We start from the raw sequence: 61792 nt of genomic DNA on the forward strand, positions 1-61792 counted from the left end.
TATAAATTGTGATGAGGCATATTAACTCTGTTAATGTAAGTATTTTGTAATCCTTTTTTATTTGTTGAAATTGAATAAAAAATATTTAAAAAAGGAAGTTGAAAAGTGTCCTTGGATTCATTGAAAATAAATCTGGTAACCTGAAATTAGGTGCCTTTGAATTATTTGATTAATTCAGCATGACATCGGTGTGAGAAAGGATTGCCACCATGTTTTCCACAATGCTGAGCTCCTGTTTGAGGAGGGACTTCTCTAGATGAACTTGATCAAACTGACAATCTTCCAGTTTACCTTTGGTCTCCTGGGCGACTAATCAGAAGAGGCGTAATCTGTTTCTCTCTGAAAATATTGATGCAGGCAAAGGAAACACTGGTGCAGTGCTGTCAAGTATCCCGTTTTCCCCGGGAATCTCCCTTATTTCAAGCAGTTTCCCGCTGCTATCCCTTATTTTTTATATCTCTTTATTTTCCCGTTTTTTCAAAGGAAGCAGCTCCTCTCCCTCTCCCTGCTGGCGGGAGCATTTCCCACACTTACAGGCATCGTAGCCCACGGGCAGCGTTTCCAAAATACAGTAAGCCTACTGCGCGCGTTCACATCAGTGCCGCCCACTTTTGCTTCTGGCTCCGCCCACCACTGCCATGTGACTGTCCCCGGGATAGGTGAGGCTGCTGATCCCTTATTTTCAAATCCAAAACTTGACAGCTATGCACTGGTGCTCGTGCACGAGCGTTACGTTGTGTCATTAAGTCTCTTTATAAAGCGCATCCATTTCATGGATTAGCCAAACTAGTAATCCAGAGAGCCAGGTGGAAAGCCGGCGAAAGAGGCAACCTGACATTGGGCATGAGTATGTCCTAGAAATAAGAATGGCACATGGAAACTCTCCTGCACAAGCCCTGTTCGAACGAATGAGAAAAGTATTTGTTTGCTGGATAGCTTCCCTCTGCCTTGCGACCTAAATAGCAAGGTGTTTGAAGCTCTCATTAGGAGCTGGAATGTCACAGAAAATTCAAGTGGCATGTGGGGAAATGTGATTGGTTACCCTGGGAACATGCTAATGGATGGATATGAATGTCATTGGTAGGGACAGACTGTCCAAGCTAAGCCCCTGGCTGGATATTAATAGAAGATAGCCAGGGGGGACTTAACAAATTGCAGTGGAACATATGGGTAGCATGTGAGTTTATTTTATTTTATTTCCCCTCCCCCGCCCCCCAATAATCACCCTGATTTGTTTAGAAATATGCACCCTGAATATTAAAACAGATTCTTGCTATTCCTAGAGCTTCTGCTCCTAAAGAGTCTGGAAGGTTCTGGGTTTTATATATATATATATATCAGCCAATGACATGTTTTGAATTCTTCAGACACTGATACATGCAGGCAGATGCATTCCTTATTGCTGCTGCTGCTGCATTGGGAAAACAAGGTGAAACTTAATGAGCTGGCTTGTAGAAAACTGGCAAGGGAAGAAGGCAGCGGTGGCTGGAGTGGGGAGGGGAAAGAGGGTCGGTTGAACCGAGAGTCTTGTCTAAGCGCCCTTTTAGAACCTCAGTTCCAGGCTTCAAACGACAAGTCTGCCCATTTTAAAATCAAGTCGGTGTTTCTATATGAAATCCCAGCCACACCTAAATAAATGAATCAAAGCAATGAGGAATCTTTGCAACACCGCCTTGAGCTGCAGCATCTTTTTCACCAGCAGAATTCCCCCCCCCTTAATTTTGGGCTTGTGGAGACCTCCCCTGGCAAAATGCTTCCAAAAACAGTGTTGCTGGAAGACTGGGATTTCTCCCCCCCCCCCTGTAGATGATTTAGGACTGTCGTCCACGGCAATAACATTTTACACCAGAGCTTTCCAAACTTTTCATGTTGGTGACACACTTTTTAGACATGCATCATTTCGCAACACAGTTCAGTTCAGTTTTACTAGCAAACCAGAGGTTAAACTAACCCCTTTCCAGCCCCGGGAGGAACGCGAGGAGCGTTCGTGCGACACACCTACACACTGCAGCTGACACACTAACGTGTTGTGACACACAGTTTGGAAAGCTCTGTGTTACATGATTAAACTTTACCTGTCTGTGCTGTGCGAGACCCTATTAATAGCTCCTGCTCCCAGAGATCGAGAAACCTAAGCTCCATTTTGGGCATCTGCACCTGTGCTCAGCTAATTATTACCTTTCTGATTTACACATTTTGCACAAAACGGCTGGTTATGTTTAAAAATAAAAAATGCTGCTGCCTCCCCAATGGGCATGGTGATCGATAGATGGTAGCCAGCAATCAGCACCACACTTAAAGAAGGGACAACTAGCAGCCACACATTGTGCTTCTGTATGTTCACAGAGGGGCAATATGTGATTTTTTAAATGTTGGTTTATTCTTCCTTACTGTATTATCTGTGGATCGGGAAAATCTGAATTGAAACAGGGAAAGTGAAGGCTGCCACTTGGATGGGAACAACATGAAAAACATGCTTGTTAATGAAAAGAAAAGTGTTGGGCTAAGGATTTGTGACACAAATTGGAGGTACAGTGAAACTCCCAAGCTTCGCTCTGGTTCGAAATCACTAATCATTGGTTTGTAATGAGCACTCCAGTTGTCTTAAAAAAATAAGGAAGCTGCCGGAAGCCAGCTAATGGTAGGCAGCAGAAAACTCTATACTCCCCCCCCCCCCCCCCCGCTTCGGCTCCTGTTCAAATCCTAGTCTATTTCAGAGAATAAGGTGCACCAAAAAGGCACAGAGCATGTCATTATGAAATCTACTCATGCATGGCAATCAAATCCTTGTTCCGTTTACTGACCTGGATCAAATCTGCCATTTTCCTTGTATTTATGCTATGGGGACCAATGTTGGAACATGACTTGAATTGAATTTTGGAGAATTCTGTCTGATGTTTCTATTAGTAGTAGTATTTCAGTTAGTGCTCACTCCAAATGCTAGAGAGGGCACACACCACACCATACCTGTGAATAAAGCCAGAGTTGGCAGGTTTTGTTACCATAAAGAATAATTCACATACCTGTAATGCTTCTAGCTCAGCAAGATGAGTGTAACTGTGCTTGCAGTGAATCTGAATCGGCAGCAGAGTTGTTGTCTGATGGCTTTACCTTGATCCCTAGTTATAGATCACTTCGTAAGGATAACACACCTCTTTGTGCAATCAAAATAACTACAAGAGTCATAACTATGGCTTGCACCAATGCCTACCTTTGAGCTATTATATTGCTTTATTGTGTACACAGTCACAATGGTTGTGCTTGCACATTGCAGTAAACCATAGTTAATTGTTTCCCTTGAACGTGGAGATTACTTCAGCTTCACTCCTCGCATAACAAGAGCAGCAGCAACAAACCACGATTTCTGGCTTAGCAAGACATCTGAACCAGAGATCGTGATTTGCTTTACTATAAATTTTAGTTTGCTGTTCCCACCTGGATTTGGAGACCAGTGAAATGGGAGCCAACTGTTCATTCAGCTGTGATTTACCATGACATGCAAACACAGACAATGTTTGTTAACCCCAGAGGTATACCATCAGAGACATAACAGGGTTATGATATGCAAACAAATTGGTTATGAATATGTAGGGTCTCAATCTTTATCAATTTTAACTTAATTTAGACTTCTAGGAAGTCTTTGGCCTACAAAAATTTACTTCCTTTACAGTCTTCCTGTCTATATTTTCAAGACAAAGTATCATTTAAGAACCTCATTCACAAATCCCTTGCAAACTCATAAAGAGGTAAGGAGCTTAGCTCCATATGCCCTGCTTAGGAAATTGTTGGGTTGCTTAATTTAGACACAAACCCCAAAGGGTCTATTGTTAGGAAACATACCAAAATATTGTTTCACTCAGAGCTTTAAAATAATGCTTCAGAGACAGATGAATGCCTATCTGAAATGGGAGGTGTAAAGATATTTCGTGCCTCACCAAGGGACTTGTGTTTATCCAAAATCTGAAAATTGCTGTTTGAATATATTAATCTTCTCTCAGCGATGACTGCTCAATATCCATTGCCAACCATAGCCCAAGCACTGGGATGGGGGATGGGGAAAGACACCTCACTCAGTGGGACATACTTTGTAGATCATAAGGATATTTGCGCAAACTTGTTTTCCTCTACCTAGGTGGAATCTACACACACACACACACACACACACACACACACACACTGTGAAAATGCTTTAAAATGTTTTGAAAAATTCATTGAATTTGGCATAGCTCACTATTGTCATCTAGTGTCACATTTGTATATTGCACTTTACAACACATTTAAAACATTTTTTGGAGCTGTATAGCTGAGTCCCTACTCATCTGCCCTAGCCAACACAGCCATTGGGTTAGGGACTGTAGAAGCTGTAGTCCAACAACGTCTAAAGACACCACTTTGGCTGTCCCTTATCTAGGATCTGTAGTTTGAGATAAACTGAGAAACGCATACCCTATGTCAAATTGGGGTGTCCCCTAAGTGGTTCCCATTGGAGGAGTGGTATAGCCCTAGCCCCTGTCTGGGCATCAGAGAGGAGCCACTCCTCACAGATCCTAACCCATGGAGGGGCAGGCAGAGGTTTTGAACTTTTTGTCAGATTGTTCTCAGAGGGTTAGAGTAGGGTCACATATGTCCACAGCCCTTAGCCTTAACACCGGCTCACACAGGGTTGGGGTTGTGTGTTGAGTCCCCTGCTCTATACCCTCTATACGTATGACTGCACAGCCATCTATTCCAGCAACAAAATCATCAAGTTTGCTGATGACACTACTGTGGTGGGGACAAGGTGGAGTGGCTCTGTGTTTGGTGTACAGAAAATAATCTGGCTCTTAATACTGCCAAGACCAAGGAACTGGTGGTGGATTACAGGGAAAAAAGGCGGATATTCAGCCCCTGTATATTGGCGAGGACCAGGTGGAGAGGGTGGCAGTATTTAAGTTTTTGGCAGTGATTATCGAGCAAGGTATGACTTGGAGCACAAATACTACTGCTCTGGTAAAGAAGGCCCATCAGAGAATTTACTTCCCCAGACTGTTAAAGAAGAACAATCTGAGTGAGAGACTGCAGGTGTCATTCTACCGAGGCTCCATAGAAAGCATTCTTACATACTGTATTTGTGCTTGGTATTCCAGCTGCACAGCCAGGGAGAGGCAGGTACTACAGAAGGTCACAACCACAGCCCGAAAAATTATTGGTCATCCTCTCCCATCTTTGGAAGAACTATACAGTTCCTGTTGCCTTAAAAAAGTAAACAATATTTTACAGGATCCATCTCATCCGGGATATAGTCTTTTTCCACCACTGCCTTTGGGCAAGAGATATAGAACAATTAGATCAAGAACAAATAGATTGAAGAATGGTTTCTACCCAAGAGCTATAACCATCTTAAATGCTGTAACCAGATAATATGACCTTGGAGAGTTGTGATGGGTGTGTATGTATGTGCATGTGTGGCTGACAAATGTGTTTTTGTGTGTGCTGCTTTTTGTTTTGTTTTTATGGGATGGCATCCAATTTCATTGCACTTGTACAACGTTATGCTTGTACTTGTACAATGACAATAAAGAAATCTTATAACCTCCCCTCCAACCAAAACTAGGCTAACCCAATGCCTATCCACCTTACAGAGTTGTGACAATTGCTATGAGATAGGCAAAAACCCAAATGGCAGTGCCAATTTGCCACAATGGGAAAAAATCCTGCCTGGCCCTGAAAATAGGCGACAGACATTGTCCATAGCAAGGTCATATCCTCTGTAAATAATAATAAAAAAAAACCACAACCCTAATCTGAGGGTGGGTGGGTGAGAGAACCGGCACAGTGAGAGAGAGGCCGAAAGGCCCCGCAGACCAGGCATTTACATTTCCCCTGGGCATGGCTCCAAGGGTCGCAATGGGTTGGTTGATCCCACTGCCATTGGCTGATTTGGCGGCAGGAAGGTGATCTGGCCTGCAATAGGCCGGTTCCTGAGGGAAGGCCCAGGGCGCAACCGCAAAGCTGGAGCCTTATTTGCCCCTACGGGTTCCCACGGTTGCGCTCGGTGAGAAAACATGGAAGCAGAAAAGACACCTGAGGCTGCTGCCTTCAGAGAGAGAAAGATTTATTTCTCTGCATGCAGAGGCACTTGCGGTGTTCAGACAGCCAAGCAAGTACAAAAAAGTCAATTTTCAGACAGTTCTTATAGACAGTTCCCTGGCTCATCTTCCCATCCCAGGAATCTTCCTCTTGTCCATATAAGGCACATTTCCTGTTGTACATTTCCTGTTGTACATATAAGGCAAAAGGACATTTAGCCCTGAGTTGGTTCATGCGCACTCCAGCAAGGCCATCCTATCTGTCTCTGACCTAAACAATTCCTCTCTGTGCAAGGACAGTTCCTCTCTGTGCAAGGTCGACCTTCTACTGTTATCTCCAGACTCTTAGTCATAGCTTGCCAGAAAGAAGTGCAATGCAGATCAAAGTTTACAGCTTTACAGAGAGGTTTCATAAAGAAAAGCTTAAAGAGTTATTTTATACTTCTGGACTAACAATACATTCAGGTAAATATATACAGGTTAGCTAATTAACTCCTTCAAAGCCACCCACCCAAGAAAGGGTGTGTGATCCTGTGCATCATGTCTACTCAGAAGGCACATGTTTCTTTGAGTTAAGTGAGGCTTACTTCTAGGAAAGATACCAGGAACCGTGGCAAGCAGTGCTGCTGCTAGGATTTTCAGGGCTCCAAATATACGTGGGTCAAAGACTTAGACCAGAGTGAGGGCTTATCTACACTTACCTTTTGCCCCACTCTTTCCAGGCAAAGGTCCATGCTTTAATGCTCTGTGTCCAAGCATTTTTTTAAAAAAAATATTTTTATTAGCTCCAAGCTGAATCAGAGCAAATGTCAATTTTGTCTCCCCACAGATTGCCATTTGCACCGACTGAGCTTTAAAGAGCGGGTTTTTCACGGGGAAAGCTTCAGAGCAAAGTAAAAGGTGCTCGGAGGCAGATCTCTAAATTGTGGGCCATGCCTGGGAAAAGTGGAGGAAAGACAAGTGTGGATAAGCTCTACACAGAAAGATCACCATGTGATTTCAGAGACAGAGAACAGCATCTAAAGAGCATTTTTCACTCATGTATGTACCTTCCAGATTGCCATGAATAGAAATCAGGCAGTCAGAAGTGTAGGAGATTAAACAGAGGGAGTTAGAAGAAGCAAACTCATCCATTCTTCAGCCTCCATCCCAAAATAGTCAAGGTTTTAAAATTCATATTTCTGTGGAGGACAGAGAAGGCTTTGTTACTGGAAGCACACAGCCGACAAAGTAATTTCTGTCTTGGAATCTGCTTTGAAACCTGGACTGCAATGAGCTGCATTTTGTTGGATAAAGGATTGAAGAAGTTTGCATGTACACGAAACCTCATACCAAGAAAAAACTTAGTTGGTCTCTAAGGTGCTACTGGAAGGAATTGTTTTTATTTTTTATTTTGTTTTGGATTGGATTATGTTAGAGAACACAGATATACTAGATTTGGAAGGTTTTGACAATGTATATGGATGGCATGCATACTTACGGTATGACAAGATAACAGTTCATAAAGGTTTTAAGAACCATATAATCAGAAAATCTTTGTATAATGTGTGAATAAGATATAAAGATCTTTTAGAATGAAAAACACCTAGGTGGCTATCACCTCTGGAGGCTAAAGCTAGGAAAAAGTCAAATATGGAGAGTAAATGGTTAAAATATGTGGACTTATTGGAGGAGAAAGAAGACGGATTTAAGTTAAAATCCTATGACAAATTGAATTACTGGTTGCAATATTATCAGATAAATGAAATGTTTAAACAAGATAGGAAAAATGGTTTTACTATAGAAAAATACAAGCTAGAAACGGAGTTGTTGGGTACGAATAGCAAAAATTTATCTAAGATGTATAATTTGTTGCTGGAGTGGCCTATGAAAGATGAAATGGTGAAAACAGTGATGATTGACTAGGCAAAAGATATAGGGCACAACATAATGTTAAAGGATTGGGAAAGGCTGTGGAAGGAGGGTGTTATGTTTACTGCACGCTATGTGTTGGAAGAAAATATGATGAAAATGATGTATAGATGGTACTTAACACCTGTAAAATTAGCTAAAATGTATCATACATATGATAATAAATGTTGGAAATGTAAAGAGAAAGAAGGAACATTCTACCATTTGTGGTGGACGTGTTGAAAGGTAAAAGACTTCTGGGAAAAGATATATAATGAATTGAAAAAGTACCGGTATTTAAAAATACATTTATTAAAAAACCGGAAGCCTTTTTACTTGGAATAATTGGTGAAGAAGTGCCCCAAAAAGATAGAAGATTCTTTTTTGTATATAACAACAACTGTGAGACTACTGCTTGCCAAAAATTGGAAAACACAGGACATTCCAACGATAGAAGAATAGCAAATGAAGATGTTGGACTATATGGAACTGGCCGAGATGACTGGACGAGTCCGAAAACAGAAGGAGGAGACAGTGGAGGAAGATTGGACTAAATTTAAAGTATATTTTTTAAAAAATATTGTAATATTTGAAAAAAGGGAAAGATTTTGGAAGTAAGTTGTGGCTTAGGTTTATAATGAAATTAGTAAAAAATGGAAAATTATGGAAGTAAAGATAGAAGATGACAAAAGGGATGTTAATTTAGAGGAATTTTAAAGTTTAACAATGAATTTGGAAGATTGCTAAAGATGTATTACAATGAAATTCAACAAAGAGGGAATTGAGGAAGCCATGTTAACAAGTGAGGAAAGATAGGAGTGTAAAAAGAAATATTATTTGAGTTATTGGATGTGATTACGTATTTCAATTTTGTTCATGTAAATATGTTGTAATTTTATTTATTTTTTTGATTTGTGGAAAATGAATAAAAATATTTTTTAAAAGAAAAGAAAAGAAACCTGGACTGCAATGGATCCAAGAAACTAGCTTCTTCCAGGAAATGGCTACAAGCTGACCATTTTGATCACTTTCCCCAATAGCATTGGATTTTTCAGTCATGGAAGAACAGGTCAGAGGGCTGGGAGGCAATGGCCTGCTATGTGTTGTTGCACTCCAATGGTCAGGAAGTATGAGAGATGGAGACTGACAACATCCAGCAGAACATCTAGCAGACCACAGGTTCCCCATCTAGGTAGCTCATCATCACAATTCTGCCTTAGGGGGCTTTTGGTGAAGTAGAGGATCCCATTAAGCCATAGCCCAGGAGCCATACATCTTCAGCTAGTGTTGGCCACTTCCTTTTCCAGCATGAAGGAAAGGACCACTTCTCCTCACATTCTCCAAGAAGCTGTACCTACCTGTCCCAAAGAAGTGAGTGGTGGCTAGAGGTGACAAAGGTCAGCCATTCCAGGCATGAGTTTAGGGGAAACATGGCTTGGATCAGTGACTACAGGAAAGAGAATGAGGAGATGTTTGTGTGAGAAGGCCAAGGACAATGCATCTTCATTAATTGCAATGACAGGATAGGTTAATGAAGTTATTAATCACCTGGCTCTAAATTAAGGTGCCATTATTTATTCCCTTAATCAGTGTCAGCGTCAAGCAGCCATTAAGGTTTATGTGAAGTTTGTAATTGTAAGTTATGGGAAACGTGTGTTTGACAACCATTTTATCAGCATGCGCAGTGATGTATGAAGACCAACTTGTATCCCGGAGCTTTATTAAATTCTACACGGGAGTTTTCCTAGCCGGACTCCTTTATTTCCCAGCTGTCTCATATGACAATAATAATTCTTCATACAAGAAATCTGGAACTGTAGCATCAATGGCCACACACACCATGATTCCAATTCTATTAACTTCCCCCATTACTATTTGTGTGGGATATATAGCTATATCTATCAGCTATATCTATATAGCTATATCTCGAAGCTACTAACATGAGTTTGGCCAAACTGCGGGAGGCAGTGAAGGATAGGTGTGCCTGGCGTGCTCTGGTCCATGGGGTCACGAAGAGTCGGACACGACTGAACGACTGAACAACAACAAAATCAGTATGTATCGCTACAAACCAAGTGTGCAATCAATGGCAACAACACTATAGCACCCAGTCTCCAAGTTCTGAAATGAGCAGCAGTAACCTTCAGAATGTGAACACAAGGCTTCCAGACATGGAGTGCAAATTATTTTCTGTTTATCATATATTCTATACTGTTAGAATGCTGTTTAGTGGAAGTCCACAAAGGTTCTCACATTTCCATTGTTAACTATACATTTAAAGCACTATAAAACCACTTGTAGCTTCCCACAAAGTATTGAGGGAACTGTAGTTTGTTAAGAGTGCTGAGCAGTGCTTTTTTCTTAAAAAAAAAATGTTTAGGGGTACTTGTTATGTATTGAAGTTCTCACCCTAGGCCACTAGGGGTGTGTGTAGATAGTTCATTCTGCTGCAGTTTTCACTCAGGTCCGCACATGCAAATGAGGGATTGAAAGTGACGTTCGGGGATTGGGTAACTACAGAAAGTTGTTACTGTTGCTTGTAGCTGAGTTCTATATACCGGCAAGCAGGCTGCTGAGCCCTTCAGTTCACTTCTGTTCCAGCCTGAGAATAAACAAGAGCTGCTTGAAAATCATTGTGTCGTCTGCTGTGTCCATCCACAACTTAACAGTACTCTCATTTTCCTACTCATATTGAAATACTGCCCCTCAACGAGGCCAAACTTAGATTCACAAAATGTTTAGGGGTATGCATACCCCTGTGTCTCTTCGGGGGCGGAAAAAGCACTGGTGCTGAAAGTTGTAAGGAGACATTTATTCCCCTCACACAGTGATAATTTGCATGAGTTTTCTCGGAAGAGGGATTTATTATTAAACCACTTTGAGAATTGCCGCTGTGTAAGGGGAATAGGGGATCACCTAAAAACTGTCAGCACCCTTAACAAACTATAGTTCCCCCAATTCTCTGTGGGGAAACCACGACTGCTTAAAATGGTATGTTACTTCTTTAAATATATGGCGTAGTTGGGACCTATGACAACACTACAAATTCTTTCTCCCCATCAAATTTCCTTCCTTCCTTTCTTCCTCCCTCTTGCCCATGCTCTGGCTCAGAATAAGTAAATAAATAAAATTCTTATCCCAGGCATGGGGAACCTGTGGCCCTCCAGATTATCATAGAATCGTAGAGTTGGAAGGGACCCTGAGGCTCATTGAGTCCAGCCCCCTGCAATGCAGGAATATTCAGCTGTCCCTTATGGGGATTGAACCGGCAACCTAGGCATTATTGTCACCATGCTCTAACCAACTGAGCTATCTCAGGTGTTGAAGAGTTGGAGTCCAGCAGCATCTGGAGGGCCACAGTTCCCCACCACCCCTTTAGAAGAAGAAGAAGAGTTTGGATTTGATATCCCGCTTTTCACTACCCGAAGGAGTCTCAAAGCGGCTAACATTTTCCTTTCCCTTCCTCCCCCACAACAAACACTCTGTGAGGTGAGTGGGGCTGAGAGACTTCAAAGAAGTGTGACTAGCCCAAGGTCACCCAGCAGCTGCATGTGGAGGAGCGGAGACACGAACCCGGTTCCCCAGATTACGAGTCTACCGCTCTTAACCACTACACCACACTGGCTGGGTTCCTTCTTATCTTCCGCAACATTTGACTTCAGAAGCAGAAGTCATTCTCTAATCTGACACTTCCAAACCTCCTTAACCACATTAGAATATTGGTTCGTGTCATGAGGGAGTCCTCTACATGCAAAACTCTTCAGCATCCTAAGACTTTTACACGTATTTCTCTAATGAGCCATGATCAGGAATTATGAAATCCTTGTGTTACAAAACGTGTGTGTTATGCAACCAGGCTTTCGTTGTCCAAATGCCAACATACTCCCTGTGAAGAAACGATGATAATCCATTAGAATGTCTTAGAGAGTGAAGCTGTAAGTTATTGTATTAAGTTATAATAAGCTTTCACTGCATGTATTATAATGAAGGGCATGGTATAAATATCCCAAATATCTTTGGGATCTGCACGCTGCCACTTTCAGTTCATCGCTGGGTTTCACTGGCAGCATAATTTCAAGCCTGGTTTCCAACTGATATTAAATAAATGGAATGTGTTTTGTCGCTTTCTAAGAAAGTAAAGGAAAGGGAGGGGGAATCAATGTTAAACAAGTTGCAAATATGCTCAGGGGATGCAGGGATGAGGAGGAGGAATTTTGACATCATAACCTCTAGCTTGTCAGCGCTGTGCACCACTGACTTCGGCTACAAATTGATTTTAATCCGCTTTCTCTGAATTCATCCCTAGAGAAGAATAGGTACACTTGATAAATACCTAGTGAGTTTGCTTCCAGAGCCTCTTTCCCTTACATCTGCAAGCAGCCTTTAAAACAAACGAGAGCAAGGGAGCAAAATGACACATCCCATTACATGCTTGGTTTGTAGATATACATATAGATAGATATAGGTATACATCCTACACAAAAATAGTAATGGGGGAATTTAATAGAATTGGAATCATGGTGTGTGGGTGTGGGTCTGGAGACAGAGTCCAACCCATAGGTCTAATGGACAACAGACACATACACCCAAACTGATATTTACCCCAGGAAATAAATTCCTATTGGTGCCAATAAAACAGAAATGCGATTTTTGCCACAAACGTAGTGCGGGGAGAAACCGTTGAATGCTAACCCAATCACAGTCCAGGTCTAAATCAGCCTCCATGTAGCTCTATGGATTTGTTTGTTTTTCAAAGTCAATGATTGCAAACCATATATCTTATATATTTTCTTATCCATCTGTCTATCTATCTATATATTGTATGAGTATCCAAGGAGCTCAAGGTTCTGCCTTGGTCATTTAATCCCAGGCAGAGGGCCTTCTCGGTAGTGGCACCCGCTCTGTGGAACGCCCTCCCATCAGATGTCAAGGAAATAAAAAACTACCTGACTTTTACAAAATATCTGAAGGCAGCCCTGTTTAGGTAAGTTTTTAATGTCTGATGTTTTATTGTGTTTTTAATTTTATAGTGTTTTTTAATATTCTATTGGGAGCCGCCCAGAGTGGCTAGGGAAACCCAGCCAGATGGGCAGGGTATAAATAAATTATTATCATCATCATCATCATTAAAAACAAAAAATAAAAGTAAAATCCTTCCAGTAGGACCTTAGAGACCAACTTAGTTTCTTCTTGGTATGAGCTTTTGTGTGCATGCACACGAAAGCTCATACCAAGAACAAACTTAGTTGGTCTCTAAGGTCCTACTGGAAGGAATTTTTTTATTTATTTTGTTTTCCCTTTAAATGTGTCGGTGTTGGGGGAGCAGGGGTCATTGGTTTGTGGGGTCAGGTTGTTCCTGTTTTATTACGTATTTTGTGTTTTTATCTTGTATTTTTATAGGGTGAACTGCCCTGAGATCAATGGATTTATTTTTTATTTTGTTTTGACTATGGCAGAGCAACATGGCTACCTACCTGTAACATCATCATCATCATCATCATCATCATCCCCACAACAACCCGGTGAGGCAGGTTAGTCTGAGAGGCAACGACTGGCCCGAGGTCACCCACTCAGCTTCATGGCTGAGTGGGGATTCGAACCCTGGTCTCCCAGTTCATAGAACAACGTGAAAACCATTACACCACACCGGCTCTCACAGTATGGCCTTATGGTTGTACCAAAAAAGGAAGATTTATACAATCGGAAGAGAAACCAGAGTATGATTGTATCAAGGGGCCAAATTTTGCATCTGGTACCAAATCCAAGGTTTCTTGACAATGGATGTAGTGATACGGAATTTAAGGGTTGTTGCTTTTTATAGCTATTTTCTCCTGCTTCTGGGAAAGAGAGTCAAGAGACCAATGTAAATCTGTTTAGGAAAAGAAACTGCACTTGTCTTTGGTGCCAGGAAGGCATTGCTTTTTTTGTTGTTGTTTCTTTCTGCACTTTATTTAACCTTCTCCATGAGATAGACTCATGACTGGTATCACAGTCTGCCCATAGTTTCTCTTAATACCTGAAGGAATTCTAGCCTTCTAATCTAACCACCACATGACTAAAAGGATCTGGAAATGCTCCGACTTTTACCATGAATGCACAACACTTTGTTGTCTATTGCCTTTTCAAAGGCTGGGACAGAAAAGCCTGAAATCCTCAAAGAGAGTGAGAGCAGCTTCAGGACAGTAAGAGATAGCACTTCGCATCGTGCATTGCATAATCAGCGTGCGGAATTCCTTGCCACAAGATGTAGAAAGTGGAGACGGAGAAGGGCTTTGCTTGACAAGGAAAATGCCCCAGGTGATATCGGAGGCATCTCTAGGGAATGGGTCAGAACACAGGGATTTATTCAGACTAGCTGAATCACAGTGGCATTGTGCAGCTGTATTCCAATAATAATAATAATAATAATAATAATAATAATAATAATAATAATAATAACAACAACAACAACAACAACTAGTAAATATACCACTATAACAGCTCCTCCAAGTGTCCCTATTTTCCAGGCACAGTCCCGGATTTACAGAAGCTGTCGCGGTTTCTGATTTGATCCTGGAATGTCCAGCTTTTCCTTACGATGTCCCTATTTTCATTGGAGGAATGTTGGAGGGTGTGGAGCTATGTGACACCCCCCCCCAAGCCAAGGAGATAAGTAACTTTACAACCTTTAGAAGACATCTGAAGACAGCCGTGTACAGGGAACTTTATCATGTTTAATGTTTTATTATGTTTTTCTATATGTTGAAAGCTGCCCAGAGTGGCTGGGGTAACCCAGTCAGATGGGTGGAATAATAATAATAATAATAATAATAATAATAATAATAATAATAATAATAATAATAATAATTTTGTTTGTTTGTTTGTTTTTACCTCGCCCATCCGTTTGGACTTCCCCAGCCACTCTGGGCGGGTCCCAACAGAATTAAAAGCACAATAAAACATCAAACATTAAAGATCTCCCTAAACCGGGCTGCCTTCAGATGTCTTCTAAAAGTCAGATAGTTATTTTTCTCCTTGACATATGATGGGAGGGCGTTCCACAGGGTGGGCATCACTACCGAAAAGGCCCTGTGCCTGGCTCCCTGCAACTTCACTTCTCGCAGGGAGGGAACCACCAGAAGGCCCTCGGAGCTGGATCTCATAAAATGATTATGATTATGGAATATGATGAGTGGGATATAAATGCTAGCTATTATTATTATTGTTGTTGTTATTGTTGTTGTTGTTATTATTATTATTATTATTATTATTATTATTATTATTATTATTATTATTACTATTATTGAATAGAATGTCCCAATTTTCATTAGAGAAATGTTGAAGGGTATGCTATAAATGGCAAGTGTCTAAAAGCCCATAGTTACTGTGGGGGTTTTAGGATTTGGGGGCTGGCAGTCACCCAACACTGCCATTATGCAGCTTCTATTCTGGAAAAATGTACTTTTAAAAAGTTCTTTCTTTTAGCACACTCAAAAATAAATAAAAAATTAAAAATACACAGCCACTGAGCTTAGCTTGGCACCCTGCTCAGCTCGGTGCTCTGGGTAATGACCCAGCTCACCCAGCCCTAGAAATGTGGTCACTGATAGTTCCAGCAGAGGACCTAGTGATGTTCTTGTAGAGCAATGTTCTACAAGCATGCCTCTGGAAACCAGTTGCTGGGAATCAGGTGGGATAAATTGTGCTCTGGCTTTCGGGCACATTAACTCACGTCACCAATGCCAAAGATGGAAGCATCCATTCCTGGGAAGGTTGCGAGTGCTATGGGCTTTAAATAGCGCCTCTTGACAACCTGCTACCGAAATAAAACCCCTCTTAATCCATGTTTAATAAGGGAAGGATTGTGGGTTGCGAAGACATTTCAGTGAAGGTGTTAAGGAGAGAACCAATTGAGTGGGAGTCCAGGCTGTGTTTGCAAGGCTGCACTAAGCAGCTTAATTCTCCCAACGCACGCACACTTTGGCATCTAGCGCGATAAAGGGTTTTAGAGAACTCAGTTACTTGCTCAACATTTTTACAAAATTTAGGTTATTCCAACTGGTCTTGCCTGACCATGATGTTTTATTGTATGCGTGGTTTTTTCCTCACATGAATCAACAAAGCTCCCTTTGCTTTTTATTTACCAAGGGGCGCAGGTGGCACTGTGGTCTAAACCACTGAGCCTCTTGGGCTTGCCAATTGGATGGTGGCGGTTCGAATCCGCTCTTGTTGCTCTGCCCCAGCTCCTGCCAACCTAGCAGTTCAAATGCATGCCAGTGCAAGTAGATAAATAGGTACCACTGCGGCGGAAGGTAAACAGCATTTCCGTGCACTCTGGTTTCCGTCACGGTGTCCTGTTGTGCCAGAAGCAGTTTAGTCATGCTGGCCACATGACCCGGAAAGCTGTCTGTGGACAAACGCTGGCTCCCTTGGCCTGAAAGCGAGATGCGCACCACAACCCCATAGTCACCTTTGACTGGACTTAACTGTCCAGGGGTCCTTTACCTTTTCCTTTATCCTTATTTACCATGGTGCACTCTCTAGGAAATCATGGGTCTACATCAGTTTGGGAGGTCATGGATTCGATAATTTGCATTCTTTCAAATGTGATTCACTCCTGTTTCCCTCCTCCCACCCTCCTTATATTATTCCCCCCTCCCTCCAACTCAGCCAGTTGTTCCCCTGTTTTATGACTCGACTCAAATTTGCCACCTTCAGAGAACATGTTCCATATTAATGTGCCAGCTGAGGAACCTCTGTACCTTTGCCACTTGAACCCAACACCTTGCAAACGATTCTTGGATAAGGTTACCAGATTTTTTTCCAGTGAATCTGGGGACACTTTTCAACTTCCTACTAAATAGATGGATTTTGTCAGGGAACTGATTTGTAAATCCGGGGACTGTCCCTGGGAAACACGGATGTCTGGTAACCTTATTCTTGGATGCACACTGGGTTCACAAAAGACACTGGTTGGACCTCATGCCTCCTTGTCATCCCATATTTTTATTTATTTATTGAATTCAGAAAAGCCCATATGAGTTGACAATGCACCTTAGAATACCACCAATGTTTCCATGCGGCTCCCAGAGGAGATTTGTCAAGCTATTGGTTGGAAAGCTTGCCTTCCAATACTCAGAGCCAGTGTGGTGTAGTGGTTAAGAGCGGTAGACTCATAATCTGGGGAACCAGGTTCGTGTCTACGCTCCTCCACATGCAGCTGCTGGGTGACCTTGGGCTAGTCACCCTTCTCTGAAGTCTCTCAGCCTCACTCACCTCACAGAGTGTTTGTTGTGGGGGAGGAAGGGAAAGGAGAATGTTAGCCACTTTGAGACTCCTTTGGGTAGTGATAAAGCGGGATATCAAATCCAAACTCTTCTTCTTCTTCTTCTTCTTCTTCTTCTTCTTCTTCTTCTTCTTCTTCTTCTTCTTCTTCTTCTTCTTCTTACAATAGCACAGTGTTTAAACCACTGGTGTAGATAGCGTGTGTTCAGTCTACAACCTATGTATTCTAGAGATCATATAAATTATACAGTGACACCACCACCACCTATTGGGTTTTAGACTGAAGCCTTTATTAGTATGGGTTGAGAGGATTACACTTTTGATTCCGGTGATTCAGTTACAGTATAAAATACAAAACACAGTATTGAAACAAGAATTTCCTTGCATCTGAATGATACAAAAAGGCTCAAAGTCATCACCACTTTGACCAAAGTGGGATGATGTAGAAGCATATGACTGTGGATAAAACGAAAAGCTTGTTCCAAGGAATTTGCTCTGGGATATATACATATAATTCCTGGCATTTCTCGACCAAATTAGTTACAGTTTCACCATTGTTACAGAATATGAAGAGAGGGTCATCCGGAAATCAGCAGATGGGCAAAGGTGGTTTCAGGAAGAGAAAAAGTGGTTTCAGAAAATCCATTTTGTACGTCATTCGATTTGCGTAATTGCAGTTGGCCTTACGTAATTGCGACTGCACCTAGCTGCTGCACCACCAGGGGTTCAGTGTCAGACTCTCCAAGTGTCCCTATTTTCCAGAGACGTCCCTGATTTAGAGAAGCTGTTGCGGTTTCTGATTTGATCCCAGAATGTCCCACTTCTCCCTATTTTCATTGGAGAAATGTTGGAGGGTATGGGGTTATCGAACCCCTGAGCCGTCTGAAGGCAAACCTGTATAGGGAAGTATTTTTTAATGTTTAGTGTTTTGTTTTTATATGTGTTAGAAGCTGCCCAGAGAGCTGGGGCAACCCAATAAGATGTGTAGGGTATAAATAGTAAAATTATCATTATGGAATGGGACGTCCCTATTTTCATCGGAGAAATGTTGGAGAGCATGCAGTCTGATTCTCAGCATGCAAAGGTGGGGTTCGAATCTGGAGCTCTGCTGGTATAAACTAAGAGCCATTGAAATGGATACAGTGCTGTGTTATATATGCTACACATATTCCATTTCCGTTGGGCTGAAGGGTTCTGAAACACAAACTTTCTGGTCATCAGAAAGCTGATCTATACATGTATGAACCTCAGTCTGACCCAGCATGGCTGTCCATAATATTTTGTGATCTTTGCGAGAAACAACTTGCTTTTACTTCAGGTTCATAAACAGCACAGCCTGAAAGCAATTTCTATTCTATAATTTGCTCACTGCCGTCACCCAGCATTTTTGTATTATTGTTGCCAGTGTTGTTATTACTGTCTAAAGTTTTCCGGGTGCTGTTCTAAAACTGAGATAAAAACACACACAATGTGGCCCCTGACTACAGGCTTTGCACAAGATACTGCAAACAAAAAGGGGGAAGAGAAATCAAAGCAGATTCCAGCATAGGTTCTTCATAAAGTTTCACAAATGATTAATGCCCAGAGATTGTCCATGGTGGGGAAACGGTTCTTGAAAAAAGGAGCCAGCTGTCCAACCTCACTTTTGGAAGAAAAATTCAGTTATGCTGAAATGCACAAAAGTTGACTACAAAGAATGGGGCAAGAATTCAAAAAGAGGGGCCAAGAAATGCTTTTTAAAAGAGGTGTCCTGGGAAGGTGGCCAGTTTCAGATTAGGTGTGAAACAGTCACGGCCTACCTGCCAGATTGGTCTGCCTCTCCTCATATTAGGGACACAGGCTGGAGATGACTTGCATTGTCCCCAGTTGCATGCTTATACCGAGGCTCTGTTGGGACGCAGGTGGCGTTGTGGGTTAAACCACAGAGCCTAGGGCTTGCTTGCCGATCAGAAGGTCGGCTGTTCAAATCCCCATGACGGGGTGAGCTCCCGTTGCTCGGTCCCTGCTCCTGTCAACCTAGCAGTTTGAAAGCATGTCAAAGTGCAAGTAGATAAATAGGTACCGCTCCAGCGGGAATGTAAACGGTGTTTCCGTGTGCTGCTCTGGTTCACCAGAAGCATGCTGGCCACATGACCCGGTAGCTGTACGCTGGATCCCTCAGCCAATAAAGCGAGATGAGTGCCGCAACTCCAAAGTCATCTGTGACTGGACCTAATGGTCAGTGGTCCCTTTACCTTTACCTTTACCTTTACCTCCTCATATTATTGGCTCCAATTTTAAACCTGTTTCTCTCTTTCTCTCTGTTGCTGCATGAGAAATCTACTGAAACAGCATGGGATCAGTTTCAGGGGAGACTCATTCAATAGTGTCGCCACTCACTTCAACATTGACTTACAGAGATTAATGGCCCCAAATGGCTAGTAGGGAGCAGCCAACCAGCCATCTCTGAAGAACCTCTTGGAAAAGGGTGTAGGTGGTAATCCTGCAGTCCAATGGTCCCCTTGAGGGCATTTGGGGGGCGATAAGCACCACCAGTTCTCTGTCTCTGGGGGTGGAAAGAGAGTTCTGACCTCGAAGAAGGAAATCTCATGCCAGATGCCTTCTCCTTACCACAGCTGAAACATCCAGTGATTGGCCTACCAATGTCAAAGCTCTAAGATTGGCAGGCTGAAAGAGGAGGGGTGCCAGGAGAAAACTTGGATTCAAATAATCCAAAGAACAAAAGAAGAGCATGGCTGGATCAGGCCAAAGGCCCATCCAGGCCAGCATGTTGTTCTCAGTGGCCAACTACATTCCTAGGGAAGCCGACAAGGAGGACTGGACTTGTGATTGCCAGTATATGGCATACAGAGCCATCATGTCTCCCAGCAATGGAGATAGAACCTAGACTTCATGGCTGGTACCCACTGGTATAGCCTTCTCCTCCATGATTTTGTCCAATCCTCTTTTAGAACCATCCACGTTGGTGGACATCCCAGCTCCCTGCGGGAATGAGTTTCATAGTTTAGCTACGTGCTCTGTAAAGAAGTACTTTCTTTCATTTGTCCTCGTTCAGTTTTAAGACAGATACCCAAAACAACTGGCTGCTTCCGATGGATAACTAAGTTTTCTTATTGTTCTAGCTATTATGAAACAAATGAAACACAGCACTTAAAAAAACCCACACACACAATTTCTTCCACAGCACAAGCTTTTCTTAAAATAGCTGTACATTTAAAGCAATTTAAAATTCACACTTCTTTCTGAACATTTCGTTAGCTACAATTTTTGTCTCTCAGGTGCTCCCAAGAGCACTTGGAAACGTTCTCTCCTGCTGTTGCAACTGATCCCATGCTGTTTCAGTAGATTTCTCATGCAGCACCAGAGAGAGAGAGAGAGAGAGAGAGAGAGAGAGGTTTAAAATTGGAGCCAATAATATGAGGAGAGGCAGACCAATTTGGCAGGTAGGCTCTGACTGTTTCACACCTAATCTGAAACTAGCCACCTTCCCAGGACACCTCTTTTAAAAATGGAACGCATAAAGTATAAAAAGAAATGAACACCAAAACAGCAACAGATATCTTCAGAAGCAAGCCATTTTTAGTTGAATGATGAACAAAACTGCCCTGCAGATGATCTAACTGTAGTGTCCTCAGCGGTATTGAAATCTAGGTGGGTTGGCTGTTTGAAATGGGTGTGTTTTGGGGCGATATTTCTAAAGTTACTTTTACAAAGATGAAGAGGCAACAATCTGCGGTAAATCAAGAGGCATGGGCGCATTCAGGCTGGAAGCATTTGAACTCGCCACCCCAAGCCCTGCCTCCCACAGACTGCCCCACACAGCAGAGCAGAGCGCAAAGAGTCTTAATTTTTTTTAAAAAAAATGTGTTTGTGTCCACATCTAATCATGCCCCTTTCTAAAATGTATTTATTGGTAGGTTTTGTTTTGTTTTGTTTTTCTTTTTGTAAATCTGCCTAAGAATAAAATCAAATAAGATCAGCTTCCAACATATATAAAAATATAACAAACATTAAACATTTTTTTAAAAAAACTTCCCTATACAGTGGTACCTCCGGTTGTGAACAGGATCCATTCTGGAGGTCTGGCCAGATCCCGAGGTTTCTGCAACCTGAGGATCACTGTTCTGCACATGCGCATGGCGGTAGACCGCTTCTGCACATGTGCGTGCGGCGAAACCCAGTCCGATACTTCCGGGTTTGCTGCTTTCGTAACGTGAAGTTTACGTAACCAGAGGGTTGCGTAAGCCGAGGTGCTACTGTACAGGATTGCCTTCAGACAGTTCGGGGGTCAGTTGACTCCAGCATTTCTCCAATGAAAATAGGGACGTCCTAAGGAAAAGCAGTGAGAGATTTCACTTTCTTGAGTTCCATGATCACTGCAGATGGTGACAGCAGTCACGAAATTAGAAGACATCTGCTTCTTGGGAGAAAAGCAATGACAAACATAGACAGCATCTTTAAAAGCAAATTAATGTCAGTTAAATTATTTTGCAAAAAGCAGAGACATCACCTTGCCGACAAAGGTCCGTATAGTTAAAGCTATGGTTTTCCCAGTAGTAATGTATGGAAGTGAGAGCTGGACCATAAAGAAGGCTGATCGCTGAAGAATTGATGCTTTTGAATTATGGTGCTGGAGGAGACTCTTGAGAGTCCCATGGACTGCAAGAAGATCAAACCTATCCATTCTCAAAGAAATCAGCCCTGAGTGTTCACCAGAAGGACAGATCCTGAAGTTGAGGCTCCAAGACTTTGGCCACCTCATGAGAAGAGAAGACTCCCTGGAAAAGACCCTGATGTTGGGAAAGATGGAGGGCACAAGGAGAAGGGGACGACAGAGGATGAGATGGTTGGACAGTGTTCTCGAAGCTACCAACATGAGTCTGACCAAACTGTGGGAGGCAGTGGAAGACAGGAGTGCCTGGCGTGCTCTGGTCCATGGGGTCACGAAGAGTCGGACACGACTGAACGACTGAACAACAACAAAAGGAAAAGCAGGACATTCGGGGATCAAATCAGAAACTGGGGCAGCTTCACTAAATCAGGGATGTCCCTGGAAAATAGAGACACTTGCAGGGTCTGCCACTGCATATTTAGGGACTGGCACACTGGCATTGAAATGAAGTGTCAGCCAGCTGTAATGCTTGCATAAGTCTATGCTTTGCCCAACACTCATTTCAATGGGCATCCCATTGAAGTTAGGTCTTAGTCACCGCTAAGGCACCAGCCTTTCAAACCAGTAACATTACTGTATATAGCAAGCACGTCTTATGTAAAAGGGCCATTCTCTAGTCCTTAGATGGTTTCAAAACCAGCCATCGGTTCTGATTAGGAAACATACCTCTGTGCTTATTGTCGAAAGCTCAATTATAAGCAGGGGAGAAAGGAATAGCTTCTCTGGAAGCTGAAATCCCAGTGTTTAGTGGCAGAATTTCAGTTGGGTCAGCATTTAGAACTTACAAGCTGGCGAGGAAACACTTTGCACTCACATCATAGAAATCGGAGCCCCCGGGGGAAATGGTGACAGCTGTTATTCTGGAACTATTTCAAAGTGTCTACAACTGACACTTTCTTTTAATTTACACCTAGCTGCGGTATTCTTCCAGGTCTCCCTCAAGCCTCAGCGGGCACCAGTTTGTCACCTATCATACATCATTCAGGAAATCCAGATATGTCTCAACCCATTAATGCGCTGTGTGGTGAAGGCAGTCATGACTCCAGTCACTTGCGCTGAGGAGATGAACTCAAGCATGAAACTGAAGGCCCGGCACATGCTAACTTTGTCAAATCATTGTCCCAGGAGCTGCCCAGTCTCTTGATTCTCTCCTTCAGCTCCAGGCCACATGTTGGAAGGAAGCCAGTTCATATTATCAATTCACACCTGACCTAAATCTGACTGGCTTTCAGACCAATCTCCTCCTAACCATCTATGATGTTGAAGTTGTGCCCATCTATGTGAAAGGGACTTAGGGAAGCATTCATTATGGCCGCAAATCAAGTCATTAGGTGTCTCTGCATTCAGAAACCAGCCCTAAACAGTTTCAAAGCATTTTTTAAAATAAAATAAAAATTACTGAAATATTTCATTCCACCTTTCGCAGTAAAAAGACCTCAGTTCACATATCAAATCCCCATAAAGCGGGTAACGAAAAACAGAATGGAAACTCATCACAAATGACACGGAAAATAAATTTGCTCTGAAACCAGCAGTAAAATAACAGCAACGGTTGGAATTAAAAGCATCATTCAGCAAAAAGCAGATTAAAACAAGCAGGTCTTTAAGGCCTGTTTAAAGGAGCAAAATACACGTCCCACAAAGAAGGGGACACTATACAGGAGGCCCCATAGCACAGTGACAGAGCATCTGCTTTGTGTACCCTCCAAGTGTCCCTACTTTCCAGGGACGGTCAAAGGAGGACTGAACTCCTTCATTGGAGGCTTTTCAGGAAGGGTTCTAATAGTGCCTCTTTTCCTCTGATTGTTAAGCTAGTCTTTGAGTTGTCTTGTAGGATCATTGCATTTTCTTGGGGGAGGGGTTTGATGTGTTTTCTGTTTTAACAGCTACTGTAAGGCCTTGGACAGGAAGCTTAGAAATGTTTCAAATAAATACATGGACTGCAAGAAGATCAAACCTATCCATTCTGAAGGAAATCAGCCCTGAGTGCTCACTTGAAGGACAGGTCCTGAAGCTGGGGCTCCAATACTTTGGCCACCTCATGAGAAGAGAAGACTCCCTGGGAAAGACCCTGATGTTGGGAAAGACGGAGGGCACAAGGTGAAGGGGACGACAGAGGATGAGATGGTTGGACAGTGTTCTCGAAGCTACCAACATGAGTTTGACCAAACTGCAGGAGGCAGTGGAAGACAGGAGTCCCTGGCGTGCTCTGGTCCATGGGGTCACAAAGAGTTGGACACGACTAAACGACTAAACAACAACAACAAATACATTTAACAAACCTCTCTTTCTAACACTCCGTTGGGATAATATTGTACTCTGTTGTGATACTACTCTGTTGGGAGCTGCCCAGAGTGGCTGGGGCAGCCCATTCAGATGCATGGCATACAAAAAATAAAATTATTATTATTATTATTATTATTATTATTATTATTATTATTATTATTATTATTACAACTTATTAGAAATATTTGTGCAGCATCAATTGTCAGGTGGACTCTATTTGCTAGCACATTAGAATGATTACGGTACCTTCAGAAAGCTATCAAGAGGTGCATCATCAGATTATCTTTATTAGTAATGGGTGGGTTCCTGTTCAGTGGATCAAGAGCAGCTGCAGAAAAATATGCTAAAAGGTCATTCAGTAATAGAAATATGTAAGCAGTTGGCTGGAGATGACTTGCATTGGCCCCAATTGCATGCTTATACTGAGGCTCTGTTGGGACATGGGTGGCGCTGTGGGTTAAACCATAGAGCCTAGGGCTTGCTGATCAGAAGTCGGCGGTTCGAATCCCCGTGACGGGGTGAGCTCCCGTTGCTTGGTCCCAGCTCCTGCCAACCTAGCAGTTCAAAAGCACATCAAAGTGCAAGTAGATTAATAGGTACCACTCCGGCGGGAAGGTAAACGGCATTTCCGTGCGCTGCTCTGGTTCTCCAGAAGCAGCTTTGTCATGCTGGCCACATGACCCGGAAGCTGTACGCCAGCTCCCTCGGCCAGTAACGTGAGATGAGCGCCACAACCTCAGAGTCAGACATGACTGGACCTAATGGTCAGGGTCCATTTACCTTTACCTTTAATTCACACACACACACACACACACAGCAAAAGCAGACATACCTCAGCGTAACACTCAAAACGGAAGTGTGGCACTCAAAACAGAGCACATTCAGCTTCTGAAAAAGGTTCACAAACCGGAACACTTACTTCCAGGTTTGCAGTGTTTGGGTTCCAAGTTGTTTGAGTACCGAGACGTTTGAGAACCCCAGAGTTGTCCACGACTGGACCAAATGGTCAGGGGTCCCTTTACCTTTACTGACTCTGTGTATGCTTCCCAGAAGCATTTTATTACAGCATATTCAAGAGCCCATTTCATATCTCCAGCTAAGATTCCCCGAGCTTTCCTCTTCCTCATCACTCAGCCAGTTATATTGCAGGTAATCCTATTACAAGCAGAAAATCAGGGGTGGTTCACCTGTGAGATTCCAAATGTTGTAGGACTGCAACTCTTATCTGCTTGGACCATTGACTGTGGTGGCTGAGGTTGATGAGAGTTGGAGTCCAGCAGAAGCTGGGAAAAAATAGGATTGCCATCTCTGAAAATTTTTAGTTTTCTAGGGTACTTCATGTGCCTTCTCCTATATCACAAGCATGTCTGCTGATCCCACATGTAGACAAGAGCCCCCAAGCCATTGCCCCAGATAGAAGCCGCCATGTTGGCCCAACCCAAGGTAATTCATGATAGTTAGAAATAGCTGGAAGCACCTTTTCTTTCATGAACCACTTGACAGTAGCTGCCCTACAGAAGATTTGGTCTTGTGCAGATCACTAGCAAACCTTCATCCTGTTGCCCGTGGCATATCAGCACAGAATGAAGAAAGGGGATGTTAATTTTAATCATATGCCTCTTCCTCCGCCATACAATGGCTGAGAACAGATTCTAAATACTGTAAAGCCTTTGTTTGAAAACTGGGGCATTGGGAATGAGCTATCGGTTCTGTAATCTCAGAACTGTTAACTGGTGCCCTTTTGAAAGCTGGAATTTTCAAACAAACCAAAAGCCTACAACCTCCAGTAAAGATCAGAAGCGGTTGCGTGCTTTGAAAAAATCCCTATTCACATTTTAAATTTAGGGCATTTCCAGACCTTATAAAAGCCCTTCCCCCCCTGACTGCTTTATTAGGTTTAATCCTACCACTGAAAGAGGAACTAGACACCAATAAATAAATAAATAAAAATGGGGTGGATAAGGCAATAATCAGGATAAATAGTTCAGGAAAAGGTGACCCGAAAGCTATAATTTCAAATTATAAAAGAAAATAATACATACATCAAAAGAGGAAAAGTGAAGTGGGGGAATTGTTGTTGTTGTTGTTGTTGTTGTTGTTGTTCCCCACCCACTCTGAGTGTCTTCCAGCACATATAAAAACATTCCAGTGTAAGCTAGATAGAATTTGTGTTCTGCTAGTTGTGTTCTTCTAGTTGTGAAGGGACCCGGGTGGCGCTGTGGGTTAAACCACAGAGTCTAGGGCTTGCTGATCAGAAGGTCAGCGGTTTGAATCCCTGCCACGGGTTGAGCTCCTGTTGCTCGGTCCCAGCTCCTGCCCACCTAGCAGTTCGAAAGCACATCAAAGTGCAAGTAGATAAATAGGGACCGCTCTGGCGGGAAGGTAAGCGGCGTTTCCGTGCGCTGCTCTGGTTCACCAGAAGTGGCTTTGTCATGCTGGCCACATGACCCAGAAGCTGTCTGCAGACAAGCGCCGGCTCCCTTGGCCTATAGAGCGAGATGAGCACTGCAACCCCAGAGTCAGACACGACTGGACCTAATGGTCAGGGGCCCCTTTACCCTTTACCTTAGTTTTGATGATACCATGGGCATCAACTAATAGGTTCCCATCAACAGTGCTTTTTTCTTTAAAAAAATGTTTAGGGGTACTCTCATTTTCTTACTCATATTGAAACACTGCCCCTCAATGAGGCCCAACTTAGATTCACAAAATGTTTAGGGGTGTGTGTACTCCTGCATACCCCCAGAAAAAGCACTGCCTATCAAACTATCACAAACTATGTCAACACAGCACTTTATCTGCAATAACTGTGTAGTATCAGGAGTAGAGAATGTAACACCCCAGAATCTCAGTATTGCCATTCAGAAAAAACGGCACTTATACTAACTGCCACAGTTTCATATCTGAGGAGCAGCAGAATTCATTCATGCCCTCTCAGTGTAACAGAGCAATGATATGGTGTCATAAAACTGAAAGCGGTCTTGATTTGCTACCACCAAATCAGAAGTGAAAATCTCCTTAAAGTCAGTGTGCCTGCCAGAATGAATTCTCGGGTACTTCATGGCTAAGTGATATGTGATATTTATTGACTTAAGAGGGGAACGACACTGTGGTAAATGATACATAATACCTTTTGTACCCGGTTCTGAGCACTATCATTTTTGAAAGATTTCAACAAACGTGGACATATTTGGAGGAAGGTGCCAAAGTTTGGGAAGAGCTTGGCAATCAAGTCCTATGAGGAGAGGTTGAACGAGTTGGTATATTTAGCCTGGACAAGAGATTATTCAAAAGTGCTATGATAGTCATCTTCACATTTGAGAAGGGCAGTTACCCAGATAAAGGAGTAAAATTTATTTTCTCTTGCTCCAGACAGGAGCAAGAATGGCTTCAAATGACAAGAAAGGAAATGTTAGGGCAGATCTGTACCATATATTTAAATAATATCCCGTGTGCAATTAAAGCACACAATTTGACACACACACACACACACACACACACATGGAAAAAAAAACACCTGGAAACTGTAGTTTGTTAAGGATACAATTCTGTGAGGAGGAAATGAGAGTTCCCCTGATTTTGGGGGGCGAGTCAACTGTTTCAAATGCGCAATGAATGTACTTTATATGCATGGTAGAAATCTCCCTTTGACTGACTATTAGGAAGAACTTCCTGGCAAAGATTGTTTGACAATAGAACAGGTTGCTTTGGAACATGGTTGATTGTCATTCATTACAGGTACAATAGCATCGGCCAGCAGTTGGACTATATAACCCTTAAAGTTTCTTCCAACTGTATGATTCCACATCTTCTTCAACTCACAGGTACAAATGCTAGGACCGTCACTAGGCACCCCTTGTCCCCATCAGAGATGCCATTTCCCACCCATTCGTACTCCTTCTTCTGAGTCCAAGGGGATGCAGTCGGAGGGAAATGCACAAGATTCTCCTGAAAAGCAGAGGGGACCAGGAGATTTACGCTCCATTACCTGGGCATGAGATCACACTTCTCTGTAGTTCTCCGCACTTCTTATCTTAGTGCACAGGGTCATCCATACCCGGGGGTGCAAGGGGTGCGGGGCACCCGGGTGCCAGATTCTGGGGGGCACCGGGCACCTGCTGCTGAAGCCACCTAAGCGTATTATAATCGAGCTGCTATGCGGCATCAGGATCAGCAGCACCTTTGACACAACTGATCTCGCGACACCTGCCTGCTAATGCTGCTGCAGGGAGAGGTCTCTGGAAAGTCTCGCTCACCAAAGCTGGGAGGAGAGGGAGTGACCGGAAAGAGGGAGAGACAGACAGAAAGAGAACGCGCATATCTAGCGACGGAAACGCGCACAGGCTCCGAAAGAAGAACTCGTATATGCTCACTTGCAAGGGCCCTCCCATCTCCTCTAGAAATAAGGTTGCTCCCACAATGAAAGACTGCCCGAGATGGCTCTCTTACGCATGTGCACAATCCCCGCACATCTAATCTTTCAGACACCTCCCTACGACTGTAAGCGCATGCATGGGGTCTTTACACCAACTCCCATTGTGTTCTTTGTCTTCTTTAGAAAAGCTGGTTTAAAACAAAAAAACGCAGGCGTGGGCACTATTTATCAAATGATAATAGTGACATAAGCATAATAAAAGTTAATTTGGGGGCTAAACTAAATTTGGGGGTGCTGGGCGGATCTTTGCACCCTGGTGACGCATATGCTAAAGACGGCCGTGTTAGTTCACCATAAAGAGGCCAGAAAGATGAACACGCTAGACTTTATCTACCTTTCCTTTTTCCCAAGTGGCTTGATTTCAGTATATGCAAAGGCATAGCATGGGGGGGGGGGGGGAGAGAGAGACAGAGGGACTGTGGCCCCATGCATATATTTTTGAGGGAGCACGATCAAGAGCCCCCACGACCAGCACAGAGCCCTGGCAGCTGAGGCAAGGCAGCAGGCCAGTTGGTCTAGTGGGCAGGTGGATGGAAGCAGCGAGGGAGGAACCAGTTGGAGGTGGACTCCATTCACCCTTCGCGTGGGCTCCGCGGGCGCCCCCCTGGTGTGTGCCCCATCCCAACTGCCCAGTCCCCCAAGGGGGTTCAACATTTGCCCCTCTGGTGGGCTGGGCAGCTCGGGTGGGGGCAGCTCAGTATATATCCACAACGGACACTGTCTATCAGCACATTTTGGGGAGCTGTACAATAGAATAGCAATAATGCTCTCACTCAGCCCCTGTTCTTTTTCTTGAGGAAACACACAGGGGAATGTCCATGTGGATTGTGTCCAAATGTGAGTCATTTGATGTCTAAAGAGCACAAAGGCAGCAGGAACATTTAAGGTAAGTGCCTGTTGGTCAAACTACAATTAATCCAGAATGTGGCAGCTAGGCTGGTGACTAGGAGTGGCCACCAAGACCAGATAACACTGTTACTGAAAGATCTACATTGGCTCCCAGTACATATCCAAGCACAATTAAAGCCCTAAATGACCTCAGCCCAGTATACCTGAAGGAACGTATCCACCCCCATCGTTCAACCCAGACACTGAGGTCCAGCTCCAAGAACCTTCTGGTGGTTCCCTCACTGCGAGAAGTGAGGTTACAGGGAACCAGGCAGAGGGCCTTCTCAGTAGTGGCGCCCGCCCTGTGGAACGCCCTCCCATCAGATGTCAAGGAGATAAAATAACTATCTGACTTTTAGAAGACATCTGAAGGCAGCCCTGTATGGGGAAGTTTTAAATATTTGATGTTTTATTGTGTTTTTAATATTCTGTTGGGAGCCACCCAGAGGGGCTGGAGAAACCCAGCCAGATGAGTGGGGTATGAACAAAAATGTTGTTGTTGTTGTTGTTGTTGTTGTTGTTGTTGTTGTTAAGGTATTGTAACTCTACATGTGAGAGACATTTGACCCACGCCTAATATTTGTCGAATATTGATTGATTGATTGATTGATTGGCCATTGCATCTGACTTGTTTGCCAACATGCTTGTTGGAACTATTGGCCATGTACTGATCAAATATAGAAGAGTTGGCCGGCATCACCAGAAAGCAGTTGACCTCAGGGGATTTGGGTCCTGGTGTGAAATTGAACCCCTTTGTTTTCCAAATAGATTCTTCCTCCTTCTATGGTGCGTGATATGCCTTTGCTTCATTCTCCCTTCCCCCCCAAAAAATCTCCTTGTGGCCCTTCCCTTCCACGCAGAATAAAGAAAGCTTCTTTGGTTGTGGGCTCTCTGTTTTCATTGCAATTACTCGGCCCTGACCTTTCCTAAAACGTGTAAAATCACAAGGAGATCCGCATGAAAGGAATCATGTGCTGCCAGAGTACTTATCCAGGGAAGCTCATTGAAGTAGAAAGGGATTAAGAGGAGCAAGAAAGAGAGAGAGGGGGGGTCACGCCAAACCAAATTGTTGGCAAGGCCGGGATTAGAAAGCAGACAGAAATCCAAAACAAAATAGCTCGGCTTGGTTTAGGGCAGCAGCTGCAGCAAGAACCGCAACCTAAAAGTACAATCGGCCAAGAAGAGGAAGAAGAAATAAAAACAATTAACCAGTAAAGAAGATAACAAAGCAGAGAGATCTTCTGGAAAAAGTATGTATTAAGATTGATGTGTTGTCAACAAACTGATAAAATGCTGATGTGTATAGGAACAGATTTGTGGGATTTGGGGATGAAGGGCAGTTTGGAGATTTTGCAGGAATGCAAAATGATCTCTTGCAAGCAGCTGCCTGACTGGAGCATTCTAATAATCAGTGCGTGGAAAACTCCCCCACTTTCTTGAATGGGAAACCCATAATTGTTTTGGTTGAGCAAAGGGTTGGAGTTAGAGGGATGTGGACAGAAATATCTGGATTAAAATGGTTCTCGTATGAAGCAATCTAAACTGCAGTCCTTGTGTACTCAGAAATGAGTCCTACTGATTTTGCAGGGGTTTACTCCCAGGTAAACGGGATTAGCTTATACATCCAGTGAGGCAGGACATGCTCTAAGTACTCCGAAGTAGTGACACTGATTGCTGCTTATGATTATAATGATTGATGATGACGATGCAGCGATCCAAAAGACAATTGTGCTAAACTCTCCTTCAAAAATGCAAACCCTCAAAAGCAAATGAGGAGGTTTCTTTCCATTTGTGAAGGAACATCGTCTACACCAAGCAAATATAGGGCAAAAGATTAAGAAATGGGCCCCCAAATGTATGGGTGAAAAGTGGGTCGTGGGTCTGAAAAGCTTGAAGATACCTGCTCTACAGCATTTCAATGCCCTCTTTCATTATTTGTTTCTTCCATTTTAGAGTTTTCATCGCTATACAGAAAGGAAGTGAGTTCACTGCATCTTGGCTCACAAGAAAGGACACTGACTTAGATCCATTCACTGTTTTTATTGTTGAATTTGGACCATCGCTATGCATCTATCCATATTGCTTCTCTTCGCCCTGCTCAGAGAAATTAGTGCTCAGTTCCCCAGGCAATGTGCTACCGTTGATGCGCTGACCAGAGGGGAATGCTGCCCAGACCTGTCTCCAGTGGTGGTTCCTGGTTCAGACAGATGTGGGTCATCTTCCGGAAGGGGGCAGTGTGTACAAGTGACAGCCGATTCCAGACCCCATGGACCCCAGTACATGCACGATGGGCGAGATGACCGTGAACAGTGGCCTCTGAGCTTCTTCAACAGAACCTGCCAGTGCAACAGAAACTTCTCTGGATACAACTGCGGATCCTGTCGAGCTGGCTGGAGTGGACCTGCCTGTGATCAGCAGACACAAATAGGTAAAGGCAATAACAAGAAAGAGGGCATATTTTTGTGTTTTGGCACAGAGGTGTCCCCCCCTTTCTGGTGGTTTCAGCCTTTTCAGTAGCTTAGGCTGATATTTCTCTGAAAAATTGATCATCCATAATGATTCACTTTTCAGAACATCTGTGAGCTCGCAAACAAAATAACGCTGCATTTCAAATGCGTTGGCATCTGCCTCTAAAGATTTTCTTCGCAGCAGAAGTTTTCAGTCTCTTAGAATGTAATACCTCCCTACTCGGAATTAAGTCTCATTGTCTTTAGTAGATCTTACTCCTAGGCAAGTGTGTGTTGGATTTGCAACCTAAATTAGATTATAAAAGAATTACAAATAGCATAAACAACCTTTAGGAAAGGTATGCATTATAATGACTACATTGGCGATTATGGAGCCAAATTCATTGCTTTGCTTAATAGCACCACACCTTTCTCTTCCTTCTGTATTAGCAAACAGTGTATTAGTGGGATGAGGGAAGGAAATACAACAGAGGGAATGGAATGGAATGGAATAGTTGGAAGGGACCCCAAGAGTGATCTAGTCCAAGCCCATGCAATGCAGGAATCTCAACTAAAACATCCATGACAGATGGCCATCCAACCTCTACTTAAAATCAGCCAAGGAAGGAGTCTACCACCATCCAAGACAGTCCATTCCACTGTCAAACAGCTCTTACCATCAGAAAGTTCTTCTTCATGTTTGAGTTGGAATCTCCAATCTGTTAAAATCATCTTGAATCTGATTCTCTCATCTGCTGCATTAGCTACCCCTCCCAGTTTGGCGTCATCTACAAATTAATAATTCAGTAATGAAATGGGGTGCTATTTGGAATGCCAGATAGGTTTACCACCTTCGCCAAGAGTTCACCTTGAAGAAGTGACAGCAACAGGTATTATTTCAATCTGAAGGGGGGTTTTTAGGGAAGACATCAGTAAGAGATGCTACACTATTCTAATGGAATGATTTTAAGAAGTGGGCAGAGGTGTCCCATTATTTTGTTGTTGCCAGCATTAGAGACATCAGTGCTATTTTTCTAGCAAAAGAGGTGCCAGAACTCACCACGAACACCTCCCTCGTTCTCTTAAAATGGCAATGGTGCCCACCTGAGAGATGCCAGAAATGAGTTCTGGTGAGCCCTGGCTGAAAAAAGCCCCTGAGAGATACCGTAAAAAGATTGCAGTTCCCAAATTCACATGTACAGCAGCAAGGTGTGTGTTATGTTCATTTGATCTCTCCTTCCTTGGAGGTTTTTAAGCAGAGGTTGGTGGCCATCTGTCATAGAGGCTTTAGCTGTGATTCCTGCATTGTAGGGGGTTGGACTAGATGACCCTCGGGTCCCTTCAAACTCTACAATTCTATGATTTCTGAACAGATGTTTTGCACTGAGATGCAATATATCCCAACTGTGCTGCCTGCTGGAGGTGCAGCCAGCTTTTGTGCCTGGCTGGTGGACCCCACAGAAGACTGGCTCTGCCACGTCCACCACCAGAGCACCACCCACTCACCAGGACCCTAACTGACCCAATCAAATTTAAAATTTGGGTGGGTGATCCTGCCAACTGCTGTAGCCGGCCAAGGTCAATGCAGCCCTCCCTCATTCTCCAGCAACCACACCACGCCACAGTCGCCACCACCAGTTATGGTAAGTGGTATTTATTGCAATTAAACTTGATTGATTGTTTTTCTTTAGCTCAAACCATTATATTATCATAACAAAAGTCAGTGTTTAGGGCTGGTTCATATTATGCATGTGTAACACCTGGTGGAAGGACAGTGTGCAAACCTTTAGGTGTCCCATGTCTTTTGAACTCCTGTAAAATTAATAAATTCTGGCTCACAGGATACAAACATAACTAATAACCTGGGGAGGAAACAGCTGTGTGGTCTGTGATACATAGAAATCTACTGATACTGACAAATGCACATCTGCACCATCTGTACTGTGAATGACCAAGAGTTATGTGCTAGCCATATTTATGTCACTTTCTGCTACTGAAGACATCCATACCTGTGTTTGTGTCTGTTTGAATTGTCAGCAAAAGGGATTCCGGTGTTGAGTTATGTGTGCTGAAAGGGACTCTCTGTATCTGCCCATAGTCCACATCAGCAGAGGAATCGTGGTGAAATTTGTGTGTGCACTAAACAAATGTTTGACATGTGCCTGGTTCCTACAGTCTGCTTAAGGTAATTCCTGGATAGGAATGAAGCTCCATTGTGTAAATAGGGACACTGTCCTTGAAAGATTATAGATTGTAGATCATCAGAGGTTACTATTTGCTTTTGCAATGGAATCTCCATCTCTTCTTAGAGTTCCAATTCCCAAATCTTGAAATCCATAATGGAAGATTAAGAGAAAATTTTGGATTTAACTCCTGTATTTATTCCTGAATAAAATACAACAATCACATCATGCTGGAGAAGCCAAGTTCTGATTCTGAAGGCTTGGGCTTCACGGGTATTCCTTTTTTATATTGGCAACTGATAGGCATGAATTTTTGGTTTCCTGTTTATGTTTCCCTTTAATCCACAATATGATGTATTTTTAACCTTTAGTCAGAAGAAACCTTCTGGATCTGAGTAATGAAGAACGGAATCGATTCCTAAGAGCCTTGCAACAGGCCAAGAGTACAATTCACCCTGACATTGTGATAGCCACAAGGAGACGTGAGGAGATATTGGGCCCTGATGGCAATACACCACAATTTGAAAACGTGTCCATTTATAATTATTTTGTGTGGTCCCATTATTACTCTGTCAGAAAGACATTCCTTGGACCAGGGCAGCAGAGCTTTGGTGGAATAGATTTCTCCCATGAAGGACCAGCTTTCCTCACCTGGCATAGATACCATCTACTACAGTTGGAGAGAGACTTGCAGGTAATGGTCTTTCTGTTATGCACATGCTATGCTACCAAGTCAAGGTGTGAACATGTTCCAAAAGGTCTCCCTTTAAGGAACCACATCCCCATCCCCATCCATATAGTGAAACATTACTAGACTGGCATCATAGGAACAAATTCATGATTTCACGAGCTCAGGAGTTCAGCTGACTTTTACCTGCAGCCCAAAGCAGCTCACCATTAACCCAGGTTGTTGTTGTTGTTGTTCATCTCATCAGGACATGCTACAGGATCCTTTCTTTGCCCTCCCCTACTGGAATTTCGCAACAGGTAGAAACACCTGTGACATTTGCACAGATGACCTCATGGGAGCAAGAAGCAACTTTGACACCACTCTGATAAGCCAAAACTCAATCTTCTCTCAGTGGCGTGTTTTGTGCGAGGAGATTGAAGACTATGACACGTTGGGTACCATTTGCAACAGTAAGTCTGGGTTCTTTGAGCGTACTTCATTGCTTCTAGGCACTGCCCCCAAAAGAGCTAATATTTTCACAGATTCCAGGCCATTTTGCCTCCTCATCTTCTTCCTCTGATGGCCAGAACTGGAAACGAAGAGGCAAGACAGAAGCAGTGGTGGATCTTGGGGCCTCAAGTTTCAGCAATGCCAAAATTCAACATTCCTCCTGCATCTCACAATCCTTTCTAGGTGTCCACTGTTGCACCCCGAGGCTTTGCTCCAAGTTTCACCAAACCAGTTGTGCTCCCCTAACAGGAGAATGGGACAGTTGCACTAGAGTTGTATTTTATTATTTACAAACTCTGACCAGGTGTTGCAGATCAGTCTCAAAGGCACCCTGTATGCTGCCCATGTCTCCCACAACTCTGTGTCATGGGTGTCAGGAAATGCCCATCACCCACCAAGATACATAAGGGTGCTAGCCTAATCTATTTCCTGCCATCTTCATTTTCCACACCTTCCTGCCCCAAATTGACTACCACACCAAGTAAATATTGATAGACTAGATGGGTTTTACAGTTGATGCAGCAAAAAATAATAATAATGACAATGTTTGGCAGATACATGCGCTTTGCTTCCATGGAACATGGTGGTTGGGACTCATCAGTGGGTCACAGACTGTTCCAGGGTGGAGCAAAACAGGAGCACTACCACCGTGCAAATAAGTGGTAAATTATTAAGAAATAGGTCCCCAAGTACTTGTTTGGGTTAAAAGTGATTCCTGGGTCTGAAATAGTTGAATATACCTTGCCTTGGATAGCTCACTATCTTGGCATTGTTCCATATATGTTTTGGCTGATCTTAGAGCAGTGGTAAAAGAGCCTAGAATCCTTTATTGGTCATTGTGGAGAGTTAGCATAATTCTCACACTATACTGACTTTGGAGCTTGGGGGTTCTCTCCTTGAGCACCAGTTCCTAGAACCCCCAAGCAGAAACTGATTTTGCCACCGTGGGTTGGGTCCATGCATGTGCAGAATAATTTTCACACATGCAATGTAACTTCCTTTCCCAAACCTACCCCTGCATATTACACGCACATGCAGACAGACAGACAGACAGACAGACAGATGAGTGTCTGGTTGGCCACTTTAAGAATACGATGCTGGACTGGATGGGCCACTTATTCCCAGGCAAGTGTGCATATAAGATTGAAATTGAATGCAACTTTTGAGCAGGGACCATTGTGGTCAGATACAAAGGTTTGCATGGCCGTAGTTCTCACTGTGATACCCAACAATGGTTATCAATAGCTTAGCTATCACTGCAGCGGAACTATTTCCAAGGCAGCAAGGCTACAGCTCTCTTACGCATGTCTGATGGTATTGCCACTGAGAAATCCCTTCCAACGATTCAAGAGGTGCACAGAGTGGTCCTTAGCCAAAAGACAAAGACATTGCCTGTTTTCTCTGAGTCGGACCCTCTCTTTCCTAGGCTTTGTAGTCTGCTAACACATCAAAGCTCACCCTCTTTCTGCTTCCTCCCCTTCCTTCATATGCCAGGCACAGAAGGTGGCCCAATTAGACGAAACCCTGCTGGAAATGTTGCCCGCCCAATGGTGCAGCGCCTGCCTGAACCACAGGATGTTGCTCTTTGCTTAGAAGTCGGATTGTTCGATACGCCTCCGTTCTATTCAAATTCAACAGACAGCTTTCGTAACACAGTGGAAGGCAAGTAATTCTCAAATAAAAGGTCTGAAACCAGAGAGACATGGAGCTCGCCGTACTCATTGATTTAGCGTGGGGTGAAAATTAGTCAAATTATTTTGCAAAAGAAAGAATCTATTTAGCAAACCACCTTTTTTATACCAAGACATCATTATGTGAGGAAAGTATTCTCAAGGTCTGGAAGTCATATTGGGTGAAATGGGGACCCGTTATATCATGTGCTATATTTTCCTAAACTGGAATAAGTTATAATATAATTTCATTCCTTCCTTCATTAATTTATAGAAAGTTTATAAACCACCAACTATCATGCCAGTTTCATTGTGTCCTACAAAATCGTAAAAACGTCATAAAATTGTAAATGCAGAAGATGAAGAACAAATGACCAACACTGAATCAATTATGAGCATTCCTTCACTTTAAAAAAGAACAGAAAAACATAAATCACTTACCATACCACTTCCCCCCCCCTTAGATATTTTTTGCCAATTTCTCAAGTATTTCCCGCCCCCGCCCCCCATGGCTAAATGTTGGTTTATAGAGGTCAAGGCTTTTCATTCTGAAACCCTGATCCATCACAAAAATAATTTTATTGCTAGCAAATATTTTCAAAGGAGTTTCAACATCCCTGACTTCTGTTACAAACACATACACAAGTACCTTATGTTTCAGATCTTTCGGGGCATGTTTGCTGCAGGGGGAAATACAGTATATTCTGGCGTATAAGACTACTTTTTAATCCAGGAAAATCTTCTCAAAAGTTGGGGGTCGTCTTATACGCCGGGTGGAAAATCTGTGGTTGAGTATATCTCAAACTCTATATTTTAACTGGAAAAGTTGGGGGTCGTCTTATACGCCCAGTCGTCTTATACGCCGCAATATACGGTAGTATGAATGAGCAGCAATCATGTTTATCCGTTGCTTGAAGTATTTTTGTTCTTGTCCTAAATGAAAGTCTTACATTCTGACCTAGATAGTACTGATCTGGATGGACTAAGGTTCTTACTCACATGTGAGTCAGTTTCTTATGTTCCTATGGTATTATTGCAGGACTGACATTTACAGAGAGGATACATGGGGAAATATTGCTGTACTATATTTGCTTAAATATGAAGTCAATGCAGAGTTTAAAATTTAATTCTATTCAGCCCCAGTTTGAGCTCTTGGCCTCACTGCAGAAGAAGGCAGAATATTCCCCACCTAATTATTTCAGTTCTTCTGATGACCAAGATTCTGACATTCCAAGAATTTGTTTAGTGGTGCTGGAGAATCAGCACTGAGAATTTCTGGGCTCCCTGAAGCAGAAGGTCCTTCTCCAAAGTCAATCTGCTGGCAGCCATTCAGGAAAAGACATGTGGGGAGCTGGAGGAACAGCTGGCCCATTAGGATACATAAGAACATCTTGACACTTGTGTCGACGGTTAGAAAATGCACGTGGTGGTTTCAATTATGTTTGCTGCCATTCCGACCCAGAAGCTGCCGCTGTAGCTCGATGCAAGACAGATTTGTGTTTGTGTTCCACCACCAAGGTGCAACATTCCACTTCGCTTGTGCAACAAACCCACGGGCAAGCAAATCACTTTGTATTCCTATAGTATCATTATTTAATCTCAAAGTTGAGTGTCCCGAGGAAATAGCAATTGTGCTCATTGAAAGGGTCTGTGATATGCACGGAGCAATGCCATTTCCTTAAAGAAGTCAAGAGAGTGGTCCAAGATCATGGCAAACTGAATTATAACCAGCTGCTTTAATCTCACTGCTGTTTCCAATTTACACCTCTTCTTTACTCTTACGCGCAGGTTACAGTGACCCTTCGGGGAAGTACAATCCAGCTGTACGTAGCCTTCACAATCTGGCCCATCTGTTTTTGAACGGCACTGGAGGGCAAACCCATTTGTCCCCAAATGATCCCATTTTTGTCCTCCTGCACACATTCACCGATGCTCTTTTTGACGAATGGCTGAGAAGGCATAATCCTGGTGAGTACTTGTGGTCTGCATTATTTCCATTATTTAACCTTCAGATAATAATAATAACAACAACAACAACAACAACCACAACAATTTATACCCCGCCCTACCCGGCTTAGACTTGGCTCAGGGCGGCTAACACTGAATATAAATACAGTAAAAAACATTTAAAAACAAACAAACAAAAACAGTTGATTAAAATATAAGTTAGAATGCAGTTTAAAATGCAGCTTAAAATGCAGCCTCGTTTTAGTGGTAGCCTATAGATCAAAACCACAAGGGGGGGAAACGTCAAATATTCACCGGGACAACTATCCATGCTGGTCCTACATGGGCCAGCAAAAAGACCCAAGAGAAAATTTATATACAGGTGAAACTCGGAAAATTAGAATATCGTGGAAAAGTCCATTTATGTAAGCAATTGTTTTCATTAGCTACTGGAGTTGACTATATGAGCTAGACTCATGACATGCAAAGCGAGATATGTCAAGCCTTTATTTGTTATAATTGTGATGATTATGGCGTACAGCTGATGAAAACCCCAAAGTTGACATTGTGAATTTGGGGTTCTCATCAGCTGTGCGCCATAATCATCACAATTATAACAAGCAAAGGCTTGACATTTCTCGCTTTGCATGTCATGAGTCTATCTCATCTATCAGTTTCACCTTTTAAGTTGAATTACTGAAAGAAACGAACCTTTCCGCGATATTCTAAATTTTCGAGTTTCACCTGTACAAATCCCATATAAGGGGTTCCGTCAAATAAATAAATAAATGGGGGGGGGACACAATTCACCCACTACCCGAGTAGTCCCACTCAGCAAAGTGGGTGAGAAGCACAGGACAGGCTTCCTTCCCCACTTGCACAAAGGAGCTCCTACGATCCCCTTGTAACAACACAGCCCTTTCAGAGGCCTGGGCTCGGGGCTCAGGGCTCAGGGGCACAATCACATCCTTTTACTCCTGTCTCCAGAAGCAGAATAATATTTAGCCAAAGAAGGAGCTATTGTCTTGGTTGATGATCCAGGATAAATTACACCCAAGGATCACAAGATCTTAATGGAGTTTTTCCCAGGTCAGTTGACCGGAACAGCAGAAATAGTTAGATACTCTTTTTCTGATTGCATAAATTCACAAATCACACACTTGCTGTCCTTCACTCTCTACCCCTCTTGCAAAAAAAAGAAAGGGGGGGGGAGATAAGTCAAACGACGTACTTGCTGTTATATTTGCATATAGTCTCTGAAAATCTTATAGCCATTTTTGTGAGTGTCTTACAATAAGTCAAGTGGCAATTCTGGCAAGTTCAAAAGAGCTGTTTGTTACTGCTGTAAAATCACATAAGTTCGTGCCATGTTTCCTTAACAAATACAAAAGAAAAGCAGATGGCATGGCAGGAGGCAGCCAGTCTCTCTGGGTTTCTGGGCAAAGAAAGAGCAAACGGAAGGAGAACAGAGAAGGAGCAAACATACAGGGCTTCAGAGTATGTTTTTCGGCTGTATTTGCAGGGGTTGACACTGAGGGTGCTCAGAAGCTTATCAGGGAAGGAAATTGTTGGTGGATAAACATTCTTGACCGATCGCTTGTCCACCTTTGCTGATCTCCTCCTGCACCTCCTGCAATGAAAAGTCACGGGGAAATGTTCAGCATGAGTCCTCTCTCTGCTTCTGTGAGGGTAACAACGAGGCTAGGAGGGCATCACTGGTGTCCCCTGCAAGGATGTCCCAGATTGCTTACTTATTACATTTGTTGATCACCTGACACGGAAGCCTCAGGAAGAAGGGTCACCAACCCATCACCTACGGGTGGGTGCCAGTGTACTTGTGATGGCACTCATGAATGGTCTCAGCAAATAGCCCCTCAAGAACCCACAGTGCATGAGATACTGTTTGCTCTTCCTGCTCAGTTCCTGTTTGCACTTTCTCAGAGAGCCAGTGTGGTGTAGTGGTTAAGAGTGGTAGACTCGTAATCTGGGGAACCTGGTTCGTGTCTACGCTCCTCCACGTGCAGCTGCTGGGTGACCTTGGGCTAGTCACACTTCTCTGAAGTCTCTCAGCCCCACTCACCTCACAGAGTGTTTGTTGTGGGGGAGGAAGGGAAAGTAGAATGCTAGCCGCTTTGAGACTCCTTCGGGTAGTGAAAAGCGGGATATCAAATCCAAACTCTTCTTCCAGCTTACATTGGATACCAGGACTGCACAACCTCCCCCTTTCATTATGAACAAAAGAGAAGTGCAAAGAGCTTCTCTCTGCTTGCAGACTGTTTCATCGTCTTCCCATTAATCATTCATTCATCCCACACTTTTCATTTCCCCCCACTTTCCAAACTGCAAATACATGGGTGGGAGGAAATGCTTTTGTTCTGCTAGGGAAACAAAACACTTCAATTAACTCTGATTGCACAAATCTACAGTTCTGGTATGCACTTAAATCACTATTGCAAAATGTTGACAGTCTGGAGCATGGATAGGCAAACTAAAGCCCGGGGGCCGGTTCTGACCCAATCGCCTTCTATATCCGGCCCACAGATGGTCCAGGAATCAGCGTGTTTTTACATGAGTAGAATGTGTCCTTTTATTTAAAATGCATCTCTGGGTTATTTGTGGGGCATAGGAATTTGTTCATTTATTTTTTTCAAAATATAGTCCGGTCCCCCACAAGGTCTGAGGGACGGTGGACCGGCCCCCTGCTGAAAAAGTTTGCTGACCCCTGGTCTGGAGGCACCCTAATTTTTCCGTAATCTGGGACTAGCCACAAAGGCTCCATGTTAATGTTGTTATCTTTACCAAGTTCCTGAAACTGAACAAGCAAAACATTTCCCCCCTTTAGATATCTCAATCTACCCACTAGAGAATGCCCCCATTGGACATAACAGACGATACAACATGGTACCATTCTGGCCCCCCGTGGCCAACAATGAGATGTTTGTTACAGCACCAGAAAATCTGGGATACAGTTATGAAGTTCAGTGGCCAAGTAAGTTATTCAGCCTCTCCTTTTCATTACATAACTCTTTCTTCTTTTTTGTTCAAGTGGTTCAAACGTTGATTTACTATTTACAAATATTCTGTGCGTGAAATAGCTATTAAGGGCTGTGCTCCTTTCCGCAGCTGCTTAAACTTGAACTGTATCCAATTTGAAGCCCATCAAAAATCACTGGTTTTTCAATCTATGTAGTTTGCTTGACCTGCTTTAATGAACAAAGAAACATTGAGGGGGAAATGCACATTTTTTGTATCATCATATGATAACACTGAATATTCAGGATTCAACAACTGAGTCAATGCAGCAAACAAAGCAATAAAAAACAAGTGCGATCTCCTTACCTAGCAGAGGAAAACTAAATGATCTAAAAAGACACTATCAGAGGAGTAGATTGGTTCCTTAGTTTGCCCATGCTTTCTCTCCTCATGTTTACAATTCAGAGATAATTCATGCTGTTTTCTAAGGAAGGTCAGTTTGGATATATTAAATGCACAAATTCTAAATGCATAGCCTAATGATAGTCTACTAAAAAGATGTTTCCCTGTTCTGATGTACAGAGGAAATAATTCAGGTTGCATGAGTTGAATTAAGTCCCTCAGAGACCCACCATCATACAGCTCTTGAATTGCTATGGAACTTTGTATTAGACAGAAATAAGTACTTCTTTTTTTAACACACACACACACACACACACACACACACAGAATATTACAATGAGTTGAAGTAAAAAAAAAAAAGAAATGCATGAAACATTTTTAAAGTTGCAATCAACTGCAACTTGAAATGACTGGCACTTGTTATTATCCATGATCTCTAAGAAGAATATTCAAATGGATTAGACTTTTATCTACATCCAGTGACATAGCATGGATTCTCGGCATCCGGGGCATGAGGTCTGAGTCAGTGGCAGGTGAGGTGAGGGGAGCGGAGGGAGAAAGAGGCTCAAAACCTCCCCTCGATGAGGGCAGATCTGAGGGCTAAGGCACCCCATTTGCAAAGGAGGCAGCAGTTTCCAGAGCCTCTTACCTCTCCTTGGTGGGCGGCAGTGGCACCCTCCCCCTTGACTTGCCTAGGAGTATGTCCAATGTCCCTTTACAAGCCACAAGGAAAAAGAGGTGCCACCGCTGCCCCAGCCCTGAAGGCCCAGCCCAGGTGCGACTCAGAGAGTGAGGGGGCCTGGTGTGAGGGGGCCTGCTTACGCCCCCTCACGCCCTTACACAAATCTGCACCAGGGCCACAATCCCCCTAGCCCTCCCCTGTCTACATCACTCACTTTAACCCTGTGTGCCCTTCCTTCTGCTTCTTTCTAGCTCGGGCTCTCCAAGTCACAGAAATTATCACTATTGCCATTGTCACTGCCTTGATCCTGGTTGCAATTATATTCGGGGCTGCCACATGCATCGTCCGTGCCAGGAGAAACAAGGATGATCTTCATCAGCCGCTTCTCACAGACCAGTACCAGACCTACTCGGATGATTATGACAGCATACCAACCCCAAGCCACTCCAGGGTGTGAATTGTCAGCGGTTTATCTGCACTCTGTAGCAATTGCTCTTTCTGATCTGATTCACAATAAAGAACATGAAGAGTGACAAAACCTTCCTTAGATTTCATCTCGCCAGGGAAATCTCGAGTCACTTGTGTTGGTAATGTGTGTTTTTGTGTTAGACTGGCTTGAAATTTCCTTCGAGTTCACTCCCTTCACTCCTTAGCCACCTACCTATGACATGAATGCCCTGCACTTCCATATTGTCAAAGTCTGATGATGAACATTTTCCGGTAGTAGCAGAGTTGCAGCTTATTAATTGCAGCTTCTTCCATTTAGCTTTCTTCTTCTTCTTCTTCTTCTTCTTCTTCTTCTTCTTCTTCTTCTTCTTCTGACACGGGTGGCACTGTGGGTTAAAGCACAGAATCTAGGGCTTGCCAATCAGAAGGTCGCCGGTTTGAATCCCCCTGACGGGGCAAGCTCCTGTTGCTCGGTCCCAGCTCCTGCCCATCTAGGAGTTCGAAAGCACGTCAAAGTGCAAGTAGATAAATAGGTACCACTCCGGCGGGAAGGTAAACGGCATTTCCGTGCACTTTTCTGGGTTCGCCAGAAGTGGCTTTGTCATGCTGGCCACATGACCCAGAAGCTGTACGCCAGCTCCCTCGGCCAATAAACTGAGATGAGCGCTGCAACCCCAGAGTCGTCCGCAACTGGACCTAACGGTCAGGGGTCCCTTTACCTTTACCTTTACCTTCTTCTTCTAGATTCTAATTATTTGCCTCTGCATGGGCAGAATTAAGCTGAAATGAGGGATTGGCGTTTCCGAATATTTTCAGCATCTTTTAAAAAGACCCAGTCTTTTAACAATTTGTTGTGGATTAATTGAAAAGGAGACAAAAGTATTCCCTTGTCTAGGAAATGTTCTCCACAGTGGATTTCGTTCATCCACCGTGATTCTTGATTGGCCAAGATCACCCATGTGACCAATCTAGAAAGTATTGCTTCCATTCAAAACTGGCTTCGTTTCCCTCAAGTGAAATCAGCTTATGATGGATTCTTATTGGCTATATATCATTGTGAGGTAATTGTACCCACTCCGTGAATTGTAAATGCCTAAGATGGCACAGAAGCAGTGGCACATAGGTGAAAGGATGGCACTGAAGAATTTGCTGGGGGTGGGATGGAAAATACACTCCCCCCCCACACAAAAAAAAACCTTTACACATTTTTCAAACAGTAATTTCAACCCTAAAATCAAAATGTGTAAATTTTCAGTCCTCCTACCCCAAATGTGCAAATTTTCAGTCCTCCTACCCAGACACACAATAGAGCTCATTTGGTAGAGCATGAAATTTTTAATCTCAAGGTCATGGGTTCAATCCCCAGGTTGGGCAAAAGATCCCTGCATTGCAGGGAGTTGGACCAAATGACTCTTGTGGTACCTTCCAACTGTATGATCAGGTGGCAGCCAGATGCAAAAGAAATCAGATGTCTTGCATCTTTGATAGCTGTATAAATTTTAGGCGGTGCAGTTCCTTTGCATTGATGCTCTGCCTCTACTTTTACACTCAGGAATCTGTTCTTCTTGCTATGAGTCCCCCCCCCCCCCGGCAGCACTTTGTTCTGACACAGTCTGTAGGTTATGTCTACATGCAGCTTATATCATTCATTAACTTATATCATAACATAAGAGGTTCTTATGAAAGAAATATAGGCCGTTTGATTCATTTTCATATATGCAGGGAAAAAAACCATTCCCATCTTTTGCAAAGTGCATGCATATCAATTTAAATGAAGGCCTAAAAGAATTGCACCAGAGGGCCAGGAGATGGCAGTGCTAGAAGCAATTTAATTCTTCCTCGCCAGGGGTGGGGGGGAAGCTGATCCATTTCTTTAAAATCTGATACATGAAGGGGCTATGTACAAGGAATCACGTCCAAATTCCCATTCAATATTTGGAACGATTTTCAGACAAAAGATTTGAACGTTTCATTTTAAAGAAGACACCATTGTAGTTTGGAATAATCACAGATTGGATGGATAATCTTTAGCTCAGTCAGTAAAGCATGAGACTCTTAATCTCAGGGTCAAGGGTTCCAGTCCCACATTGGGTGAAAGATTCCTGCATTGCGAGGGGTTGGATTAGATGACCCCTGTGGTCTCTTCCAACTCTACAAATCTGTGATGCTATGACATTTCAGTTGTTCGAGGCTGTGACAACCTGTGGCATGAGCAGCAAACAATCAACCCAAGTCCTACCTCAGGCCACAAGCAAGAGTTAGTCCGAGTAGTCGACGAATGCACAAAGGAGCTGAATGCTTGTTATGTTTTATCCAGTGCTTTTTTCTTGGGGGAAGCAGGGGTACGCATACCCCTAAACATTTTTTGAATCTAAGTTTGGCCTCATTGAGGGGCTGTATTTCAATATGAGTAGGAAAATGTAAGTACCCCTAAAGCACTGGTTTTATCTACAGTGGTACCTCTGGTTACGAACGGGATCCATCCATACCCCCAAATCTTTGTAACCAGAGGTGCCTCTTCTGCGCATGTGCACGGCACCGTACAGCGCTTCTGCCCGTGCGTGAGCGGCAAACCCACTTTTGGGTTTGCCATGTTCGCAACCCGAAAGTTACGTTACACGAAGTTAACGTAACTCAATGGTCCACTGTATTTCATTAGCTGTTTAGAATCTGTTAGGGTACACACCCATACACGCTTACCTGAGAAGAGCTGCCATGAAACTAAGTGGCGTTTACTTCTGAGTAGACATGCTGATGAGGACATTGTGAATATGCTCTTACTAGGGCAGCCCTAATTGCCATGTAGTCAGTGTACGGTATTTTACAGTGAATGGCTAAAGAGCCCACTGAGAGTTGCATAGTTCGTCCTAGTTTGAAAATCCAAGTTAGGTTGAACAATGTGTTTTTAAGCAGAAAAAAAGATTGCACTATTCATAGGATCGGAGAGCTGGAAGGGACCCAAGGGTCATCTAGTCCAACCCCCTGCAATGCAGGAATCTCAGCGTAAGCATCCATGGCAGGTGGCCATCCAACCTCTGCTTCAAAACCTCCAAGGAAGGAGAGCCCACAACCTCACATCTTCCTGATGTTTAGTCAGAATCTCTTTTCTTGTAACTTAAAGCCCTTGATTCGAGTCCTACCCTCTAGAGCAGGCAAAAATAAGTTGGCTACATCTTCCATCTTTTTTTTTTTCATTTCATGAATAATAAAAAAAGGTTTGCTTAACCCTAGACAACAAGTCATTGGAGTAAGGTTTTGCTTTTCTGAAATATGATTCAGGTGCCTTACCACATTTCAGGGTAAAGGTTGCCATTATACCAAACATATTCTTATACTGCAGCACTGAAAATTGTAAAGGCTCTTGAGAAAGATGGACGCAGAACACACACACCTGCACCAGCGCAACATATATACCATAATGATGTGCTGGCTGGTGCTTGCACTGTGTTGGAAGCCAACAAAAAAAAAAGCATTCTTTTCCATTATTTGCTCCCCCCACCCCCATGATGTTCTTGATTCCAGAGCATCAGATTCCACCAGTCTGATGTCAATAAAAAGTCAAAGAGCCCAGCTCATTTTTAAATACCACAAACTTTTCTCCGTCCCGCCCAAAGGAATTCGAGAGGCTTTGCAAATAAATCATTTGCTCATTAAGCATTGCACTGGCAAGTGGAGTCCTCTTGTGTGTTCTTTGGGTTCTCATGGATTGTGATATATAATTGCTGTAGTCAGTTTATGCGTTGATGACATCATTTCCCAATCTCTCTTTTTTATCTCTCTCTCTCTCTCTCTCTCTCTCTCTGATGTAAATTTAACTATTTCACAGCCACCACTATGCAAAGCTATCTCAAATAGAGATGGATGAGGTCCCCTCGGGGTTGATTTGGGTTGGGACAAAAGTGCAGAAGGAAACAAGGGTGGCGGTGGAAGTCCTACAATTAAAATCCAAGCTGGAAAAATAACCTGGGCGTCTTTATGCTTGCATTATTTTTATTACAAGTTGCAGAGATTTGTATTTTGAAGCCAATGAATGATGACGCTTGGTGACATCTCTAGCCATTCATGAGACTTGTCTTGTCTTATTTCACATGCATTGGGGAAAAATGCTTGTTTTCTGAAAGGCAAGCTAAGAACATAGCAGAGGTATGACGGCAGGGACTTATAAAAGACATGAAATACTGTGAGTTGGATGATCAAAAGGGAATGCAGTTCGTGGGTTTGGAATAGGCAAGGACCTGGACAGCATTTATATTTCTTGGAAGCCCACTTTGAGAAGGGGCCAAAGTAAATAAGATGAGATTTAATCTTTAACCACAAGTGTTACTTTCCCCAAACCTCTCTGGTGGGAGTGCAAACTGTGGGTTGATTCTAGTACAGGGGCCATAAGTTGTTGACCTCAAGTATAGACCAACAGTTATTTAATAAGAGTTCCAGGGCTCCCAGGACAACCAGGTAACTGTGAAAAGAAACAAAGGACTCTTGTGGCTTTAATGGTTGCATAGGATACGGTCAGGGGTCCCTTTACCTTTACCTTTAGGATACGAAATGTCTTTAGGGGACTTTTCAAGCTCAAACTGATCTGGGGGCTAGGAGGAGAAGGCCCGATACATTCTGGTGCCTGTCACAATTGACAAGATGGTGCTTCGCCCCCTTACGTGTTCAGAATCTGACCAGCCTGGAAGTTGGTTCTTTCTTCAGTACTGATGATGGAGCATCTAACACGCAGCGTAAATTAATAACGCAGAGCCGTCTGCAGTAAAAGAATAAAAGCTTTACTGAGTTAAAATAAACTTCTTTTCAGGTAATAGCATAGTGAACAGAAGATTAAACTAGCTTCAGAGCATACACAGAGTTATTGAGTCACACAGAGGCATTACGCACCAACAGCCTCCATTGGCCACAGGCTCCACAGAGCACAGGATCCACCACTCACACACAGAGAGAGAGACACTGACTGAGTCCGCCTGCAAGCAGATACAATACTTATACAGAGAATGAGTCATCCTCAATATGAGTCACAGTGATTCAGCATGCTAAATGATTGTGCAGCTTTTCAGCATTTCACAACATTTCTAGACTCCTTTACTGCTTCCTTTATTGCTTCTGCTCTCAAATACCTTTGTCACGTGACAGCATCTTCCCCTCTACCTGAGGGCAACAGGCCAGTTCGTAAGAGGTAGAGAACTTTGTGGGCATGGTGGGATAAACCAGTGTGGTGTAGTGGTTAAGAGCGGTAGACTCGTAATCTGGGGAACCAGGTTCGCGTCTCCACTCCTCCACATGCAGCTGCTGGGTGACCTTGGGCTAGTCACACTTCTCTGAAGTCTCTCAGCCCCACTCACCTCACAGAGTGTTTGTTGTGGGGGAGGAAGGGAAAGGAGAATGTTAGTCGCTTTGAGACTCCTTTGGGTAGTGATAAAGCGGGATATCAAATCCAAACTCTTCTTCTTCTTCTTCTTCCTTCAGCAGCTGCCCCCCAAAGAAGAAGAGTTTGGATTTGATATCCCGCTTTTCACCTTCCGAAGGAGTCTCAAAGCGGCTCACATTCTCCTTTCCCTTCCTCGCCCACAACAAACACTCTGTGAGGTGAGTGGGGCTGAGAGACTTCAGAGAAGTGTGACTAGCCCAAGGTCACCCAGCAGCTGCATGTGGAGGAGCGGAGACACGAACCCGGTTCCCCAGATTACGAGTCTACCACTCTTAACCACTACACCACACTGGCTCTCAATGCAGCCACTTCGCTCTTCAGAAATGATCCTGGAAGTCACAAAACTGCCAACGTGTCTTTTTCATCTCCCCTGCTTATGTAATCCTTGCAGCAAATGGAAGCTTTCATGCTCTCTCTCAAATCTATGTTTTCCAGTGTTCCCTGTGAAGTGGGGTCATAGGAGCCAACTCCTAGGGACTGAGATTCCTTCAGAGGGGGGCAATAAAATATTTTAGGTGACTACCCCCAAAAAAGTTAATGGGCATTCAAAAGGTGTGTGTGCACCCCATCATGTGATGCAGGGTGGAGCTTACCTGGGCCTGATGGGAATTGAATGCTGGAGATGTGTGGAGAGACACAGGTTGCCCTTCGATGCAGCAAGCAGTAGATTTCAGTACATTACACCTGTGTGCTCCTTTGGTTATAAAAATGGGCTGTAGTTTCCATTTTATTTGTGATTGGAACTGGCCTCTGAGTTGAACGAAACATGCCTGCCACTGCCACAATGTGCAGTTTGAGCCTGAGACTTCAAAAAGCCTATTCCTCAAGCTATGCGAGACCTGTAATTTCTATAAATGCATATTATGAGTTGTGTGCTTTAAAGAGCAATGGACTAACTATATAATTTGGCAGCTTTCAAAGGCAGACCTAGGCCCTGTAATAATACTGGAATCGGTAACAGAAATGATATGTTTGGAGGGTGTAAAATGATTACTCCCTTAGGTGCAGTACTAAAATACTTATTTGGCCTATTTAGCAAGTACAAATAATAGCTGCTCAATACAAGATACCGTTTATGGAATGCAGCACAACTGAGTGAAAAGATAGGCCTTCAGGGCAGTTATGGAGAAGAAGTTCCTTTGCATGCATTATCTGGTTCTGATCATCCTTGAACTAGATGATATGTTGGGACCATTCCAATGTTCACTGAGTGCAGCCTTCCTTGATGAAGCTGTAGCCAGGCCAAAATCGATTCCCCATTGCTCAAACAGGAAAGACTAACTAGAATGACTTTCGCCTTCGCTCCTCACTTCTATCCCTAAATAGAGTTCTGATGGGCTGGCCAAAACCAAAGTATGGCAGCATATAATAGGAAATGTCCTATTACAAGCAGATTCAAAAAAAGGCGGGGGAAGAGAGGCTTTGAGAGCTCATTTGTTCCCCTGGGATATATATCACCATTCTGTAACCGATCAATGATGCAACTCACATAAGGTCAAAGAGAGCTTTAACTTGTTAAGTTTGGATGTGCATCTGAAGTCCTGGGCATTTGTCCAAACCACGAATGAAAGGAGACAGTATGGGTTGTGGTTTTTTTTAAAAAAAAAGCATACATGATATCTACAACTTTTAATTTATAGTTCCTACGAGAATTGTAGTAATATAGGGCATTCGAGTGAGTAAACTACATGCTGCCGGTGCACATTTAGTTTGTCCTTTGAATAGATACATTTTCTAAACACCACAAAATGCCCCGTGATTACATATGCTTTGCATCCGAAATAACTCTCTCTAATGTCATTATATCTAAAATGAAGGGCTTTAAAAGCAGTTTAGGGTATATATTATCTTGGTTCAACTCATGGGGTTGGAGTGAGGGACTTCATCAACACAGAGGAAAAGACATGGGAGGGTTCAAAGAAATTTATTATTATTACTAGATAGACATTAAGCCTGTTAAATTAACTGGCGCCAGAACATATGTGGTCTATGACGGTGTTTCCCAACCTTGGGTCTCCAGCTGTTTTTGGACTACAACTCCCATCATTCCTAGCTAGCAGGACCAGAGGTCAGGGATGATGGGAGTTGTAGTCCAGAAACAGCTGGAGACCCAAGGTTGGGAAACACTGGTCTATGGTATAGATCACACCAGTGGTTTTTTGTTTTTGTTTTTTTTAAAAAAAAGGTTTGTCCTACAGAATTTCAGAGGCGACTCTGCCTCAATGTTAGTTATAGAAACTTTGTCAGCTCTGCGTCCCTGTTGCCCTAGCTATGTCGGGGACATGCGCAGAGCTGACTGAGCGGCTCTCGCTTATCTCGTTGTTTTTTTCTAATAACGCAAGAGCCGCATGACGTAGCCAGCTCTGCGCATAGCGTCCCTGATCGCTCGCCTGCCGCCACTTGTAACGGCCACTGCCGCTTAGAAGTAAGTCCACGTGAGCGCGCACCCACCACGTGTCTGTGCGCACCCGCCACTTCAACAGTTTCACCCAGCCGCCTGAAGTCTCTGCGCTCCAAGTCCCAACGGCTGTCCGTGGGGCACATGCGCAGTAGCGCAATCCCACGGACACAGGGACTGGACGCAGAGACACTTGCACTTTATTATAGTGGATTATTATTATTATTATTATTACTTTATTTATATCCTGCCGATTTGGCTGGGTTTCCCAGCCACACTGAGCAGCTTACACTGCATATAAAAACATAGTAAAACATCCAGCACTGATCACTACTCATAACTGGAGACATGAGGAACAACCTTAGACTAATTTATTATTCTAGATCTCTCTGTATATTGCACCTTCAACAAAAATTTCCCAGGTTTCTTACTTATAAAGAAACTATAAAACAATTAACAAACAATGCAGGTGCAAACCAAGATAAAGGCACCAAAACTACAAAACCGTGTGCGCATTGCTGTGGTGTTCATGTGGAAAAGAACTATGGGTAGGATCCAGCTCATTTTTGCTCATTAGACAAGAACTAGCTGTAACTCAGGGTTCCTCAAGGTGCTCTGTTTATTAAGCAGTCATCCTAATTTGCTTCCACAAAGCTTCCACAGAGGGTAGGCTGTGCCCGGTCGTTACTGAGCATTTGGTCTGATTTGTTTGAGGGCAGGTTACACAACAATGAGCATGCATCCTGAATTCATCCTCGTTGGCCTAAGGGCCAGATACAACGGAAAAGCCCCATCAGTGGAACGTCCTTCAAAGACTATTGCAGATACTAATATTGGACAGCATAAAGCAATTGGATGCATAAAAACTGACTCCTTTGGAAATAAAAATTGTCCAGACCCATAAATATGATTCAAAGCTTTACTAACTAGAACTTCTTCAAAACAGGTACAAAAACAATCAATGATACACCCAGAAAGTTGTATAAAGCACATGCATATTCAAAGGGGCAACTCCCTTCAAAATGAAGATTTGCAATTGAATACCTTAATCACATGATCTAAGGTTAAATACTCACGTGAAAGAGCAGAGAACATCAACAGTTAATTATCAACCTGCTTCAATGGAATTTCCCAATGCTAAACCTTTCAGCAATATAAATACAGGCATTTTTCCATTTCAGTGTGCTATTAAACAATTGTATGTCACAAGGATTTCTACTAGTGCAACTGGTCTGTCCCCCCCCCTCCCTCCATGCCTGCCTGCACTACCCTAATTGGTTTGGGGAGTCGGGATATCCCCTGAAGCAGTGCGCCAACAAAATCTAAATTCCCAATATGCACTTGAAACCCTCCTCCAAAATACTGACAATCTAGAGGTGGCCTCACTTAAGAACACAAAGAGAGTCTGTTAAAAACAAATGGTAATTCCTTCTCTTCCGCCATTTTGTTTGTTACCACTGCATTGCTCATGTATGTCATATTCTGTTGGTGGCAATTTCTATAACATTATTGCAACACATACAAATTTATTCAGCGCTATATGACATGGAGACACATTTGGCTAGTGGTTCGGACAACCTTCTGCGTCCCTAAAGATCACCTCACATCTATGCTCTGGAGAGACATTAAGCATGCACAGCTTCTACAGCAGATTGTCTAATGGCTATGGCTATAAAAGGAAAAATAGTAACTTCTGAGATCAAGAGCTGAAAGACAAATGATGTGATGTATTTTAGCTTTCACCAAGTTTCTCTAGGGGTCATTACTTCCAAAACATGACTGCTGCATTGCTTAATTGATTTAAGTCCTGGGGTTTCAACCAAAGATGTGCCTACAGCACAATGACCTCAACTTAACAGGGATTAACAGGCCCAGACTCCCTCATCATGGCTTCAGGTAATGGGAATGCGAAGCTTCGGCTATCTTTGAAAATCTGGCCAAGTTCAGTTAAAGGTGTAGAAGTTCAGATGACCAGAAATTTACAAAAGCCTGAGTCCTCCATCACAATGTAGAAGGAAATGAAGCTGAATGGCTGCTGTGAGACAGGGATTTGTTTATCACCAAGTGCCTATTATTTTCTGGCTGATGACTACGGCATGAAATGAATGACTCTTACAATGTGAGACCGCAGACAGGCTTTCATCCCTCCTCATGTCATGTCAGATGAAATCCTTCTGAATGAGTCTACTTGCACATTTTCCAGCCGGATATAAAACCTACTCCTGAGGAGTATGGGTTGTAAAAGGGGAAAGAAGTGGTGAAACATAAATAGTGCAAGACTTCATCGATGCAGAAATCAAATTATGTACAGCCCTGTTTGGATCGTGCCTTAGATTTGAGCTTCTATCATCACTGGGGCCAAATAAATCAGCCTGGGGTGTAAATGGTACCACAACATTCTGTAACATGTATCGCTTTCTCTAAAGGTGTTGAAAGTTTAAGTATAGTTAATAAATGTCAGGAAGCCCCCCTCCCCACGACAGGTAGCATCCCGGGAGCGTTTGCAGTACAGGGAACCACCCCCTTTGTTCACCAGTTCGTCATCCCCCTCCTCAGGAGGAAGCGACCATTCCTCAAGTGGGGAGGGGAAGTTAGAGGCAGGAAGTCGGCGCAGGGGCTGTGAAGAGATCGCAGAGCCTGAGCACCAAGGGGGAAGCGGGGAACAGGGACAGTTTCCCACGCTCCGAGTTCGCAGACAGGAAAGACGTGGAAGGGGGAGACGGGGGTTCAGGATCCCGCGCCTCTTTTGCTGGACCAAGAACCGGAAGGGTTCATTCCCGGACTCTGCAGAGGGATGAGATGGACGTTTGTACTTTTGCTCCACTGTAAATATCTGCACAATAAAGAACTTAGTTTTTAGAAGTTCTGCGTTCAGCTGATTTCTCATGAGCAACCACTGAATGTCCTTACAATAAATATGTAAAATGGACTAAGGTTATTGCACCATTAATTTTACAAACATCTGTGTAGGAAATAAAGATACAACTTTGTCCTCTAAACATGCCCCCAAACAGCTGAACTTGTTCCTCCTTTATGTTTCATTTGAGAAATTACCCACCCAGGTTTTAATGCAGAGGGTACACATACTATGCTATATAGATTTGATTTTATTGATGTTTTGCAAAAGCACATTGGAACTATTCCAACTGATGCCCCCCATGGGCTGCACTGAGTGAATTTCATGGGTTGATAACACCAGCCGGCCACCTGTAATTGTATATTGTTACCGCCGACAATTGGAAGTGATGGAATAGTCACCTGGCAGAGCGACATTATAGCCACTTTAAATAGAGAAGAGAAAGTGGCGCAGCAAAAGCACTCCCCCCCCTTTTTTGTCAGAATACAAAACTCACTCATTGTCTGTGAAGACAAACAGAGCTGTGGTCATAGAACAATACAGAGGAGCAGCAATTCGATGGCAGATATGGCAGCAATTGTGCAATAGTCAATAGCTGCCTTTGATAAATCAGCCACACAAAGTATATTTATAACAATAGTGGACGGATGGCATGGCTGGACAGCGACACTCACCTGGTATTCTGCTGGCTGCATTTTTTATGCTTACCGGGAGGTAGAAGCTGGCATGGTGCAATGGCACAAGAGGCAGAGAGAGAGAGAGAGAGAGAGAGAGAGAGAGAGAGAGAGAGAGAGAGAGAGAGAGAAAGTGTCCTGGATTGGCTCCACTGGTATGTTTGCCCCTTGCCACCACCTCACCCATTCTCCTCTATTTCTCAGTAAGCATCAGCAGCACAATTGACTGGAGGCCTACAGAGACCAGGTAGGAAGGGACTTGTGTCTGCCTCCTGAAATAGCATGTGGAGCCATCCCCAGCCATGCTCCTGATGGTGGGCTGGAAGAGATCCACTAGCTGAGAGAGCAGGTCTATCATGAGATTTGCTCGAGCCCCTAAGCTTGCCTTGTGAAGTTAGATCACTGCTGCACCTGAGGAACATGGGAAGCCGAGTCACGTCATTGGACCATCTACACTGACCTGCAGCACCTCTCCAGGCTTTCAGACAGGGAAGTTTTCCCAGCCCTATCTAGAGTTGCTGCTTTTTTGAACTGCAGTACCTCCACAGGGCAAGGCAGCAGCTTCAACAGATGACTTCATCACGAATAAGAACCAGAGCTTGGTGCATCACAGGGCAGCCTGGGATATTTCCTCAGAAGTAATTCTTACAGCATAAAGATATTCCCAGATGAGGTGTGATCGCTTGTTTCTCCTGGATGGTGTGAACAGATCCACAGCTTGATAAACGGAGTATGAAAGATGGGTACACATGACAGCTCTCTCACCCTCCTTTGCTAAATAAAAAGAACACAAAAACCGCAATGAAGGAAAGAAAGCAGGTAATGATGTTTTCACCAGAACTAATGTAGCAGCTTTGATGACCTTAAATATCTGGAATGAGATCTTATCTCCAACACGGAACACGTTCCCCTGCCAAACTCTCCTTTAAGCTGAAAATGCTTTCATTAACTTAACCAAGATGACTCAGAGAGTTAAGTAGTATCTGGTATGACTCAGGATAGACTCCCGCCATAAAATTTTATCTGACCAAGCAAATGCCATTCCTGAATTCAATAGGCGTCGGCCAATTTCAGCAAGCTGAAAAGCCTGTCACCCTCCGGTGGAGGAGCTTGTATGGAAGTTAAATCGCTGGGTGTAAGAATTCTTTCTCCTCTTGCTTGAGATTTCCCAGACAAAAAACTGAAGACTTAGTCTACAGTTCTAAAACCAGCACAAGCTTCACTGAAATCCATAGGACTTACTTCCAAGTAGACATGGTTAGGATAGTGCTGTAAGCCTGTGAGATATAAGGCACCTCCAGATGGCCTGTTTATTGAACATTCATCCTGATTTGCTTGCACAAAGCTTATCCAGAGGTTAGACCATGCCCTATATTTATACATCCTCCAACATTTCTCCAAGGAAAATAGGGATGTCCTATTACACCACCATCATCATTTTGTTATTTATACTATTTATACTGTATCCCACCCATCTGACTAGGCTGCCCCAGCCACTCTGGGCAGCTTCTAACATATAGAAAAACATAATGAACCACTAAACATCATAAAGTTCCCTATACAGAGCTGCCTTCAGGTGTCTTCTACAGGTTGTATAGTTACTTCTCTCCTTGGCTTGTGGGTTGCGTAACTCCACACCCTCTAACATTTCTCCGATGATAATGTTGGACATCCTAAGGAAAAGCGGGGCATTCTGGGATCAAATCCGAAACCAGGACAGCTACTGTAAATCTGGAACTGTCCCTGGAAAATAGGAACACTTGAAAGGCCTGTATATAGTCCACACCCTCCAAGTGTCCCTATTTTCCGGTGACAGTCCCAGATTTACAGAAGCTGTCTCAGTTTCGGATTTGATCCTGGAATGTCCCACTTTTCCTTAAAGGTAAAGGGACACCTGACCATTAGGTCCAGTCGCGGACAACTCTGGGGTTGTGGCGCTCATCTCGCTTTATTGGCCAAGGGAGCTGGCGTACAGCTTCCGGGTCATGTGGCCAGCATGACTAAGCCACTTCTGGAGAACCAGAGCAGCACACGGAAATGGCATTTACCTTCTCGCCAGACCAGTACCTATTTATCTACTTGCACTTTGACGTGCTTTCGAACTGCTAGGTGGGCAGGAGCAGAGACTGAGCAGCGGGAGCTCACTCCGTCACGGGGATTTGAACCGCCAACCTTCTGATTGGTAAGCCCTAGGCTCTGTGGTTTAACCCACAGTGCCACCTGCATCCCTACTTTTCCTTAGGGCGTGCTTATTTTCATTGGAGAAATGTTAGACGGCATGGAATAGCATGTCTCTATTTTCACTGGAGAAATGTTGGACGGTATGTTATTCTGATTCGCTTGCACCATGTTTATAAATATTCCTGCTTATCATTTGTCCATCTCACACTTTTCTGTTCACTTCCCTGTCACTTCCCTAGCTGCAAAAAGTCTGTTTGTTTGCTTGTTTGTTTTAAGTAGATTTGTGGCCCTGGGGTGACTGAGAATTTTCCCCCTACTTCAATTGCACAAGCCTACATTTCTGTTGTGAAGCTGAATCCCTCCTGCAAAAAATGGAGATGACCATTACTGTATGAACAGCACATACCATCACTTCCATGTCTTGCTGTTGCGAAGAGCAGCTTGGCTTCCCTTCAAGGCTTTTAGATGCTTGTTTCACATGGAAGCATTTTCCTTCATATACCCTTAAATCTCTATAGTGGCTTCATATCCACATCATGAAGAGATAGATATGGTTGATCACACAGCCTTCTGGACTAAGCTCCTTTCCAGATACATATTTTCTAATCCTCCCAGATGTCACCACCGTAACACGATTCCTATTAAAAACACCATCTCACCCAAGCACTTGGCCTTCTGGCTTACTGAGCACCAGTGAAGCATTTCCATCCCAATTTCACAGTTGTGCCACTATCATCGCAACGCTACGATGAGTCTCTTGCATCTCACATCCCTCCCCCTTTCAAGGATTTGGAGAAGAAGCGAGAAAAGGAAAAAACTGCAAGTCGCACACGCTTGCTCCCTCACTTCTCGACAGCTCAAACTGGCATCAGACATCTTGACTCCAGGTCAGGATGGGCTGGTTATTGTTTATTCACAAGGAAAGCCACTCCTATTTGATCCAGAAGGTAATACGTGCGTGCCCATGAATGATGAGCTATCTAAGGGCTGCTTCAGAGATGCATATTTATCACCTGAAGATTTCGGCATCAAGTAGTGACTTGCGTGGGTGAATGAGTCATCAGGAAGATCAAACACCACAGACAGAATTTCATAGTGCCTCATCTAAAGCACTGGGCTTTGCATTGGTTCATACATTCTGCTGAACATCCTCATGTTGAGAATTTAGTTGATAAGAAACGAGTGCATGGACTTGTGACATAGGAGCCAACTCCTAAGGGGCTAGGTCCCTCTGGGGCCCCCAATAAAATATTTGAGGGAGCCGGGGCCCCAAAAGTTGGTGGGTATTGCCATTGAAATAAGGGGGTGCACCGCATCTTCTGATCGATTATGTGGGTTGGGGCTTACCTCCCCCCAATATTTTATTCAAGTTGGCGCCCCTGACATGTGAAGTGACCTGGCCTTGCCATGGAGGGATAAAAACAAGAGACTCTGGTAACCAAGGTAGATCCAAAAGTGTAGAAAGAGTAGCAATGTGGGACTCACAAGTCTTTCAGAACAGGTGGGGAGAAAGAAACTCCCAGTTTCTTTATGTTTCTCAATATGTATTGATTGCCCTGTGCAGTAAGACTATGGTAATGAAATATACTGGGCAGTTATTAGGGGCAGGCTTTCTAGATGAATCTGTATTTTTGTTTGGTAGACAGTTGCTTCATTGAAATATACTCGGAGTCGAGTGTGAATTTCATGCTCTTTATTCAGCTCGTAGTAGCAAAGAATGAAACTTTCCACAAAACGTGTTTATATATACTTTATTTATACAATGGGCCTCACGTGATTGGCTAATTCCGGACTGCTCCTGTAGGCCAATCAGGTCGCTGATTCACAACCTCCAGAAGCCTGATTGACTGCTCCTGCAGGCCAATCAGGTCGCTGATTCAATTCCACCTGGAGCTGGATTGGGTGGCTCCTGCAGACCAATCAGACTGCTGCATTCTGGATCCTATTCTTCTAGGATTCAGCTCAGTACGTAACATTCATGATATTTGTTCTCTAGGTGGCAGGGTGTTTGTTCTCTAAGTGTTTTAAACAGCAAATCTGTGATGGGAGCCCTCATCACAAACTGATAGATATCAGTTCAAGAAAATTAATTGCTTAGATATGAAATGTGAGATTGGCACCTCTGTGTATTAAAGCTTCCTGCATTTCAAGTGTGATGTTTTATTGTGCTTTTACATGTGGTGGAAGCCACCCAGAGTAGGTGGGGCAACTAGCAATGATTGCTTTTTCCCCCCAGCTGGAACTCAGGTGGGCACCATTGCCATATGAGCACTGCATCTCATAGTCAAATTTGACTGGACTTAACTGTCCCGGGGTCCTTTACCTTGACCTTTATAAGAGAACAAGGGGGGTGTTCATGGTCCACCTCTTTTTGTAGAAAAAATAGCACTGGATATCATCATCATCATCATCATTTCCTTGCTGGGCACTTTCCACCAGTGAAATATGGCTGCTTTGGAAACAGCCTTAACTAAGGCCTCTTGGGAACCCAAAGAATTGACCCACTAATGGCTTTTGACCCACCAGTTGAAGACCAGCGATCTATATTGACTGGCAATGGCTCTGCAGAATTTCAGACAGTGGTATCTCTCCCAGTCCTGCCAGGAGATGCTGGGAACTGGATTTGGGGGCTCCTGCATGCAAGGTTGGAGACCTGCTCGTTTCAACACCTTTTCTTTCTCATTCGAGAATGATTAGGTCTGAGCCTACCATTTTAATAAGTGTCAACATGTGTAATTTGGAGCCACACAAAGCAAGTCTATTTGATTACATCAGTGGGAAAAGGAAGAGTTGGAGAGCAGAGGCTGCCTCCAGAAAAGGAGACAGTTTTTTCCCCCCTACCAATATCCATTTCAGCATGATGTAATGCCAGGTTAAATATCAACTCAGCTATTCTCTGAGAAAATCTTTGACCCCAAACTAACAGGAATTTCTCTGAAACAGACAAAAGAAAAAGGGGAAATAAAATCTTCCATGGAGCTGTGTATCTGCTGCTGTTAGGTCAAGACACGATTCTAACACCCGCTGTTTATACTCCCCTTCATCTCCTGCCTCTAAGGATCTTCCAGAAATCACTTTATAATGGGCAGCCAAAGCTCAGTTGGAGAAAAGAAAGTGAAGGAATATATAATACGGGAGTTTGGAGCTTCATGGGGGAGGCTGGAGAAGTGATCAAACATGACCTGGCTAGCTGTTAAACTCAGAATCACGGCCGGCTCTACCATTAGACAGAGTGAGGCAACCCCCTCGGGCAGCAGGTGCATTAATGTCAGCCGCCATGACCACCAACTGGAATGGCTTTAAGAGGGGATCCAACAAATTCATGGAGGATAAGGCTCTCCTTGGCTGCTAAAGCTGATGGATATGTTCTAAGTTTGCAGATGACACCAAATTGGGAGGGGTGGCTAATACCCCAGAGGACAGGCTCACACTTCAAAATGACCTTAACAGATTGGAGAACTGGGCCAAAGCAAACAAGATGAATTTTAACAGGGAGAAATGTAAAGTACTACACTTGGGCAAAAAAATTGAAAGGCACAAATACAGGATGGGTGACACCTGGCTTGAGAGCAGTACATGTGAAAAGGATCTAGGAGTCTTGGTAGACCACAGACTTGACATGAGTCAACAGTGTGATGCAGCAGCTAAAAAAGCCAATGCAATTCTGGGCTGCATCAATAGGAGTATAGCATCTAGATCAAGGGAAGTAATAGTACCACTGTATTCCGCTCTGGTCAGACCTCACCTGCAATACTGTGTCCAGTTCTGGGCACCACAGTTCAAGAAGGATACTGACAAGCTGGAACGTGTCCAGAGGAGGGCAACCAAAATGGTCAGAGGCCTGGAAATGATGCCTTATGAGGAACGGCTTAGGGAGCTGGGTATGTTTAGCCTGGAGAAGAGAAGGTTAAGGGGTGATATGATAGCCATGTTTAAATATATAAAAGGATGTCATATAGAGGAGGGAGAAAGGTTGTTTTCTGCTGCTCCAGAGAAGCGGACATGGGGCAATGGATTCAAACTACAAGAAAGAAGATTCCACCTAAACTTTAGGAAGAACTTCCTGACAGTAAGAGCTGTTCAACAGTGGAATTTACTGCCAAGGAGTGTGGTGGAGTCTCCTTCTTTGGAGGTCTTTAAGCGGAGGCTTGACAGCCATCTGTCAGGAATGCTTTGATGGTGTTTCCTGCTTGGCAGGGGGTTGGACTGGATGGCCCTTGTGATTCTATGATTCTATCTCCATTGTCAGAGACAGCATGCTTCTAGATACCAGTTGTGAGGAAATGCAAGAAGAGAGAGTGCTCTTGTTCTTAGGTCCTGCTTGGGTTGTCCCCCCCCCAGGCATCTGGTTGGCTACTGTGAGAATGGGATGCTGGACCAGATGGGCCACCGATTCTTCAGGCAGCTCACCTTCTGTTCTTAGAAATGTTTAATGGTATCAGAAATTTCAAGGATAGTTATAAATGCTGTGACAAGAGCTAAAGCACGTATTTCTGCTAAGATTAAGCTGAGAGTGACAGTAATTCAAAATGCGTCCAACCATTTCTGTCGAGCTGCCACTTTACAATATCAGGGAGGATTTTAGTGTCAGTCCTTTGTCCAAACTTACCTTCCTTATCTTGTCCTTTTTTGGGCAATGTCTGTTTCTTCCTTCTTTGGAAAGGCTGCCTGTGAGATGTGTGAGTAAACAGGAGCTATCATGCTCTTCTGATTGTATTATCACATGCTCTGATACATCCCATGCATCATCAAAGTTTTGCTAAACCATAGGTAGCTGACTGATTCCAGTGGGAATTTTCCACAAAGGCGAGATTCTGAAT

At 43.5% G+C, this 61792-nt stretch overlaps 1 protein-coding gene across 1 annotated transcript; it reads left to right on the forward strand.

Moving 5' to 3' along the window:
* The first annotated feature begins 30445 nt into the window (after positions 1–30445).
* On the forward strand, positions 30446–43590 carry TYRP1 (tyrosinase related protein 1). The gene is made up of 8 exons (XM_033173705.1): positions 30446–30753; positions 31457–31931; positions 34505–34827; positions 35069–35273; positions 36808–36975; positions 38772–38951; positions 41773–41919; positions 43239–43590. Exons 2-8 carry the CDS (start codon positions 31568–31570, stop codon positions 43442–43444), a joined length of 1593 nt encoding a protein of 530 aa, XP_033029596.1. The 5' UTR covers positions 30446–30753; positions 31457–31567; the 3' UTR covers positions 43445–43590.
* The last annotated feature ends 18202 nt before the right edge of the window (positions 43591–61792 follow it).

Source organism: Lacerta agilis, chromosome 16 (assembly GCF_009819535.1).
Source record: "Lacerta agilis isolate rLacAgi1 chromosome 16, rLacAgi1.pri, whole genome shotgun sequence".
Taxonomy (NCBI): domain Eukaryota; kingdom Metazoa; phylum Chordata; class Lepidosauria; order Squamata; family Lacertidae; genus Lacerta; species Lacerta agilis.

What these genes read in the sequence shown, in the direction of transcription:
- TYRP1 (XM_033173705.1), top strand. Translation starts at nt 31,568, where the DNA reads ATGCATCTATCCATATTGCTTCTCTTCGCCCTGCTCAGAGAAATTAGT. An exon ending in TGATCAGCAGACACAAATAG is followed by an intron (nt 31,932 to 34,504) that starts GTAAAGGCAATA and finishes TTTAACCTTTAG; the next exon opens with TCAGAAGAAACCTTCTGGAT. An exon ending in GCTGAGAAGGCATAATCCTG is followed by an intron (nt 38,952 to 41,772) that starts GTGAGTACTTGT and finishes TCCCCCCTTTAG; the next exon opens with ATATCTCAATCTACCCACTA.